Raw genomic sequence first — 72,089 nt, forward strand, 5'->3', positions numbered from 1 at the left:
GCTTGAGAAGGGTTTCATTAGACCTAGTGTTACGCCTTGGGGTACGACGATGTTGTTTGTTAATAAGAAGGATGGGTTAATGAGAATGTGTATCGATTACCGGCAATTGAACAAGGTTACAATCAAGAATAAGTATCTGCTGCCGAGGATTGATGATTTGTTCGATCAGCTTCAGGGTGCCAAGGTATTTTGAAAGATTGACTTGAGATCTAGCTACCATCAGTTGAGGATTAGGGCATCCGATGTCCCTAAGACATCTTTCCGCACTCGGTACGGGCATTATGAGTTCTTAATGATGTCATTCGGGTTGACAAATGCCCCAACAACTTTTATGGATTTGATGAACCGAATGTTCAGGCCTTATTTGGATTCGTTCGTGATAGTCTTCATTGATGATATATTGATATATTCCCGCAGTCAGGAGGAGCACGAGCAGCATCTTAGAGTGATTCTTCAGACCCTGAGGGATAGTCAGTTATATGCTAAATTCTCAGAGTGTGAGTTTTGATTGAGTTCAGTTGCATTTCTAGGTCATATTGTATCAGCAGGGGGGATTCAGTTTGACCCGAAGAAGATTGAGGCAGTCCAGAACTGGACTAGGCCAGCATCAGCTACAGAGATTCGGAGTTTCTTAGGATTGGCAGGCTACTATCGTCGGTTCGTGGAGGGGTTTTCATCTATTGCAGCCCCGATGACCAGGTTGACCCAGAAGGGTGCCCAGTTCAGATGGTCGGATGAGTATGAGGCGAGCTTTCAGAAGCTCAAGACAGCTCTGACTACGGCACCGGTGTTGGTTTTGCCCACATGTTCAGGGCCTTACACAGTATATTGTGATGCATCTCGTATTGGGCTTGGCGCAGTATTGATGCAGGATGGCAAGGTCATTGCCTATGCTTCGCGGCAGTTGAAGATTCATGAGAAGTACTATCCGGTTCATGATTTGGAGTTGGCAGCCATTGTTCATGCAATGAAGATTTGGAGGCATTATCTGTATGGCATGGCATGTGAGGTTTTCACGGATCACAAGAGTCTACAGTATTTTTTCAAGTAAAAGGAGTTGAATTTGAGGCAGAGGAGGTTGTTGGAGTTGTTGAAGGATTATGATATCACTATCTTATATCATCCGAGAGAGGCCAATGTGGTGGCCGATGCTTTGAGTAGGAAGTCAGCCAGTATGGGCAGTCTCGCTTATATTCCGGTCGGTGAGAGACCTCTTGCTTTGGATGTTAAGGCTTTGGCCAATCAGTTCGTGAGGTTGGACGTTTTAGAGCCCAGTCGTGAGCTTGCACGGTCGCTCGTTCTTCTTTATTGGAGCGTCCGTGATCGGCAGTATGATGATCCCCATTTGTGTGTCCTTAGAGACACGGTACAGCACGGAGGTGCCAAGCAGGTTACCTTAGATGATGATGGAGATTTGAGATTGCAGGGTCGAGTTTGTGTGCCTAATGTGGATGGGCTTCGGGAGTTGATTTTAGAGGAGGCCCATAGCTTCCGATACTCTATTCATCCGGGCGCCGCGAAGATGTACCAGGATTTGCAGCAATATTATTGGTGGCGGAGAATGAAGAAGGATATCGTTGCATATGTGGCTCGATGTTTGAATTGTCAGCAGGTTAAGTACGAGCATTAGAGGCCCGGTTGTATATTTCAGAGGATTGAGCTTCCCGAGTGGAAGTGGGAGCGGATCACTATGGATTTCATTGTTGGACTCCTGCAGACTCGGAAGAAGTTCGACGCAATATGGGTCATTGTTGATAGGCTGACCAAGTCAGCGCATTTCATTCCTGTGGCAGTCTCCTATTCTTCTGAGAGGTTAGCTGAGATCTATATCCGGGAGATTGTTCGCCTTTATGGTGTGCCCGTGTCTATCATTTCGGACCGAGGTATGAAGTTTACCTCGCATTTCTGGAGAGCAGTTCAGCGAGAGTTGGGCACACGGGTTGAGTTGAGCACAACATTTCATCCCCAGATGGACGGGCAGTTCGAGCGGACTATTCAGATTTTGGAGGATATGCTCCGAGCTTGTGCCATTGACTTTGGAGGCTCGTGGGATCAGTTTTTGCCTTTAGCGGAGTTTTCCTACAACAACAACTACCAGTCGAGTATCCAGATGGCTCCTTATGAGGCTTTATATGGTAGGCGGTGTCGGTCTCCGGTTGGATGGTTCGAGCCGGGAGAGGCTCGGTTGTTGGGTACGGATCTGGTTCAGGACGCCTTGGACAAGGTCAGGATCATTCAAGATAAGCTTCGTACAGCTCAGTCCAGGCAAAAGATTTATGCCGATCGCAAGGTTCGAGATTTGGCTTTCATGGTCGGTGAGCGGGTATTGCTTCGAGTGTCGCCTATGAAGGGCATGATGAAATTTGGAAGAAGGGAAAGCTTAGACCTAGGTTCATTGGTCCGTTTGAGATTCTTGATCGAGTGGGAGAGGTGGCTTATAGACTTGCATTGCCGTCGAGCTTATCAGTCGTGCATCCAGTGTTTCATGTGTCCATGCTTCGGAAGTATCACGACGATCCATCTCACGTGTTAGATTTCAGCACTGTCCAGTTGGACAAGGACTTGTCTTATGAGGAACAGCCGGTAGCCATTCTAGACCGGCAAGTTCGTTAGTTGAGGTCGAAGAGTTTTCCTTCTGTTCGTGTTTAGTGGAGAGGTCAGCCTCCTGAGGCCTCGACCTGGGAGTCCGAGTCCGATATGTGGAGCCGTTATCCCCATTTTTCCTCCAACTCAGGTACTTCCTTCTTCTATCCGTTTGAGGACGAACGGTTGTTTTAGAGGTGGAGAATGTGATGACCCAAAAGGTCATCACTTGCTTTTAAATTGGATTCTGTGTTCTAAGGCCTTAAAAACCTCTTTTAGCATTGCCTCGATTTGCGTGCGTAGTCCGGGTGTGTAGCCGGAAAGCTTAAATGAGAAAATCTGTGAAAAATGATAAATTTTGACTATAAAATGAATTAATTTGACTTCGGTCAATATTTTGGGAAACAGACCCGGACCTGTGATGTGACGGTCCCGGAGGGTCCGCAAGAAAATATAGGACTTGGGCGTATGCCCAGAATCGAATTCCGAGGTCCCAAGCCCGAGAAATGAATTTTTTAAAGAAAATTATTTTCTGAAATTGTTTAAAGGATTTGGAAATAAATTTTGATCAGAACATGTTGGTATCGGGCCCGTATTTTGGTTCCAGCGCCTGGTACAGGTCTTATATGCGATTTAAGATAATTCTATGAAGTTTGGTAAGAAACGGAATCCGTTTGACGTGATTCGAGCCTTAATTGCAAAATTTGATGTTTTAAGAAGTTTGAAATATTTTATTGATTTTGAGGTTTAATTCGTTGTTAACGATATTAGTTTGGCGATTCGATCGCACGGATAAGTTCATATGATATTTTTGAGTTAGTACGTATGTTTGGTTTGGAGCCCCGAGGGTTCGGGTGAGTTTCTGATGTGTTTCGGAAGGTCTTTTTGGAACTCAAAAGTTGCAGGTTTTTCCAGTTTCTGGTGTGCTGATACTTTCTTCTTCTCGTTCGCGGGAGGACCCTTGCGAACGCGATGTGTTATTTGTGCTGAAGGAAAATTCCTTCTACGCGAACGCGTAACCCAGGTCGCGAACGCGAAGCTTTGGGGGGTCTTCCCTTCACGAACGCGGTCCTGGCAACGCGAACGCGAAGGCTAATTGAGCCTGGACAGGGGAGAGGTATTAAACCTACGCGAACGCGACCACATGGACGCGAACGCGAAGGCTCGAGGGGTCGCTTCTCCGCAAACGCGAGCCGTCTTCCGCGAACGCGAAGGCCTAGAAGGCCTAACCCATCGCGAATGCGATGAACAATTTCACCCAGTTATTTTATGTTTCAAAAACAGAACACATTACGGGATTTTCATTATTTTTCACAAGCTTCATCTTCTCCACACCTCTTGGGCGATTTTCGAAGAACTCCTTCACCATAACCTCTTGGGTAAGTAATCCTTGACTTGTTTTCTTTCATTTTTATCAACACCCACTAGATTTCTAGGCCTAAAACATGAGATTAAGGGTAGAAAATTAGGGATTTGGGTAGAGTTAGGGCTTTTTGATTATTTGAAAATTTGACCTCGTTTTGGGGTTGGGTTTCAAAACAAATTATATATTCGGGCTCGTGGGTGAATGGGTGATCGGGTTTTGGTCCGAACCTCGTGTTTCGACCAAGCGGGCCAGGGGTCAATTTTTGACTTTTTGGGAAGAATGATTAGAAAGATATAATTAAGTATTGGGATTGGATTGTTTAGCATATATTGATGTTGTTAAGTCGATTATGTATAGATACAATTGATTTGGAGCCAAATTCAAAAGGAAATGCGGTGTTTGAGGATTGAGTTGGCCGTGGAAGTTCGAGGTAAGTGTTCGGTCTAACCTTAGCTTGAGGGATTAGGAGTTGAGTCTTATTTGCTATTTGCTTCTTGTTGAGTACGACGTATAGGCATGGTGACGAGTATCTATACGTTGGTGTCGAGCATGACCGTGAGTCTTAAATTGATATTGTTGTGTTCTTCAATGATAATACGGATGCTTTAATTGGCGATTCTCGATATTGAGAAAGGATTTAGTTTATTTTCGTGGAAATTACTTATGATTGAGTATTGGTGTTAACTGATATGAGTAGGAGTCGAGTTAAGATTGGTTATAGCTGATTCTCCATTTCCGGGACGTATTTACTTTTACTGTTGAATCCCTTGCCGGAATAGTGTAGTTTATTGTTGATCCCTTGCCGGGACACTTGGTATGGTTGTTGCTAAAGGGTATATATATATATATATATATATATATATATATATGGATCGGGTTGCAAGCCGCAATAGTATTAAATATGGATCGGGTTGCACGCCGCAACAATATTAAATATGGATCGGGTTGCACGCCGCAACAATATTAAATATGGATCGGGTTGCACGCCGCAACAATACTAAATATGGATCTGGTTGCACGCCGCAACAACGTTATATTGGATCGGTTTGCACGCCGCAATAATATTAAATATGGATCGGGTTGCACGCTGCAACAATACTAAATTTGGATCGGGTTGCACGCCGCAACAACGTTATATTGGATCGGGTTGCACGCCGCAACAATATTATATTGGATCGGGTCGCACGCCGCAACAGTGGTAAATGATAAGGGATCGGGTTGCGCGCCGCAACAGTATTATTATTGTTTGTTGTAGATTCTGAGTTGTTCTCTCATATTTCTCTTAAGTTCCTGCTGGATTTGACATTTTCCCCGTAGCATGTACCCCCCCTCCTATTTAAGTTGTTTATCCTATTATTTTCCGTTGTATATTATATAACTGCACAGGTTTATCTGGAGTCTGGTCCTAGCCTCGTCACTAACTCGCCGGGGTTAGGCCAGACACTTACCAGCACATGGGATCGGTTGTGCTGATGCTACACTCTGCACTATATGCAGATACCGGAGCAGTACTTGGGGAGCCAGCCTTCAGTCCATCCAGAGATCCCGAGGTAGTCCTGCAGGCGTCCGCAGGCCCGGCGATCTCTCCTATCTACTATATGTTCTGTTTTAACTTGTTTCCGAGACAGACTGTGTTCCCTTTTTCAAACACTTGTATGTAGTACTCATAGACAGTTCGTGATATTGTGACACTGGTTTCTGGGTAGAGGCGCATGTTGGCATTCTTGTACTGATTTTGGTATTAAATTAGACTAAGTCTTCCGCTTGATTTCATCTTTTGCTATTATTTAAATGTTGATCACCTGTTAATTCAAGTTGTTAAAAAGGATTGAAATGAAAGAGTTAGAATTTCTATATTTCTTGACTTGCCTAGCTTCTACGAGTAGGCGCCATCACGACCCCCGAGGGTGGAAAATCCGGGTCGTGACAAGTAAGATAGAAAATTATAACTAAGATTGATGAAGAAGTGACTATTGAATCTTCTTAATATATCACATAAATCATAAACATTATAAGAAAATGTTAATCAAGAGGGAAAAAGGCGAATTTTGTAATTTCTTATAAGAACAGTACAAGTAGATAATGGAATTGAGTTAATTATTTTAGGGAAGGATAATAATAGTTTTTAATTTTACAGAGGAATGAAAAACATGAATATGATAGAAAAAGAATAAAAGAATAAAATAATAACTAGAGAAGATAAAGAAAAAAAAAAAGAGGGATAAATAGTACTATCTACTATGAATGAATATGCATAAAAAAGTGATGACATTATATAACAGAATATTATCAAAATGGAAAAGATACTAAAAATTATAAGGAAAGGAAGGGCAGACAAAGAGAAAAAAAATAACAAGGGAACTTTAAAAATATCAAGAAAGTAATAAGAATATGATTAAATGAAAAACTTTTTTATTTGCTTCCTTCTATGAAATATATAAAATTGTGAAAGTAAAAACTTTTAAAAATATTTACTAGAAATCTTAATAACACAATTGAGATGGTGTATTACGTTTAAGTGTCTCTAACTGTGACCAAAGCGAGGTACACAGAAAGATTATGACAACCAAAGTACCTAATCCATATTTCTATCAACAAATTTCATCTAGAAGAAGAGTTGTTGTACTAAACACTTTAGATTTCCATTTGCTCTAAAGTTGCACATGCAGGCAATCTCCCTCGCCAGGCTAGTGTGATCTCTGTTACTCCCTTCAAAGACCCTGTGATTCCTTTCCCTCCACAATACATGCGTATACTCAGCATAGATCATCTTGAGGAGTTTAGCTGGTGGAGTTTTCCCCTTGGAGTATTGACAAACAAACTGGAGGTGTTCATTCCATGTAGTGTACTTTATGTTCTGAAGTTATGCCCACTGAATCAGTCTCCCCCATAGTTTTCTAGCATAATTACAATCAACAAACAGACGGTCTCTTGTCTCAGGATTGAATTGACATAGTACACAAGTATCATTCACATTAAGTCTCCATGTAGGAGACTTGAAATAAAAGCTGAGTTGGAGAATTATATGAAGGGAACAAAAAAAAAAGAGAGAGAAGAGAGATAGTAAAGCTGAGATGGGCAATTAATTAAATGTAGGGGAAAATGAGAGAAGAAAAAAAGTCTTTCTATGAAGCTAAATTTCAAGGATATTTGAATAGGTAATAAAGAGACTTTGCTAATGTACAAATCTCCAAAGCATCTAATACTCTTAAATTGCCAAAATGCATAAAGGGGACAGTTTAACTATTGAATAAAGCAAAAATGGAAGGGGAAAAAAGTCAAATGCATGAACTTTTTTATTGTTATCACACTTCATAAAAATAAATTATGAAATGGTTCATGCATTTGGTTATCGCACTTCCTAAAATAAATTATGAAACGGAACTTTTTGGCCATTGAATTATCCAATTCGGGATAAGGGAAATCTAAATAATTCAACAAATTCCTTAAACAAAAGCGTTTTCCACAACAAAACAAAATAAAGGGAGGGAACTCGCATATCAAGCGTCTAAAGAAAAATATAATAAAGTTGTTTCGCCAATATTTCTTATTTCTTAAACTTGGCGCGACAAAGGAAATAATAGATGTGTATTTTTTGCTAAGTTACAGTTCAAGAAATAAAATAATTAGTTTAAAGAATTCATTTCTCTCGTATTTTAAATGGTATTTCGTTATTGCAAATGGTCTATACCGCAATATACCGTTAAAGTCAGTTTGGTGCAGCATTCTTGAGCGAACAGGCTGAGCCCAATTCTCCTTTAACATTTGGGATCTTTAAACAAATAATCGATCATATTCACTGTTTATTTTTTTCTAGTCATATACATTGATTATACATAATTATATACAACAACAACAACAACAACAACAACAACCCAATGTAATCCCACAAGTGAAGTCTGGAAAGGGTACGCGGCCTTACTCTTACCCTGAGTGGGAGACTGTTTCCGATAGACCTGCGACTAAAGAAGATGGAAGAATCACTGATAGCAACTAATAGCAAGACATTATATTCAGAAAACTAAAACGAAAATAGCAATAGAGAATATGAAAGAAGTACCGATAGCAAGTAATAGAAAGACAATATTTAGAAAACTAATCCAAGATATCAATAGAGAATATGAAAGGAGTACTGATAGCAAACTAAGGAGGTACTGATGGCAAGTAACAACAGAACAAGATATGCGATAATAGCAAACTAAGGATAAAAGGCGTACCATACTAACACTAATACTATTGAACTACTGAAGACAAAGGAAAACGTACGACTACCTACTAACCTTCTACCATCATTCTCAACCTGAACACCCTCATATCCAGGGTCATGTCCTCGATTAGCTCAAGCTGTGTCATGTCCCGCCTGATCACCTTTCTCCAAGACTTCTTTGGCCTACCTCTACCCTTCCTCTTACCCCCTCCCCCCCAGGTCAACCTCTCACACCTCCTGGCTGGGGGCATCTGTCTTCTCCTTCTAACATGCCCGAACCATGTCAGCCTCACCTCTCGCATCTTTTCCTCCACAGGGGTCACTCCCACCTTGTCCCAAATAACTTCATTCCTAATTCTATCTAACCTACTATGCCCATAGAGCCATCTCAACATCCTCATTTAAGCTATTTTCATCTGTTGGACATGGGAGTTCTTGACTGGCAATCACACTATCCCATACAACAGTCGGTCTAACCACTACCTTGTAGAACTTATCCTTACGTCTCAATGGCACATTCTTGTTGCACATGACACCAAAAGCGAGCCTCCACTTAATCCACCCGGCTCCGATACGATGTGTAACATCCTCATCAATCTCCCCATAATTCTGAATTATAGATCCCATATACTTGAAACTCTCTCTCTGGGAATGACTTGCGTATCAAGCCTCACATCCCCGTCCGCTTCCTGGGTAACACCGTTGAACTTGCACTCCAAGTATTCTGTCTTGGTCATGCTCAACTTGAAACTCTTAGACTCAAGGGTATGTCTCCAGACCTCCAGCCTCTCGTTAACACCACCTCGCGTCTCATCAATCAGGACTATGTCATCTGCAAATAACATGCACCAAGGTACCTCCCCTTGAATGTGTCGCATCAATGCACCCAGTACCAAGGAATATAAAAATGGGCTAAGTGATGATCCCTTATCCAACCCCATCTCAACCGAAAAGTATTCAGAGTCTCCTCCTGTTGTCCTAACCCGTGTATTAGCTCCATCATACATGTCCTGGATCACTCTAATATATGCTACAGGCACTCTTTTAGCCCCCAAACATCTTCATAGAACCGCTCTTAGGACTTTTTCATAAGCTTTCTCTAGGTCAATAAACACCATATGCAAGTCCTTCTTCATAGCCCTATACTGCTCCACAAATATCCTCACAATGTGAATGGCTTCAGTAGTTGACCGTCCCGGCATGAAACCAAACTGGTTCTCGGAAATAGACGCACTCCTCCTCACCCCCCCTTATATCACCCTCTCCCAAATTTTCATCGTATGGCTTAACAACTTGATACCCCTATAGTTGTTGTAGTTTTAGATATCCCCAACGGAATCATCCTACTCCGCCTCCACTCTTCAAGCATCTTCATCGTCCTAAAAATGACGTTAAACAACATAGAGATCCATTCCAAGCTTGTCTTACCCACGCTCTTCCAAAATCCCACAGGGATCTCGTCTGGACTGGTCGCTCTACCCCTACTCATCCTACGCATAGCCCCTTCAACCTCCCCTACTCGTATGCGTCTATAGTACCCAAAATCTTGATGTCGCTCTGAGTACTCCAATTCACCCAGCACAATGCTCCTATCTCCCTCTTCATTCAAGAGTTTATGGAAGTATGACTGTCATCTCTGCCTAATATGTGCCCCCTCCAACAAAACTCTACTCTCCTCATATTTTATGTACCTCACTTGGTCCAGATCTCGGGCCTTCCTCTCTCTCACCTTCACCAGCATATACAATTTCTTGTCCCCGCCTCTAACCCCAATTTCTTCATATAAACGACCAAATGTCACGGTCTTAGCCGCAGTAACTGCTAACTTCTCCTCCTTCCTAGCCTTCTTATACCCCTCCATGTTAGCTCTCTTCTGCCCCTCGTCTATGCTCTCTACTAGCTTCAAATATGCCGCTTTCTTTGCTTCCACTTTCCCTTGAACCTCTTCGTTCTACCACCAATCACCTTTGTGGCCACCAGAAAAACCCTTTGAGACCCCTAACACCTCTCTCGCCGCCTCTCTAATACAATTCGATGTTGTAGTCCACATACAACTCGCATCTCCGCTACTCCCCAGGCCCCCATATCCAGCAACTTCTCCCCCAACTCCTAGGCTTTGTCCTTAGTTAATGCACCCCACCTGACCCTAGATAGACCAGACATAACCCTCTTACTCCTCGTCCACCTGAACTCTAAGTCCATTACCAAAAGCATATGCTGGGTCGTAAGATTAAAACTCGGGATGACCTTGAAATTCGTGCATAAACCTCTATCACATTTTCTACGGAGTAGACAATCAATCTGGGTCTTGGCCACCGTCCTCCGGAAGGTTATCAGGTGTTCCGCCTTCTTCGGGAAACACGAGTTAGCAATCACCTAATCAAAAGCTTTAGCGCACTCCGGTAACGAAGTACCTCCTCCGTTTCTATCTCCAAAATGAAAGCCACCATGCACACCATCATACTCCCCCCAGACAACCTCCCAATATGGCCGTTAAAATATCCTCTTATAATAAGCTTCTCGGTGGACGGTATACCATCCAAATCCTCCCAGAAGCGCCTTTTAACCTCCTCGTCCAAACCCACCTGAGGCACGTAACTGCTCATGTCACGACCCAAAATCCACTAAAGGTCGTGATGGCGCCTAACACCGTCATCAGGCAAGCCAACAATGAATGATTAACTTAATTACTCATATTAGTATTTTTAAAATCATAACTTTTTCATCAATTAAATAGTAAGAAATAGAATTTACAGGGTAAATAATAATATTTTCACAATTACAATAATGAACAACCCGCAAGCAGCCCCAAAACCCGGTGTCACAAGTGCATGATCATCAACTAGGATATATGATAAAATACAACATCTGTCTAGAATACAAATTAGACTGGAGAATGTAAATAACTCTGATGGAGACTCCATATGATGCGGACCCGTAACATGGGATATAGCTCACCTAAGTCCCCGCAATAGCCGCGCCTGTGCGCCCACAAGACCATTAGACATATATGTACCTGCACAAAATATGCAGCAAGTGTAGTATGAGTACGTAAATCAACGCGTACCCAGTAAGTATCTAGTCTAACCTCGAAGAAGTAGTGATGAGGGGTCGACTCCGACACTTACTATGGGCTAACAATAAAATACCGATATCATAATTAAGCATGGAATATGTAAAAATAGCTGAAAACCCAATAACAAGAAATAAGTAAACAGTTCTTTCACTGTTAGTATATCCCAAATTAATCCTAATCATTTAAAAAATTTATTTCTCAAGCCAATGAAACAATATCGATTATAATTGGACTCCAAGAATTTTTACGCACGAATTATGCCGAGGTCGTACGGCCCGATCCAACATACAAATATAAAAAATTGTGCACTGCCGAGGGTCGAACGGCACGAACCATAGACGCATCTATCTACTACCGAGACGTTCGGCCCACTCCACGAGAAGAGAAAATACTTTATAAACAGCCGATTCGAGATTTATTAAGAGGCTAATATTCAAAGAAACACCAATTCTCAATAACGGTCAAGTGACCCGTCCAAAATTCAAGTAAATGAAATTTAACCTTTTACAATTCCTTTATCAAGTTCCAATATGATTTAAGCAATTAAATTAACAAGTAGGGTGCAAACATCACAAATATAACATGGTCTGGGTCCTAGAATACCAGGACATAAGCATAACTAGTAGCTACGTACGGACTCTCGTCACCTCGTACGTACGCAGCCCCCACAAATAGAAGCACATATTAATTCAATTCACCTATGGGGTTAATTCCCTCTTACAAGGTTAGAAAAGAGACTTGCCTCGTTCCGAAATTTCATAGCCAGCTCCAGCGCCACTCTAACACCTCAAACCAATGCTTGACGGTCCAAAACTATGCAAACAATGTGCAAGCCAATCAAAATGTGTTCTAATACCCATAATTAATACATTTAAACAATTTCCAACTCCGCTTGAAAAGTCGATAAAATCACCCTCGGGCCCACGTGCCCGGATTCCAAAAAATTTCGAGAATAAACATTATCCATAACATTACGAACTCAAATATGTGATTTTTTTCCCAAGCTCGTATCCCATTTCGTGATCAAAATCTAAAAATACCAATTTCTAGGTTTTTCTTCAAAATCCCAAATTTCTACTAATTTCCATGTTTATATCCATATATAAACCACGTATTTAACTTCTAATAGGTGGGAATCACTTATCTTGCATTAGATGATGAAAATACCCCCTTGAAGAGCTCCAAAAATCGACCAAGTCGTGTGGAAAATGGGTGAAATGAACCCAAACCCCGTTTTAAAACCAGTCTGCCCAGCTACTTCCTTCATCGCATTCCCGTCACCTTGGCCGCATTCGCAAAGCCTTGTGACCACCACCCTTCGCGTTCGCGGTCCACTAGCCGCGTTCGCGAAGGCCAAACTGCTCCAGGACCCGCTCCCTCTTTCTTCTATGCGTTCGCGGCAGCCCTATCGCGTTCGCGTAGGCTGTTCCAGGCCCTCTTCCGTGTTCGCGACCCCTGTGTCGCGTGCACGATGAACAAAAATCAGCAGTCCAAAATCCTTCTTCTCGAACGCGGGAATCCCTTCGCGTTCGCGAAGGACAAAACCAGAACTAGCAACAGTAGCAGCCAAAACAGCCAGAATTGGTCCGAACCCCCCCTCCCGAAACACACCCGAGGCCCTCCGGACCCCGTCCGATCACACCAACTAGTCCCAATACATAACACAAACCTGCTCGAGGCCTCAAATCACACCAAACAACATCAAAACCATGAATCGCACCCCAATTCAAGCTTAATGAACTTTAAAACTTCAAACTTCTACATTCGATGCCGAAACCCATCAAATCACGTCCAATTGACCTCAAATTTTGCGCACAAGTCACATTTGACATTACGGTCCTACTCCAACTTCCGGAATCGGAATCCGACCCCGATATCAAAAAGTCCACTCACGGTTAAACTTCCAAAAACCTCCAACTTCCAACTTTCGCCAAATGACCCCAAAATAACCTACTGACCTCCAAATCTACATCCGCATGCGCTCCTAAGACAAGAATCACCATACGGAGCTATTCTTAGGCTCGGAAATTCCAAACGGACATCGATAGCATTAAAATACACTTCAACCCAAATTTATGAAATCCTTCCAAAATTCCAACTTTCCACAATAGTCGCCGAAACGCTCCCGGGTCATCCAAAACTCGATCCGGACATGCGCCCAAGTCCAAAATCATCATACGAACCTGTTGGAGCCTTCAAATCTCGATACTGAGGTCGTTTACTCAAAAGCCAAACCTTAGTCAATTTTCCAACTTTAACCTTCAGAAATGAGAATTTCCTTCGAAATCAACTCCGAATTTCCAGAAATTCAATTCTGACCACACGTGCAAGTCATAATACCTGAAGTGAAGCTACTCAAGGCCTCAAACCGCCGGACAACGCGCTAGAGATCAAAACGACCGGTCGGGTCGTTACATTCTCTCCTACTTAAACATATGTTCATCCTCGAACGTGCTAAGAACTGCTCCAGAGTTGTCTGAAATCACTGTTTAACCCCTTGAGCAACTACCCGTGCTACCACAACCTAGTTGAGCACATTGGCTCGAGTCAGTCTGAAGATCCTCCTTTTTATTTAGTCAAATAAGCCTTAGAGCCAAATTTCAACATCCGAAATTCTCTACCAGGCCTGTTTCCAACATACGAACACCGTATCAATCACTACACACTGTACCATAACATGATTATACACCTTTACCGAAGTCATACCATGCACCACATAATTCACATGACCATAATAACATCCTCTAACAACAATAGCCGAAATCCCATGAATCCGATGCCTACAACACACCTCATGACGCATGTAAGTCCTGTTCTAACTCTCGCAATACTGCCACGATGGAAGAGATACGTAAAAATTCATAACCACCTGCCGAATCAACAAATCATCGAGTCTCGCCTCCTGACGAGAACCATTTCCTCATTCTGAACTGAATAATGATACTTGCTCTTTAATATGCCCTTCATAACTCCCATCGCGCTGAATCCCAGGTGCAATAACCTCGTCTCACCAAGTACAAGCTGCTCCGGCAATAAGCCATCGCAAACACTATCCAAGATTCCATATGACGCCATCATTGCATCAATAAGCTACAACTTGAATATGACACATAAGGAAGAACGAACTCTGGAAAAGAAATATCCAGCCCGTGTGATGAATAAAACGGCCATCAAATGCTATGAGCCTTTCTCGGAGGCAAGAAACAGGACACCCAAAATAAATATAAGGGACCGTGCTTAATATCTCACTGTTGCGGTGTGCAACCCGAGCCAATGTGACACTATTGCAGTGTGCAACCCGATCCACACAAAATACCTGTGGCGCCGTGCCACCCGGTCCAAACAATATACCCGTTGAGGTGTGCCACCCGATCCGCTCATAACAATCAAAGAAAACACACGCCAAGCCGTAACGCTTATACTCACGAAATGTCCGAATATCAACTACAAGCACGCCAAAAGCATAATACAAATCCTGGGGAGATGGGTAGAACCATACGCTACGAAACTCAAGCACAACTAAGGTGCTGTGTATGATCTGCATCTCGAGAGCCATCCTGCTCACATAACATCACCGCTACGCGAGACCTCAACACACATGTGCGAATAATCAAGCCGTCTCACAACCCACATGGCACAATAGAGTATTACATGAAATAGCTGATGATAAAAACAACATCCAATGCCCGAATACTCCTCCATAAGAAATGCTATGCTGAATGAACACACCCGGCTGGTGTAGAGCACACAACCATATTTAGACCCATCGATGAACCTCAAGTCGATTCTGATCGTACCGTACTGGGCTAATAATCTTTCGAGGATCCACAATAACCCTTTTCTATGACAAATAAGAACAGTCATCAAATCCGGAACAAACTCACACGGTCCACAGCCCCAAAGAGTAGAATGCCTCTCAGGCATAAACTCTCGCATTTGCGATATTACCATAACCTCCACACTCGGTTTCAATCTTCAACAATCAAGTGACTAACATGTCACACTTATAAAAATCTCCCAGTGGGATACGCTCCCACGACCTTCCGCTCAGGTAGCAAAGTCCGCACATCCATACCACAAACCGTTCTAATTCTGTAAAGCAAATCAAAATCCGCAAGTCAATGCACAATGCCTCTTCCACAGAACACCATTCCTAGGTGACATTAAAGAAAATGCCTGCTTACTCTGGACATTTGAATTCACCCCTGCTCACCCGAGTTCGTGACATTCTATCAACACCGAACTGCAACCTTGACCTTCGACTTCCAATCCCCATGCTGCTCACTACACCTATCATGCCGCTATACGATAATATACGCATTCACCGTAACCTTTGAACTACTGGCGGAATAAAACACTTCATTGGCTAGAAACCTTTCACTTACTCATTTCAGAAGAACCATTGCAACACACAACTGAGCTCCCAGCCAAAGAAATACAAGCCTCTAGTCGCGATCTAAGCCGCCATAACTCTTCTGGAATTCATTTACACCCAAGGCCATTAGAATCAAATACCTCCCAAATCAATCAAATTATGGTGGATGTCAAGCCTCGCACGTAACGCCACAAATCATATATATAACTTGACATGCTGAAGGGACTGGTCATTGCCACCACCATGCCGATTCAACCATTGCTAACCAGACCAACTCCTTCTAATTTACTCTGGAATTGCCTTAGAAATAATAATAGCTCCATTCGAAATATAACGAACTCAATCCGCACTCATCTTGAGTGACCCCATTTCACGAGACCACATTATCTCAAAACCCGCGATTATCTCATATCCTTCTTGTGCGCACATTCGCATCTTCAAACGGTACACCCATTCTGATAATTCCTCTACGAATCCGAAGTTATTTCCTCCTATTTCTCCAATGCTGCACCGCAGACCGACAATAACATAGAACACTCCAAGTCCCTTTCATAATCCACTACAAAAGCTCGATACTTAACCACGCAATGGACTCGAAATCCTTAGGCACCGCACTTTAATATTTGAACCCACTAGGACCGTTGTTGAGAGTCACCCACTTTGACTTGTTCCCGAATATAGTCAAACTCCAAGGCCCTTCTAGCACATGAACACCCTTTCGAAGAAGCACCCGGCTGAATTACTTTCCTTTTACCTCACATCTACATGAAGCATAAACTCTGAGTCTTCCCAAAACCTGAACATGAACCGATAAGGCCAAATATAGCACGCATTCATCAAGTCCTTTGCTCGATTTACCATTGATGTTTTCTTTCCTTGGTGGATGACCCACCAATATGCTGATAACCAGAAACCTCACAAGTAGACAATCACGCAATGCAATCGTAGACGGTGGGGCTCTCCCACTTAGCTAGAAGCTACAATTACATAACCCTGGGACCCGCCAAGATTCCTTCTTCCTCATTGACATTATCTCGCACAATCGACCCGCCAAATTTCTCGAAATCTTCTTGTTAAACGTTTTATGAACATTCTGAATCACTAGCCACATTCACGTATTCGACCTCTTACTGGATAGCCAGTAGAATTCTTCGTAGAAGCTTCATAAACATCACGCAACCGCTAACCTGCTCACAGGAGGTAACCCACCTGTGGAAATTCCATGCCGACATCTTCCAGCAACGCTGCACTGGGTACAATTACTACGAAATCAGTAAACCCTCCTGAGCCCGTGCTCATTCACCAGTTGTACAAGTCCGTTCACTCCCCATTGACATCAACTAAAGGTGCGACAATACATTCCAATCCGAAGTCATGTTGCATTCCCCTTCGTATCAAGCAAACTCCTTTCTGTCGTATCTAATCTTCCTCAGTATAGCAGCCAACATTCCAATTAAGTTCGAAGACCTAGTCACTGTCCACCATGAATCCCAAATCACTCTAAACTTTCCTCAAGGCGTGTAGCTATCCTACCACAGAACCCATATGCTACTCTGCCACTCCCCTACTTTGGTCAAATCCTCTCCTTTAAGTAACTACTCGACTTTTTCTTCTCACACTTGGCCTTCTAGAAATTTAACCACCGCAAGACACCTCCAACATGTCCTTCCTCGTCCTTCGCTGCCCAATTGTTACCTCAAATCCGAATCCCTCTCTGTAACACTTGAGCTAATAAATTGCCACCAACTCTAAGCCTCCTAGAAGATCATCCTTCTCGAGCCATCAATATTATAAATACCCATTTGATTCCGAAATCGCTACACTCTGCTATCTCTAACAACCGCTTCCCCGGCACCATTTCACAATACCCTGCCCCGAAGGAAAATTGATGAAGACCATAACACTGGCAAACTTAATTCATTCAAACAATGACAACGACACCACATCACAGATGAAAATTCCACCACGCTCAAAAATACCAAGTCTCGTTACTCCATCAACCCAAACCTAAACATTTATAGTCCGATTGCCTTTCCTCCACCGGAACTAAATGCCGAACCTCTAAGATGTGAACTGAGAAATCCTCCTTTCAAGTCATTCACTGCCTCAAAACATAAACAAATACCCCACCATTACACCAACACTGTGCGATAACAACGTCTGAACATCATAGCCATCTACGCGTAGCCTCGACCCCATCGAAAATACAGCTATAAACTGAAATGACAGAACATCCTTCCGCAAGAAGACGATAATAACTTGCTTGAATGCGAAGGGAGAAACATCCTCAACACCGTACAAGAATGAATAGGAAAGAAATAAAGGCATGATCCTCGAAGGAATCAAATCGCATGATAAGGAATCAAGAAGGGGGGTGCTCCTAACAGCCCTGTAGCCTCTCGAAGATAAGTACAGACGTCTCCGTACCGATCTTCAAGACTCTACTAGACTTGCTCATGACTTGGGAGACCTAAGTGAACCTAATACTCTGATACCAAGCTGTCACGACCCAAAATTCACTAAAGGTCGTGATGGAGCCTAACACCGCCGTCAGGCAAGCCAACAGTGAATGATTAACTTAATTGCTCATTTTAGTATTTTTGAAATCATAACTTTTTCAACAATTAAATAGTAAGAAATAGAATTTACATGGTAAATAATAATATTTTCATAACTACAATAATGAACAACCCAATATGGTAAAATACAACATCTGTCTGGAATACAAATTAGACAGGAGAATGTAAATGACTCTGATGGAGACTCTGTGTGCCGCAGACTCGTAACATTGGATGCAGCTCACCTAAGTCACCGCAATAGCCGCGCCTCTACGCCCACAAGACCACTAGACATATATGTACCTGCACAAAATGTGCAGCAAGTGTAGTAAGAGTACGTAAATCAACACGTACCCAGTAAGTGTCTAGTCTAACCTCGAAGAAGTAGTGACAAGGGGTTGACTCCGACACTTACTATGGGCTAACAATAAAATACCGATATCATAATTAAGCATGGAATATGTAAAAACAGCTGAAAACCCAATAACAAGAAATAAGTAAACAGTTCTTTCACTGTTAGTATATCCCAAATTAATTTCCATCATTTAACAAATTAATTTTTCAAGCCAATGATATAATATCGATTATAATAATGACTCCAAGAATTTTTACGTACGAATTATGTCGAGGTCGTACGGTCGGATCCAACATACAAATATGAAAAGCTGTGCACTGCCGAGGGTCGAACGGCACGAATCATAGATGCATCTCTCTGCTACCAAGGTGTTCGGCCCGCTCCACGAGAAGAGAAAATACTTTATAAACAGCCAATTCAAGATTTATTAAGAGGCTAATATTTAAAGAAACACCAATTCTCAATAACGGTCAAGTGACCCGTCCAAAACTCAAGTAAATGAAATTTAACCTTTCACAATTCCTTTATTAAGTTCCAATATGATTTAAGCAATTAAATTAACAAGTAGGGTGCAAATATCAAAAATATAACATGGTCTGGGTCCTAGACTACCCGGACATAAGTATAATTAGTAGCTACATACGGACTCTCGTTACCTCGTATGTACGCAACCCCCACAAATAAAAGCACATATCTATTCAATTCACCTATGGGGTTAATTCTCTCATACAAGGTTAGAAAAAAGACTTACCTCGCTCCGAAACTCCATAGCCGGCTCCAACGCCACTCTAACACCTCAAACCAATCAAAATGTGTTTTAATACCCATAATTAATTAATTTAAACAATTTCCAATTCCGCTTGAAAAGTAGATAAAATCGCCCTCGGGCCCATGTGCCCGGATTCCGAAAATTTTCGAGGATAAACATTACCCATAACATTACGAACTCAAATATGTGATTTATTTCCAAGATCGTATCTCATTTTGTGATCAAAATCCAAAAATACTAATTTCTAAGTTTTTCTTCAAAATCCCAAATTTCTACTAATTTTCATGTTTAAATCCATATATAAACCATGCATTTAACTTCTAATAGGTGGGAATCACTTACCTTGCATTAGATGATGAAAATACCCCCTTAAAGAGCTCCAAAAATTGCCCAAGCCGTGTGGAAAATGGGTGAAATGAACCCAAACCCCGTTTTAAAACCAGTCTGCCCAGCTACTTCCTTTTTCGCGTTCGCGTCACCTTGGCCGCGTTCGCGAAGCCTTGTAACCACCACCCTTTGCGTTCGCCGTCCACTAGCCGCATTCGTGAAGGCCAAACTACTCCAGGCCCCGCTCCCTCTTTCTTCTACGCGTCGCGGCAGCCCTATCGCGTTCGCGTAGGCTGTTCCAGGCCCTCTTCCGCATTCGCGACCCTATGTCGCGTTCGCGATGAACAAAAATCAGCAGCCCAAAATCCTTCTTCACTAATGCGAGACTCCCTTCGTGTTCACGAAGGACAAAACCAGAACCAGCAACAGCAGCAGCCAAAATAGCCAGAATTGGTCTGAAACCCCCCGAAACACACCCGAGGCCCTCCAGACCCCGTCCGATCACACCAACCAGTCCCAATAGATAACACAAACCTGCTCGAGGCCTCCAATCACACCAAACAGCATCAAAACCATGAATAGCATCCCAATTCAAGCTTAATGAACTTTAGAACTTCAAACTTCTACATTCGATGGTGAAACCTATCAAATCACGTCCGATTGACCTCAAATTTTGCACAGAAGTCACATTTGACATTATGTTCCTACTCCAACTTCCGAATTCCGTATCCGACCCCGATATCAAAAAGTCCACTCCCGGTCAAACTTCCAAAAACCTCCAACTTCCAACTTTCGCCAAATGACCCCAAAATGACCTACGGACCTCTGAAGCCATATCCGGACGCGCTCCTAAGATTAGAATCACCATACAGAGCTATTTCTGGGCTCGGAAATTTCAAACAGACAATGATAGCATTAAAATACACTTCAACCCAAATTTATGAAATCCTTCCAAAATGCCAACTTTCCACAATAGGCCGAAATGCTCCGGGGTCATCCAAAACTCGATCCGGACAAGCGACCAAGTCTTAAATCATCATACGAACCTGTTAGAGCCTTCAAATCTCGATTCCGAGGTCGTTTACTCAAAAGCCAAACCTTAGTCAATTTTCCAACTTTAAGCTTCCGAAATGAGAATTTCCTTCCAAATTAACTTCGAACTTTCCGAAATTCAATTCCGACCACATGTGCAAGTCATAATACCTTGTGAAGCTACTCAAGGCCTCAAACCGCCGAACGACGTGCTAGAGATCAAAACGACCGATCGGTTCGTTACAGCTAACTACGTTCAGAGTATACCCTCCCACGACTATCTTAATGGCCATCAACCCGTCATTCACCCTCTTAACCTCAACCACTAGCTCCCTTAGATCCCTATCAACTAAGATGCCTACCCCGTTCTTCCTTCTCATCCTCCCTGAATACCACAACTTAAACCTATGAGCCTCCCGAGCCATGTTCCCCACCCATCTAGTCTCCTGGACACATGATATGTTAATTCCTCTTATGGAGAATCTTTGCTAACTCTATAGACTTTCCCGTTAAAGTCCCTATGTTCCATGACCCTACTCTCAACCTAGAAGGTCCCTTACCCCCTGCCACCCTTACCCTCTACCCCTGCTCCCCCCGAGGGCATGACCTCACTCTATCATAGTTCGTCGCGGCCACTAGACCAGCAAAAAGCTACAAAAAGAATAGACTAAAAAAGTAACCTCAAGGTACACAAGGTGCTAATAAGGGATACAGCTAAGCAGGCACAAATTATGTATTAGCTATAACACTAAAGTAATTGACAGAGACAAATATAGGCAGGTAATTCTAACTAAATACAATTTAGAACAAGATAATGTAGATGTAAAAGAGATAGGCAAGCAAAATATACGGATACCACAAATACCAAAGACGGAACGAAAGAACCTGGATCGAGTTTTCGTGAAGTACGTCGGATCTGCTCAAGAACATTGACAGTCCTGCTGCTATATGATTATACACATACAATACATAAATTATACATATATTATACCTCCACCAGCTATATTTAATTTAAGTGGTTGAATGAGCGCCTATTTAAGTAATCGTGTTAACCATGAAATCACTTGAGTATAAGGATGTTCAAGGAGTTTGTAACGATTTTGAGCTATTTTACTCAACATACCAAGATTTTGATTGATTTTTTAAATTTATTATCGTATCAGAGTTAAACTTTAGTGCAACTGTTTTTCTAGAATTCTTATCGCTTTGAACTTATCTTTTTCAATTCAAGTCCACCAAGTTGCACTAGCTTTTCTCTCTCTCAATTCAAACAATCAAGCAACTAATAAAAGAAATATTAATCACCGTTTAACCCTATCATATATTAGTACATTCATATCTAGAGAACAAAATAAAAGAAATATACACCATGGTCACATATTAGATCAATTGTATTCTTGTTGGCATAAAAGCAAATTCACTTTTTTTAGGGCAAAAGATAGCGAATAAGTTATTTTCTTCTTTTAGTGACAAGAATTACAACATGACTTTGAGAAAGAAGTGTCTTTTTGACCAACAAAAGAAGTGGTGTAATGGATGTGACTGTTTTTCCCTTAACCAGAGGTTTCGAATTCGAGCCCTGGGTATAAAAAATCCATGGTAGGGAGCGCTTTCCCCGAATGCGGTCCTACGCGGCGCGAATCCGAATATAATCGGACTCCACCCCGAATGTGACCTTTTGTTGTGCGGTTATTATTAAGATGTGAAAAGAGAATGATTATTAGTCGAGAGAAATTCAAGAATGTCAAAAAGACAAAACTATAAAATATCTAGTTTCTTTTTTAAAAAAAAATAGGGGAGAAAGAAAGATGGAAAATGTGGATATTTGGAACTAGTGAAGGAAGTGAGAGCTCACTAAAAAAAGGCGATGGGAAACCAGTGGCTCAGGTCTGACAAGACCTGTATATGCGCGCATCAAATTCCAAATCTTTCTCTTGCATCCACAAAACCTTTTGGCTATGGGTTTTAGGCTGCACCTCAAATGGGGTTTCTCTGTCCAACCTCCTTTCTCCCCCAACTCAGCATCAGCATGGCCTTCTTCACATTCTTGTGAGTAACTCTCAATTACTTGAATCCCCATTTAGCACTCTTTCTTTCTTTTATTTGAATTGCTTGCTTTGAGTACATCAATTTATGTGCTAAAGATTGTAAATAGCCTTTTTTATTAAATCAATTTAGCTTGCTTTGAGGCAAAAGGCCCCTAGGAAGAAGTGGAAATGTGTTGATTGATTAATCCATTACTCACAAGTAGGAGTGGCAAACGGTCGGGTCGGGTCGGGTCGGGTCGGGTCGGCTATGGTTCGGGTCGAAAACGGGTAATGAAAAAGGATAAATTATCCGACCCGACCTATATTTAATACGGATAAAAAACGGGTTAACCGGCAGATAATATGGGTAACCATATTATCCATGACTTCTTGCATATGATCACTTTTGGAAGAATTCTTAGTCTCCCTAACTTGAGGAACCCCAATTTGAGGCTTTACAACCCCAGTTTGAGGCTTTACAAATGTAAAAGTTAGACCTATTGGTTATCCATTTTCTAAATGGATAATATGGTTCTTATCCATATTTGACCCGTTTTTAAAAAGTTCATTATCCAACCCATTTTTTAGTGGATAATATGGGTGGTTAACTGTTTCCTTTGAATCATTTTGCCACCCCTACTCAGAAGTATCTTCATGCCCATGTCTTGTTTCATAATGATCAACAACTGTGTATAATAATACTATGGGATTTAGTATCTTTAGTTCAGTTGATCCAGTACCTCTGTGTTTTGATCACACACATTAGCTTATTAACAAGAATGTCTTACTTGCATATTTATGCCCTTCTAGCAAGTTGGATAAGACTTTAGATTGGAATAGTGGAAGATGTTTCCCCTCTGTACCCTTTTCCTTCCACGATGGAGGCGGATCAAAGATACTTAAATCAGTACTATTATGCCCACTAATCTCTGTGACAATTAATGCGAACATACAACAACCACTAAGCCTGGAAAGGAGGGTTGCGATAGGCTACTAGCCAGTGTAAAACTAGCCAATTTCATGATTAATCCTCACAATTAATGTGAACATAGTGTATGTATATTAGTTGAAATTATTCAACTTTGTATATAGGTCAAGCTGAATGAGAATGATGACTAGTCTAATGGGAATCTCTCTGATGACTAGTCTAATGACAAAATAAAAAAATAAAAAAAAGCTGAATGCAGTAGGTGGCTCGACCCACTGCCCATAAACTACATTTATCTGTGCTCCATCCACTTGATTCCAAAAGGGCGTAAAAAGGTTCTCCTTTTGATCTAATGGAATTTTGAACATGTTATCATTCTAACCGGTAAGAGATGAATTACTTAAAAAGTAATACTCATAAAGGGTATTTTGTCGTATATATGTTCTTATGCAAGTATTGCTAATACACGTATGATATTACTAATAAAAAGAAAAGGAAACCGGACACCAGATTATTAAGAATTTAATGTCACGGATTATTTCGAACAGTTTAGGTTACTGTACAGACCTTAGTTCAGACTGTGTTACCATAATCGAATTATACCCCAATTCTGTTAGCGTGCTGTTGCTTTATGATTCTTATCTGCTGCTTCAACATTATTTTGTGGGCAAGTTTACGTCCAAGGTGCAACCAATAAAAGTTTCTTTCCTCTACTGAAATGTTCAACATGACGTATAATGAAGCTCCACTCTTGTCTCTATTCTTTTCTGATTGAATGATGAATGGTAGTGGATGCTACTGGATCCTTTGTCATTGCAATAGTGTAGTATGTGACAAACAAACCATATTATATAAATGAATCCAATTATATGGGAAACTTGAACGATTTGGAACTGTTCCTACCAGTTCTGATGCATATTTCTTAACTTCGAGAGAGTACAGAAAAATCCTTACTTCACTTGAAATTTATTGAGAAATACTGTAGGTGCATCAGATTACCTTATGTTTTATTGTAATTGGATATAATCGAAAAAATCTTGTCTCTGGCAATATTGATCTGTAGAGATAATCAATTAAACAATTTGATCTTCTCGTCCTTTTAACATCTCATGTTCAGACCAAAAACAGTTGTCCTTGTCAGCGCAAATAACTTATACGTTCCGGGAATCAACTATCCTTTCATCCTGGTTCATCGTTAATTATAAAAGATTTGTCAGATAGTACGATATGAAAACTTGTATTCTTTTACATGCTTAAGTAATTTTGGATTTTGTTTCTGCTTGAAACGAGGAGATGCAGATACAGTCTTGAAGAAATGTAGCAATTCAATGATGTAACTTTATGAGATGTTTCTTCAATCTGGTCTGACATGCCTTTGAACTAAATAGATCTGAACTTGTCATTTAATTATATATACTTTATCTGCATCTTTGGTTGGAAAATCTAATCGCTTGTAATGGATCTAAGCCAAACCATTGGTGTAGTGGCTCCTAATCATAAGCAGAGCTAGTTAGTCAAGTCACTTTTCATTGACGGAAGAACCCACACAGGGACTTTTTATTGATTACAACTCATCTTCATCTACAGTCAAAGGAAAGGAGGCTTTATACGATCCAGCTCGGTCTCTCAAACCTTTTATCAACGGGGACTGTGAACCTTCACATAGTGATCCTTTCAGAGTGCGGACTTGTTTATCTGACCCCCAACTGTGGACTAGTGATATATCAGTTACTACAGAAATAAAGGTTTGTTCTTCCCTTGTTAGAACTAAAGCCTGTCTTAAGGGAGTATCTTTTTTGCCTTTAGTCTGTTTTCTAAATTGCATGTCATTGCTTACTTGTGCTCTCTCTCACCAGACACGAATCGGCAGAGGATCCCCTAGCAATATATATGGAGATATTGGCAGTGATAAGATTGGGATATCACCTGACGGGGAAAAACCATTATATTTAAACACAACCAGAGCCCCTCATTTTAGTTTACTAATGAAAAATATTGATTTGCTGGAAAACATGTTTGCTGATTCAGAGATGTCAAGATTAGAAAACAATATTCTGGTGCAACTAGAAAAGCTTGGAGCTTTAGAATTCTTTCATAGTCGTCTCTCAAGAACACTTCATTCTACTTTTCCTGAAGTGCTTGACGTGCCAAGGGATCTTATTGAAGAAATTGAAAAAGATGACCTTGTTGGAAATGGAATAAATAAGGTAGTCGTACGTTCTAGAAAAAAGCAAGAGCGGAAGTCAAGAAGAAACAGAGCATCCGGAATTGCTAATGACATTATTACAGTGCATCCACATACCAAAAACATCCAGGAGGATATGCAACAGCCAAAGTTTTATTCTGGGAAAAGAACACATGCTTCTAGAAATAAAAGACAGAAGATTGCTAAGAATGAGGCAGAAATGTCAAGAGGTGTTAAGGTTGTCACCAATTTTTATTAAGAGATATTGTATTACAGTTCTTACAGATTCTGAACACATCTTAATTTAATTCTTTGCTATGAAACAGCTGGTGGCAGAACTGGAAAGAATCAGGTCAATCCTTGAAGAAGAAACTGGTCGAGTAGCTAGTTTCAGTAGCTGGGCAGAAGCTGCTGGAGTTGAACAGAAGGAGTTGCAGCACCACTTGCATTTTGGTTGGTATTGCAGGGATGAGCTTCTGAAAAGCACACGGTCCTTAGTCTTGTATTTGGCAAGAAACTACAGGGGGCTTGGAGTGGCATTTGAAGACTTAATTCAGGTTAGTGAACCAAGTCTTAGCGAAATACCTTCATCAACTCTTCATTCCCATTTTAGGCATAGAGGTGGTAGCACGATTGCACCGTACTGCTTGAAATCCCAATTTTCTACCATGTTAGGAAGTAGAACTTTGGAAATTGATATGCAAGCTTACCATCTGAATCGCCTTTAAGAGCTCCACCATATGTTGGAAATCACTTTGCTCTCCTGATGCAACCCTTTTGCATCAAGTTGCTTGCACATAGTAAAGAACAAAAGCAAGATATTCACAATTAAATCAGGATAATAGAAACTCTCTTAGGCACAATCCTTATCATAGCCAGGAAAATAACCACCCCAAAAAGAAACAAAGAAGGGCACTCAAGGGTGTGGCCTAGTGGTTAATGAAGTAGGTTGAGAACCATGAGATCTCAGGTTCAAATTCCAGCGGAGGTAAAACCACTAGAGGATTTCTTCCCATTTGTCCAAGCCTTGGTGGACATAGTTAGGTACTTGTGCTGGTGGAGGTAGCAGGTATCCCGTGGAAATAATCGAGGTGCACGCAAGCTGAACCGGACACCATTTCCACTGTTATAAAAAAAAGAACAAGGATGCTCATACTGTCATCATACCTTTGAATGTGATTCAGCACAGAAAACCAACCCAAATTACTCAATAAGGAAAAAGTGCATCTTTTCAGGGAGATGTCATGCTGATAAAAATATATGCGATCATGTTCAAGGACCCTAACATGACAAAAAAAAAAGAGAGTCAGATGTGAACATTCTCCGTGAATGGCCAGAAACTAGACTATGAAATAATAGTCCGTTTCTCTTTTATCAGATATGAAGGATCTTCATGAATGCTCTAAAACTATGCCATCAGTCTGCTTCTATTTTAACAACTTCCATACAAATGTTGTCCCTTGCTTTACAATTACTAGATTGGTACTAAGACTATTTCCTTACCAAATTGTCTGATGATAGTTCTTCCAAAGTATTTTTCAAGTTTTCCCTTCATGCATATACAAAGATATATTGTTAGCATACACCACTGCAAGTATATGTCAATAGAAGAAAGTACATACCTACCGCTAGCTTAAAGTATATGACTATCTAGTAACTAGCTAGACCCGGTTAAAGAGGAAAACTACTGACTGCTGGATGCTATTTTTCATTTTGGAAAGCATAGTAGCTGAAATATTTACTTTTTTTATCTTTTAATTGTGTTTCTACAGGCTGGGAACATGGGTGTGCTACAAGGTGCTGTAAGATTTGACGACACTAGGGGATACAAATTCTCAACTTACGTTCAGTATTGGATAAGAAAATCTTTGTCAAAATTGGTGGCTCAGCATGCTAGAGGGATCCGAATTCCCGTATGTAATTTCCTTTCTGGGATATTTTACTCATCTTCTTTCAGTTTCATGTAGGCATAACAAAGCTTTATCTCTTTTTCTTTCCAATGGATTCATGCAGTTCACTATATGCAAAGCAATAAATCAAATACATAAAGCTCGAAAAGCTCTCAGTAGGAGCCATGGAAAATTTCCAGGTGATAATGAAATTGCCAAGTACACGGGTCTATCCACGGCTAGGATTGCAATGGCTAGTAAATGTCTGAGAGTTGTGGGTTCAATTGATCAGAAAGTTGGAGACTGCATCAGTGCAAAAGTTTTGGTAAAAATCTGATCCTCCTTTTTTCTTTTCTTCTCCTCTTTTCTTTGTTTTTCCTGTTAAACAGTTGTGTTTATACCCTTTGATTTGGAAACTTTGAAATACCTATATTTGTTTCTCGACTAGTTTTGGGATAGAGGATAGTCGTTTTTTTTTGTTGTAAGTTAAGACGTAATGTCAAACTGTGCCAGTTGGAATTATAATGAAGGAAATGCCTTTCTAGCTTGGTTTATGATCTATTGAGAAATACACTCATATGACGTAGTGAAAAGACAGCTTGCAAAACGCGAATAAACTTATTTCTTCTCGCATCATATCCTTTTTTTATGGTAATTCTTCTTGCATCATGTCTTCGTTTGGAAAAAGTAGAAATGTACCTTAAGTACTCTATGATAAATCATTATCTTTAACAACTAGCCTTTCCCGCTACCATTTTACTTTTTGGACATCACTCTCTTCTAGATAAGTATCTTAATTTCCCTGCTAACCTTTTACCTTTTGGACATTACTATCTTCTGGAAAAGTATCTTAATGCTATTGAATCATTGCTTGGCAGGAACTCACACCAGATAAATCAATTGTAAGCCCAGAGGAATCTGTCATGAGGGAAGACATAATAGACAACATGTATGCTCTTTTAGAAAGCTTGGATCCAAAAGAGCAGCAAGTAATATATTTTAGGTTTGGTCTTGAAAATCATCAGCGCAAATCCCTCGAGGAGATTGGGAGGCTTTATGGAGTAAGTAAAGAGTGGATTAGGAGAATAGAACGAAGAGCTCTCACAAAATTGAGAAGCGCGGATTGTTTTCAAGATTTAACTCATTACTCTGTATAGTTCTAGACATTGCATAGCCATAAGCATTTGTATTTACCAATCTGTAAACTTGATCGATCATCGAGTAAATTTTTCTTGTATACTTCTTATCTATAGAGTAGTCATATACCATAAGAACCTTGTATTGTTTACATCTTGTAAAGTTTAAAGACATGTGATAAATAAATTTACTTCATTGATTGTCAGCATCAGCTATCAGATGACTAATTTCTATCTCTATAGTATGTATTTGTACCATGGCTTTTGTACCATAAATGACAAGCTGGCCAACAACCTGGCTTTTAGATGGTAACTCAGAACTTTGAATCAGAGACATTTATGCATTCAACTCAGTGATGGTTTCTATATTTGAGGTCCCAAATGGTTTTGTACAACTGGACACTCAGCAATTTGTGATATCAGAGTAATGACACTGATTTTGATGTCAAAAGTATATACTCCTAGGATTTTGCCCACGTTGCAACATAACAATGGCTGTATCTATAGAATGTTTCCATATTTCAAGATCTTGTAGTTGGATGATTCACAGTGTGTTGGTTACGGGTTCGACCAAGCTAATAATAATGGTCTTAGCTTTATATTTGTTTTAAGAAATTTATTGAGTATGTACAAATAATGGCTCCGCCTCTAACTTCAAGTTCTAACACTTAAATCCTCTTCAAGTTTCTTAACAATAACATGTTTTTGGCATGCCTCAGACTTAAAATGTATCATTAAAGTGTCTCTTACTAACGGTTTAAATTTTTAAATATACTTACATACATAATCAACATGATATTAGGACAGGCAAAGAATCTATATTCTCACTGTCACCCATTTGCAAAAAGTATATTCACATGCTTAACCCAACAAAAAAAAATTAAAAAAAAAAAAAATTCATACTTATACATGTAATTGCTTGAAGTGAAAGTTTAAAGGGGAGAAATTCAAAAATAGCCAGACTTACAAGTGGTCGTTCAAAAATAGCCCAGTTTCAAAAGTAATCGAAATCTAGCCACTTTTCATGTAAAGATAAATCTGAGCGAAAACACTGTTCAAACCCGAAAAATACGCCAGTATATTATGTTGGAGTTCCAGCATAAGTATACTTGAACTCCAGCATATTATACTGGAGTTCCAGGATAAGTATGTTGGAACTCCAGCATAATATAATGGAGTTCCAGCATAAGTACACTAGAACTCCAGCATAATATACTGGAGTTCCAACAAAGTATAACGGTCCAGTATAATATGCTGGAAGTTCATACACAAGTGCTCGAATCTCCAGTATATTATGCTGGAACTTTCCGTGTGTTGGAGTTCCAGCATAATATGCTGAAAGTTCATACACAGGTGCACCGAACTCCAGTATATTATGCTGGACCGGTCTCTGTTGCAACAAAATAGTAGCTATTTTTCATTGACTTGGTAAACGCTGGCTATTTTTGAATGACCAGTCCGAAAACTGGCTAAACCGTGCTATTTTAACAGTTTAAAGTATCCCTTTAATTGAACATGTGGCATTTATTTAATGGTCCACATAGAGTTTTTCTAACCCAACCCAAAAGATGGGTCGGACCTTTGGGTTGGGTTAGAAAAACTCTATGTGGAGCACTAAATAATTGCCACATGTTCAATTAAAATGCTCATCAATGCCATGTCATTTTTCTGTTAAGAAAAGGGTATTTTAAGCCTAAAAATAACATGAAGGACAAATTTGACCCAATAGATGGAAGGAGGTCATTTTTGAGCCATTTCTAATACGTTAACGACATTTTTGACCCTTTTCCGTCAAAACTATATCCATTTGGTAGAATGATTGCTTCTAGATTTGGTCCAGATGAAATCAAGAAGAAGGAGACAATCTTGGATTATGGCCTATGGGGGAATTGAAACTATTCACGATGTTCCTTTGTCCAAACCATGCCACTAACTTTTATGCTCTTGGGAATTGTTTGTTTCCATGATTTTCTTTTAATTAAAAATAATCATGATTTGACAAGCAACAATATATACTTCTAAAATGACAATTTAATAACTTTAGTTATAAAAATATTTGTCTAAAATAATATTTATCTCTCTTGATTCACTAATTGGAGTGAATTTGAAAAAATAATAATAAATGCACTTATTCTTGTAAAATATCAAATATTTTGAAATAAATTCAATAGCAACTAACATTTGAAGTTAATAATCTCAAAATATAAAACAAAAATCATTTTAAAAAAAAAAGTCATTTTCTTATGTTTTAAGATTTATGAAGACCAAAGAAAAGAAGTATGATTAGAAATATTTTATTTGCGATAACATATGCATTTGATAGTAGGAAAATTCACATTAAGTTTTTTAAAAATTGGAAGTTTGCTCCCCTCTCATTCTCTAAATATGTTTCCTCCTAAGTATTCATTTCTCTTAATCAATTAAAAATATTTCCAGATTACCACTTCTTTCATTTTCTTTCTTTTTTAATTTAAAGATGGATGAGCTATACACAACTTATTTTATATTTTCTTGAGCCATTTCCCTAAATTGAGGTCCCCTACAAATGGAAATTGTTTCTTTTATTTCTCTTTCGAAAGTGCTTTATAAGATAAGGATAATCCCATTATGACAAAAAGAAATTATGAAACTATTAAGGCCCCGTTAGGCCATGAGTTTTCCCAAAATAAATTTGGGATTTATTTTCAAAACTCATGTTTGGACATAAATTTTGCTCATATTTTGGCCAAATCTCAAATCCCAAATTTCAAATCCCAAAATCAGCTATTGAGCTGATTTTGGGACAAAATCCCAAAACTTGGGAATTATATACATGTTTTTCCAAAATAAAGTTGGAAAATATGTTTTGAAAACGTATGTCCAAACACATTTTCATCTTCAAACCAAACTTCACTCAAATCAGATTTTTCAAAATAAATTTGAGATCTATGGCCAAACGCTAGCTAAGTCGTAGTCACAATTAATTTCAATGTACGATTTAGTACTTTGTTTTTTGTAAGGTTGTCAAAAAGGTCCATCTGATTATCACTTTACAGGATATCTTGAAAGGAAAGGCAATGAAGTTGAGGTGTAACTTGTCTTGGCTAAAGTTGATCACTTTCAAAAGGACTGAAAGTTTGATCCACTAAAAATGAGAGGCTCTAAATGAAATTTTTAGAAGATAAGACAATTAAATATGCCAAGTCTTCATCTTTCCAGAGAGACAGATAGGGGTGAAATTGTAAAATTGAGCCTGTCACTATGAATGTGTTTAGTGGACTAGTTAGTATTTGCATTGGAGTTCCGACTAGGGGTATTCATAAAAATCCAAAAAATCGAACCAAACCGAAAACCAAACCAAATCGACCAAAAAAATCGATACTTTTTTGTTTGGTTTGGTTTTGGTTTTGAATTTTAAAAACCGATCAAATTTGGCTTGGTTTTGGTTTTAATAAAAAAATAACCGAAAAAACCGAACCAAACCGACTATAGGAGTAGCTATTTCAAATTTATTATTACACCTATATATATATATTTTTATACAAAGTTTCAACAATTTTATGGTGAATGTTAATCGTTTGCACTTTTAGTACAATTCTTACCTTTATATTTTAGTTTGATTGGCAGTTTTCTTTTGTTAAGTGTAAGAATCCATTTCATGTTAAAAATATATATATATTTAATTGAGTCCTTAAATTATTCATCACTATTTGATTCAATTATCATCAATATATTTTAGTAAATAATAGATTTTTCAAAGGGCAATTGATTTGATAGTGTTACATTGAAAATGTGGTCGCGGGAATATGTGTTTGGTAGTGTATGTCTTATATTTAAGAAAAAACCGACAAATAACCGAAAAAACCGAAAAACCGACAAAACCCGACATAAACCGAATTGAGAAAAAATCGACTTAATTGGATTGGTTTGGTTCTAATATTTGAAAACCGACTTACTTGGTTTGGTTTCTTTTTAGGAAAAAACCAAACCATGAACACCCCTAGTTCCGACTAATCTGATTTTATATCGCATGAGACCAACTAAATAACAAAACGCTTTCTCCAAAAACTTTTCATACCTAAGGTTTGAATTAGCTACCTCTGATTAAGTACGGAGGAAATATCACAATTCTTGGTGCTCCTGTCAGCTGAGGCGAATTTAGGTCGTTTTACGTTGCACTCACTCATAGTCTTTTCACTAAATAAGATATTTTATGTATATATTTTGTAAAATTGATTTAATATTATCTGTTGAATGGTGTATCTGGTTGAATGCTGAATTAATTATCCAAAGGAACATGGATCGCTTCCCACTTAGTCTTTTTTTCCTCATTTTCCAGTGAAGCACTCATATTCTAAAAGTTCTAGATCCGCCGTTACTTTTCAATTCAAATTAACCCAAGACCTAGTTCATCTTGTTGGTTGAAGTATAAACTTCAAAATTCAATAATTTATCAATTCTAACATTACATGAGAATTATTTGTGATTTTGACAACAGAAGCCAAAAATCATCAATCATCGATGTATCAAATTTTAAAATAAGAATCAAGATTAACGTTGCATGACAATGGATATACTTTGAGAGGGGAAAAGAAAGTGAAAGATATTTGGACATATATTTGGTTTCCCATCCGGTGTCCGGTACCCGCATTGGAGCCCGACTATATCAGGATTCGCGCCGCGTAGGGTCCTATTCGGGGGAAGCGCTCCCTACCAAGGATTTTTCCATACCCAGGGCTCGAACTCGAGACCTCTGGTTAAGGGAGGAGTAGTCCCATCCACTGCACCACATACAAAAAAAAAAAAAAAAAAATTAAACGAGTACCTTCCTCAAAAAATAGACTGATAGTTGACGAAAAGTACAATATTCATAATCCAAATTCCCAAATACAACTTAGTGAAGTTTCACATAATTTTTTTCACACTTTCAGCAAACAAAGAATTTCATCTCTTTATAAAATATGATGAATAAAATAGAAATTCATAAAATCTCAAACATTACAACTCTTAAATTACACCTTTTAATAGCGAATTGTTTAAAACCAAATTACGACACCATCTCATATCAAAATAAAAGTAATGCAAAACCTATTGAAGAGATTCATAGCTCAAATTTTCTTGCTTAAGGTGTAACAACTAAAGGCAGCCCGTTGCATAATGTATTTTGCGTTCATGCAAGATTTATGGAAGGATTTCGCCTTAAGGGGGTGTGATGTAGGCAGTCTACCTTATGCAAGTATCAGTAGCTAATTCCACGTCTCGAACTCGTTACCTATAAGCACAGAGAAACAATTTGACCGTTGCTCCAAAGCTTCCTTTTAAGGCATCTCCAACCCTTGCACCATTTTTTTACACCAAAATGGTGCAAAGTAACTCCAACCCATTACATTATTTTTACACCAAAAAAGAATATCCCCTTTATATTCTTCTCTCTTCTATATTATCTTATTTTCTTTATAAAACAAATCCTTTTTTTTTACATATCTATCCCATATAATTCATATTTCTTTCTTATATAACCATTTAATTACAAAATTAAGATATGTTAAATTAAAAGTATTATATGATAAAAGATAATATTAAAATAATGGTGAATATTAATAGTGTTGATGAATAGTGTTACACCAAAATTGGTGTAACACTATTCACACACCAAAATAGTGTAAGCAGTGGTGTTGTGTTGAAGCAAAAAACATCAAATCTTACACTAAAATAGTGTTTGGTGTCAAAATTAGTGTTGCGTTGGAGATGGTCTTAGGGTGTAACAACGTAACAATCGAAATATATAACCATAAGAAAAGACAACTAAAGTAGGTGCACATAGATATATTACGTTTATGCAACATCAATTTTGGATTATTCAGACAAACAATCAATATTTTGTTATTTTGTCATTTTTTATCAATCATGTTATCTTAAATCACTATATATAGCTACTTCTTCCAACTTCATATCAATGCTACATTGTCCTTTTGTTGGAACCATCAAATGACAATTTAGATTTAACATAAAAAAAAAAAAAATTTAGAACAGAAACCTTTTCAATTTCAACACATTCTTTTCGCTGCACAATTATTTAATTGAAAAAGTAATATATGTACATCATAGACGACATATCTTTTGATTAAAAACTTTTGTATTTAAGATATATCATTTTGAAGAATGAGGACATGTGTAAAAGAGAGTCACCATCACAAGTTAACTACACCAACAACTAAACTAAAAATTGAATTATATTTGATTTGATTTTGGTTTTAATAATTAAAAAATTGATTAAATTCATTTGAGTTGAATCGACACAAACCAAACAGTGAACACGTACATATGCATGTACACTGTACAGTCAATGAGAAGAGTTGTTTTCTTAGCTGATTGTTAGAAGGCAACATTCACAATCTAACACTTAACCCACGGTCCAAGCTTAATTATAGGAAGATACCAAATATTGGCCAAAATTTCACGGCATAGCCAGTTTTCGGATTGGTCAATCAAAAATAGTCAGCATTTACCAAGTCAATGAAAAATAGCCACCGTTTTGCTGCAATAGAGACCGGTCCAGCATAATATACTGGAGTTCGGTGCACTTGTGTATGAACTCCAGCATATTATGCTGGACCGGTATACTTTGCTGGCTCCAGTATAATATACTGGAGACTGGAGCACTGGTGCTCCAAACTCCAGTATATTATACTGGACCATTATACTTGCTGGAACTCCAGTATATTATGCTGGAGTTCTAGTGTATTTATGCTGGAACTCCATCATATTATGCTGGAGTTCCAGCATACTATCCTGGAACTCCAGTATAATATGCTGGAGTTCAAGTATACTTATGCTGGAACTCCGGCATAATATACTGGAGTATTTTCCGGGTTTTGAACAGTGTTTTCGCTCAGATTTATCTTTACATAAAAAGTGGCTAAATTTCGATTACTTTTGAAATTGGGCTATTTTTGAACGACCAGTTGTAAATTTGGCTATTTTTAAAAATCACCCCAAATATTGTATAGTAAATACTAGGTGATTTTTTTTTCTTCTACCTAAACCTTGGTGTACAGAATTATTCAATGCTTGTGTTGGTGGAAAGTAACAAATACTCAATGAAATTACGGACAAAATACCTGATCAAAAGAAAATAAATAGTTCATCATAATCACAACTAGAAAAAGAAGAAATATTATTATCTCCAATTAAACACCTAAAGAGTAGATCTGATTGTGTTTTCCTATAAGAGATAATTATCTTAGGTAAGTGTGAGCTTGAGAGAAGGAAAAAAAATATTATTTGATCCTTCAGATAATGCCACAAGTAGGTTTGTTGGCTAAAGAGGATTAAGTTCCAGAGGCTATTTGGGAAGCCATAGGGATGGGGGGAAAATATTTGCAGGAATCACACTGCTTTGCTTACTAAATTAGAGAAGAAAACTGTGATTATAATGGCTCTCTCTTAACAAAGACTATTTGGTATTCACATATATATAGCATTTACATAGAGTATTTGAATTACATAAAATTATATCTAACCAAGGATATCTCCTAAATAACAGCTAACTAATATTCAAAGGATAGTTCAAAGCATATTGAAATAAGATTACGACTTTTTGTCCTTAATAGATTTTAACAATATATAAAGACGGAAAGTAAAAATAACAAAAAATAAATATCATATCAGTATTGTATACTGTCGAAACCGGGTTCGTCCATTGAGTCACCAATCGAGGCTGAAACATGGCAGGTCAAAGCTCGAGATCGGGTTATATCGAACCAAGGCGCAAAATTAGATCGTCGAGCTCGTAACCCAGAGACTGAACAAGATCAAGACCGAACAAGATTGAGGGAAACTTGCCAAGCCAAATAACGAAAAGCCGAAATATCTGCAATCGTTCGATGATCACGGCAGAAATCTCGGTACGTATCAAGAAGAGACCAATTAATTAGCAAATCATGAGATTTTTTACCTTGTATAGAATTGTACCAAGAGTAGAACACCCCTACTATATAAAGGGGGTTCTAATCATTTGTAGGGGACATTGTAACAGGCATAAAGAAAGCAATATATTGATCATTTCTAGTTCTTATCATCTTGTTGTTCAGTTCTAAAATTAGTTGAGACACTTCTTGGCTCGAGGGTGATCAAACTTAGAGGCTAAGGTTGTTCAATTTGTGTGGTTTGTATTTATTTTCTTGTCATTAATTTCAATATGAATCTATCTTCTTGATTTGTATCAAGTTATATCGCGTATCCTTAAAACCGCGTATAAATTCAATTGTTATCCAATTTTAAGCGTAACAGTTTGGCGCCCACAGTGAGGCTAAGCATAATAGTGATTACCTGGTACAAACTTTCATAACACACACTATTTTACACTTGTTCTTTGAAGTATCTTTGATTCCAGGACTAAAATGTTGAACTCTCAGTCGGCACCCATGGCGAGAATAACATAGCACCAGGGAACGATGTACCCCCGGTCGATCTCGATGGAGTTCGGGCTGTAGATCCAATCGATGTCAGCTCACATGTAGCCATCAACGCAAATTTAGTCGTCGATCCCGAGGGCAACGTCTGTAGGGATGCTCGATCAGCCTCTCAAAGCACTCGTGGTGGTGAGGATGGTAGGATCAACCTGGGGGTAATCTTTGAAATATTGCAGGCTCAACAGGCAGCAATAGCCCAGCTCCAAAACCAGAATCACCAACCGAGCAGGATCGAGCCCGAGCCATCACAAGAAGTTGTCCACAGGGTCGAATAGCTTTCAAGGAAATCGAACGAGAAAGAATCGGGGCCTGCAATCATGAAGATGCTCGAAGAACTGACAAAACGAATTGAGTCGGGGGAAAAGAAGATCGAGGCAAACATCAAGAAGGTGGAAACTTACAACTCCAGGGTCGATCAAATCCCCGGGGACCGATATTGAAGGGTCTGGACTCCAAAAAGTTCGTGCAAAAACCTTCCCCCCCCCCCCCGAGCGCATCTCCCAAGCCGACCCCCAAGAAGTTCCGCATGCCCGAGATTCCTAAATACAATGGAATAACCGATCCAAACGAGCATGTCACCTCTTACACGTGTGCTATCAAAGGGAATGATCTAGAGGATGACGAGATCGAATCTCTCTTGCTAAAGAAATTCAGAGAGACCCTGTCAAAGGGGGCTATGATATTATGGTACCATAATTTACCACCTAATTCTATTGACTCATTTGCTATGCATGCAGATTCTTTCATAAAGGCTCACGCCGGGGCCATCAAGGTTGAAACCAGGAAGTCAGAACTTTTCAAGGTAAGGCAGAAGGAAAACAAAATGCTCAGAGAATTCGTGTCTCGATTCCAAATGGAATGGATGGACCTGCCACTGGTCGCTGATGAGTGGGCTATTCAAGCTTTCACCCAAGGACTCAATGTGCGAAACTCGGTGGCTTCGCAGCAGTTGAAGCGGAATTTGATAGAATACCCAGTTGTTACCTGGGCTGATGTGCATAATCGGTATCAATCAAAGATCAGGGTCGAAGATGATCAACTTGGGGCTCCTTTTGGGTCCGTTTATCCTATCAGACCCATCGATAGAATCAAGAGGGATATTGACTGAGAATCGAGGTTGAACAGAGATCGATACCAGCCATATAATGTAGATCGTAGGAGCAGCGGATCTGGGAGAAATTCTGCACGAAATGAAAGGAGGAGTGATCGGGGCTAGAGCTCTCGAGGTCTCATGAGCAAGAACGGCTTCGACAGGCCTATCGGACCTAAAGAAGCACCACGATTATCAGAGTACAACTTTAATGTTATGCAGCTACCATCGTATCCGCTATCGAACGGATCAAAGATACAAAAATGGCCTCGGCCTTTACAAACCGATCTAGCCTGAAGATATCCCAACCAAATATACAAATATCATGGAACTCAAGGCCACAGAACGGAGGATTGTCAACAATTGAGAGAAGAAGTAGCCTAGTTATTCATTAACGGGCACTTTCGGGAATTTCTGAGAGACCGAGCTAAGAATCATTTCAAAAACAGGGATTCCAATAAGCAAAATGAGCAAGACGAACCTCAACACGTCATTCATATGATCATCAGAGGGGTTGATGTTCCTCAAGGTCCGATGTTTAATCGCACCAAAGTATCAATCACAAGGGGAAAACGGACCCAAGATTACATACCAAAAGGAACTTTATCTTTCAATGACAAGGATGCAGAAGGGATCATGCAGCCCCATAATGATGCACTGGTAATATCTGTACTTATGAATAAACTCGAGTTAAATGTGTATTAATTGATCCAGGCAGGTCGGCCAACATCATCCGATCGAGGGTCGTAGAGCAAATCGGCCTACAGGACCAAATCGTGCCTGCGACCCGAGTGCTAAACGAATTCAACATGACTTGCGAAACTACTAAGGGAGAAATAACGTTACCCATAAACATAGCCGGAACCACCCAGGATACCAAGTTTTATGTGATCAAGACATGGGTACAACGCCCTGTTCGGGAGATCGTAGATCCACAACATGAGGATTGTTCCCTCGACCCTTCACCAGGTATTAAAATTTCCAACACCACAAGGGATTAAGACGATTTACGGGGAACAGCCCTCCGCAAAGGAAATGTTTTCCGTCGATGAATTAATTTCGATATCAACACTCTCATCGACAAAGGAGCTAGGTTCGAAAGCAAAATAGGAAGCCAAATAGCAATCACCGATGCCAGCCTCGACCCAACCAGACAAGTAGGGGACTGACGAAGACAATGATTACGGGATTCCTCGATCCTTTATAGTTCCCGATGATTCTAACGCTACCAAATCGACGATCGAAGAGCTGGAGCAGGTCGTATTAATCGAACATCTGCCCAATCGAAAGGTATACCTAGGTAAGGGGTTAACTCCCGAGCTCAAGAAAGCTCTCATTCAATTTCTTATAGCTAACATGGATTGTTTTGCTTGGTCTCATCTCGATATTACAGGGATCCCATCGGAGATTACTACTTACAAGCTGAGCCTGGACCCGAAATTCCATCCGGTGAAGCAGAAAAGGAGACCTCAATCCGAGATCAAGCATGCTTTCATCAAGGACGAGGTAATTAAACTCCTTAAGATAGGGTCCATCTGGGATGTCAAATACCCAGAATGGTTAGCAAACGTAGTAGTAGTCCCAAAGACTCTTTCCCTTTGCCTAACATCATTCACATGATCGATGCCACGGCCGGCCACGAGATCCTCAGTTTTCTCGATGCCTCCTCCGGGTAAAACCAAATACGGATGAACCCGGATGATCAAGAAAAGACCTCCTTCATCACTAAGTATGTCACATAATGCTATAATATATTGCCATTTGGATTAAAAAATGTCAGTGCCACTTAACTCCTAGTAAACCTAATGTTCGAGGAACAAATAGGGAAATCCATGGAAGTTTATATTGACTATATGTGAGTTAATTCCCTGCGAGCAGAGGACCATTTAAAGCATTTGCAGGAAACCTTCAATATATTGAAGAAGTACAACATGAAGCTGAATCCAAAAAAGTGCGCGTTCGGAGTCGGATCAGGTAAATTTCTCGGGTACATGGTGTCCAACCGAGGAATCGAGATCAACCTCGAAAAGATCAACACTATCGAGGATATCACGGTAGTGGATAATGTGAAGGATGTACAAAGGCTAACCGCGTGCATCGCCGCCCTGGGGTGATTCATCTCGAGGTCCTCCGATAAGAGCCATCGATTTTTCTCGTTACTGATGAAGAAAAACAACTTCACATGGACCCGGAATGCCAACGGGCCTTAAAAGAACTTAAGCGATATTTATCGAGTCCGCAACTGCTTCACACACCGAGGGCAGATGAACGACTATACTTGTATTTGGCAGTATCAGAATTAGCAGTAAGTGGAGTCCTAGTTCGGGAAGAACAAGGTACACAATTTCCAATTTATTATGTTAGCAGGACCTTAGGTGAGGCCAAAACTAGATATCCTCACCTAGAAAAATTGGTGCTCGCTTTGCTAAGTGCCTCTAGGAAACTGAAACCATATTTTCAATGCCATCTTATATATGTTGTGACAACCTACCCATTACAAAATATAATGCATAAACACGAACTCTTGGACGATAGGCTAAATGGGCCGTAGAAATCAGCGGGTACGATATCGAATATCAACCCCGGACAGCCATTAAATCTCAAATTTATGTAGATTTCGTGGCCGACTTTACGTCGGCCCTAATACCCGAAGTCGAAAGAGAGTTGTTGGCAAACTCGAGGATGTCTTTAGGAATATGGACCCTCCTTATGGACAGTGTCTCAGATGCAAAGGGGTCCGGACTTGGCAGCATACTGAATCCACCCACATCCAATATAGTTAGACAATCCATTAGAACTATGAAATCGACTAACAATGAGGCCAAATATGAGGCCATGTTTGTAGGTCTCGAACTGGCCAAAAGCTTGGGGGCGGAGGTGATCGAAGCTAAGTGTGACTCCCTCCTTGTGGTGAACCAAGTTAATGGAATGTTCGAAGTCAGAGAAGAACGAATGCAAAGGTACCTAGATAAGTTACAGGTAACATTACATCGGTTCAAAGAGTGGACTTTGCAACACGTGCCTCGAGATCAAAATAGTGAGGCGATGCCTTTACAAACCTAGGGTCGTCGTTCGAAGACGACGAGCCCAACTCGGGGGCAGTCGTACAACTCATGAGGTCAGTAGTAGAAAAAGGTCACACCGAAATAAACTCCACAAGCTTAACCTGGGATTGGAGAAATAAATACGTAGAGTATTTGAAGACAGGGAAACTTCCCTCAGATCCAAAAGAATCGAGGGCCCTGCCCACAATGGCAGCCCGATTCAGCTTGTCCGAGGATGGAACCTTGTTTAGAAGAATGCTCGATGGCCCGCTAGCAATATGATTGGGACCGGGAGATACCGAGTATGTTCTGAGGGAAGTTCACGATGGCACCTGCGAAAATCATTCAGGCGCCGAATCATTGGTTCAAAAGGTGATCAGGGTCGGCTATTATTGGATCGACATGGAAAAAGATGCGAAAGAGTTCGTACGAAAATGTGACAAGTGCGAAAGATATTCTCCGATGATTCATCAACCCGGGGAACTGCTGCATTCGGTCTTGTCGCCATGGCCATTCATGAAGTGGGGAATGGACATCGTCGGCCCTCTTCCCTGGGCACCGGGTAAGGGTCAATTTATCTTATTTATGACTGAGTATTTTTCTAAGTGGGTTGAAGCACATGAATACGAGAAGGTCAGAGAGAAGGAAGTCATCGACTTCATTTGGAACCACATCATATGTCGGTTCGGGATGCCATCCGAAATTGTATGTGACAACGGGAAATAATTTATCGGCAGCAAATTGACCAAGTTTCTAGAAGATCAAAAGAACCTTATCGACACCTTATCACCCTAGTAGGAATGGACAAGCTGAATCGACTAACAAAACCATAATCCAAAACCTTAAGAAAAGGTTGACCGACGCTAAGGGAAAATGGAAGGAGATCCTGCCCGAAGTTCTTTAGGCATATCGCACAACCTCGAAGTCCAGTACCGGAATACCCCATTCTCATTGGTTTATGGCGCCGAAGCTCTAATACCGATCGAAGTCGAAGAGCCAAGTATCATATTCCGATATGCAACAAAGGAATCAAATGACGAGGCTATAAATACGAGCCTAGAGCTATTGGACGAAAGGCGTGAAGCTACCCTTGTTCGATTGGCCGCCCAAAAGCAACGGATCGAGAGGTAACTATAATCGAAAGTCAACCTTCGATACTTCAATGTCGGGGACTTAGTACTAAGGAAGGTCACATTAAACACCCAGAATCTGAACGAAGGGAAGTTGGGTTTGAATTGGGAAGGACCGCACCAGATTCTCGAAGTCGCCGGGAAAGGATCCTATAAGCTCGGAATGATGAACAGAGAACAACTACCAAGTAATTGGAATATAACTCACCTAAAACGATATTACTGCTAAGTACGACCCAATTCATTTTTGTTTATTTCGGACTAACATTTGCAGGTAATCGACAAGAAGCAGCACGAAGTTTTAGGTCAGAAAGCATGCGTTGCACTCTTTTTTCCTTAGACCGAATTTTTGTCCAATATGGGTTTTTTGGCAAGGTTTTTAACGAGGAAACAGTGGATCCTGATAACTTAGAATAAAAGGCCGATCACCAATTGGTGTCAAAGATCGCATTAACAGTATCCGAAGTTCCTCTACAATCAACCTCGAATACTGGGGGGGCATTACCCTCGGATATTGACTTTAGTAAGGAAATTACTTCGTAATAGAAGGGTATCGATAGGTAGGATTTATTGTAAGGTCCAAACAGTCAAACGAACCGTGCGCACATAGACTGATCGAGCCCTAGCATAAAACATGTACGCCTGTATAACTGTTTTGCACAAGAATAAAGAGAAGTACTTTCCTTGCAATTGTCTTATGTTTTAAAAATTTCCTCTTTACATCCATTAAAGAATCTCGTACTTCCGATCTCCTAAAGATAACGAGCTCAAGGGCTGCTTATAACCGAAGTTCGGATGATCACCCCCTCACTCGGGGACTACCGTTCGAACAACAAACTCAAAGAGATCGAGCTATTAAACATCGTGGGCATAAGACCTATTAGGCAACCCCCGAATTTTAGAGGCCATGGCCATACCCGCTCGGGGACTATTATCTTGGGCAAGCCCGAATAGCTCGGGGAAGCAAGTCCAATGGGTAGCTCCCGAACTAAAGGCTACGGCCATATTAACACGGATCGGAGGCGTCCGAAACCTGTAACAAAAACTAGGCCTCCAAAAAAGAATTTTTTATATAACCAGTTCTAAAGGCTACCCTCGGCGAACTATAATATCGACTACCTACTTTGGGAAAAAGTTTCCGGTAACACCGAATCCCCAAGACGCCTTAAAACGGAGTAATGTAAAGGCTAAGGTTTGTTTGAACTTTTGAACATAACCTAAGTTATTTTATGCTAAGGCATTCCGGCCTTCGTGAATACAAGTAATAAGGCAAGAGGAAAATTTGAAAGCTGAAAGGGAAAGAAAGCCTCATATATATATTTATCAAATAATCTTTTTACAAAGGCCAGAATGGCCCGACATGGAAATCTACAATGGCCAAAATGGCCTCAAAAAGATGCAAAAAACAAACAGATAAAAACATCTAAAGGCCTAAGTGGCCTGGTCCTCATTGGAGGCAGCATCTTCATCCCCAGGATCTTCCCCGCCTTCAGACTCGCTTAAGCTCTCGGAATCTTCCTCGGGAAAAGCCATTTTCTGGGCCCTTGCTTCTTCTACTATGGCATTCTCGATTTCAGTCAGTGCGTCGAAGTTCTGAGCATGAACTCCCTCGAGGGCTTCCCTTCGAGCTTGCCACCTTGCATGCTCCACCATACTTTTAGCCTCCGTCTGAATCGCCTCGATATCAACCTTGAATTGGGCCACTTTAGCATCAACCTCGGTCTTGGCCACAACCACATCCGATTTGGCCACCTCGAGTTCCTTGGACAGATTCTCTTGACCAGAAATAGCCGAGTTTAGTTGAGATTGAAGCTATTAGATCTTCTTGGCTTGTACCAAGGTTTTCTCTTTTGTAGCCCGGAGCTGGGCCTCGACCAACTCTATTTGTGCTTGGATAACTTCTTTTTTCGAGGCTAAGATATCCATCTTGTATCGTGTTTACTTACGCTTGGAGCTGCCCCATTTGTTCAAGCCTTTGTCGGACCAGTAGAATCGGATCGTTAGCCACTATGTCCAATTCTTCATCAATATCTTAAAGTACTCGATTTACCTGCTCGGCCATCTCGGCATACTCCCTCCAAGCCACTTCTAACTCGGGCTGAATCTTCTCACTGAGAAGCTTGTAGGTGTCCCTCTTCTCAGTAAGCTCCCAAACCTCCAAGATTGGATCGTTAGCCATTGTGTCCAATTCATCATCATTATCCTGAAGTACTCAATTTACCTGCTCGGCCATCTCGGCGTGCTCCCTCCAAGCCACTCCTAACTCGGCCTGAAGCTTCGCACTGAGAAGCTTGTAGGTGTCCCTCTTCTCAGTAAGCTCCCGAACCTCGGCCTCGTGTTGGGTGAACTCCTCCCGATATTAGAGGAAAGCCTCATGGTGCAGTACCGAGGCCTGCAAGCATAAAGAAAGGTGTTAATGATTATTTACAACTTTAAGTCTAAAAATATTGAATTAAAAAGACATTCTAAGTTACCTGATGCCTATTGGGCTTCATTGAATAGGCAGAGCATTTCCACCTTGTCCTCTTCGGTCACCAAACAACGAAGATAGCTAGCAACCACCACGGGGGCAAAGGAAACCCGGGCATCCTCCAATAGAGAAAACTATTGACCGCTTTCGGTTAGGGTCAACACTCGAGGCTGGGAACCAGTCCACTAACTTTGGGCTCGAGGAAGACCCACTGGCTCCCAGCGATGGTACCTTATTTGGCACCGGCAAGTCTCCGAACCCAATAACGTCCTCTGAGGTAGAAGACATTAACCCATCTAAGAAGCTGTGGATATCTATAGCCCCCTGAGGCCCCTCGTAAGAACGACCTTCTAGCATACCAGCCTCATGGATCATGGCATCTGAGAACTGAGGAGACCCCCGGTAAGGTCGATCGCCCCAAGCGCATCTTTCGGGGCACTTTCCTCTGCTCAAGGAGTATCATCCCCGGTCTCCCTCTTGACCTCCCTAGCTTGGGGTGGAGTAGCCTCACCCCCTTCTAGTTTGGGAGCTTCGGCTAAAGTTCTCCTATCGACCTCCTCAAGTCGAGGCGGTTCAATTTCAACACCTGTTGGTTCGGAGGCCTCTCGTATCAAGACAAATGCCCGCATGCGGGCCACCAGCTTGGATTTATCTTCTTTTTCTTCTTCTTCTTCGGACTCATCCCTTAGCCGGTAGACTAAGTCTGAGGATAGAGCGTCGGTGCTTCCCTTGGGTTTACGCGCAGGCCTCCTCTTTGGTTTTTTCTTTTCCGAGTTCGGAGAACACGGTGCCCTTTTTCTTTTCTTCTCTTCACTCTGCCTCGGAGCAGTGGACTCAAGAGGCACATTCTCATCAAAAGATGGAGGCCTCATAGCAACATCTTTGGGGAGACCTACAAAAGAAAACAGAACTGATGAGAATTCAACAGCGCAAGGAGAAATCAAACATTATAAAATCATAAAAGAAAACTTACCATAATTATGGGCCTCCCACCGACCCTTCGACAGTTCGCGCCATGCGCGCTCGGAATATGGTCTTTGTGACACAAGATCCTTGACCAAATCCTTGAGTCGAGGAACTGCATCCGGCATACAAGCCACAACTGCACCACAAAAACGCCAATAAAAAGGGACAGAAGGGGAGATATGATTAATAAATTCTTTAAGGCGAAGTTATACTTATGCTTCATGTTCCATTTCTCGGGAAATGACATATCCTCGGCAGAGATCAAGTACAAGGTCTTCACTCGAACAAATCGGCCCATCCATCCTCGGTCCCGATCCTCATTTATACTCGAGAATGGGGTCCTATTGGCCTGGAGTGTAAGTTTTATTAACCCCCCTCGATAGAGTCGGGGATTGTACATACGGATGAGATGATCGAGGGTGAAGGGTCACCCCTCGATTTTGCTTACAAAAAAGTAGAGAAGAATCACTATCCTCCAAAACGAGGGGTGAATTTGGCCGAGGGTCACTTCGTACCATTTGCAGAAGGCAATGATGATCGGATCTAAAGGACCCAACGTGAAGGGATAAGTGTAAATACTTAAAAAAAAACCACGTGGGTAGTAATTGATTCCTCATGCGAGGGCACCACCATGTGTTTATCGGCCCAGTTACAATCCTCGTTGACCTTGGAGATGAGATCATCGATGATCGATCATATATATCTCGAGACCGGCTCGCATCGACCTGGTACCGAGGAAGTTTTTTCGATCTTGAAGTGAGCAGCGATTGGGCACCCTCTTGGAATGAAATCTTCAGGGTGTGGCTCTGCTGCAGTCCCATCGCCGACAGGCCGTGATGAAGATCTTGTTTCTTTCTATGGAACAGTCTTAGAAGTTTTCGCCATTTTAAAATAGAGATGAACAAAAGGAAATTAAGAAGGTATGCTTAGTGGTCGCAAAAGGTTCAAGAAATCTAGGTGCAAAAGTTGGAGAGTGAAGAGATTCTTAAAGAACAAGAGTAGAAGAAGCTTTTGAACATAAAGTTTGAATGAATGAAAGTTGGGATATTTATAATTTGCTAATGACGGTTCAAAACCAGTAGTGGCCGACCAACACTGACATACATTTAATGCCTTGGAGTCTGGACCGACGAGACATTTCATTTACCTTTTGTTGCTTACGTCATGATCTATCGAGGCAAGGTTCGGAAGTTCATAACGGTTCTCGTCATCTTCTCTCAAAAAAATGAGGGGACTATCTGTATACGGTCGAAACTGGGTTCATCAATTGAGTGACCAATCGAGGCTAAAACATGGCAGGTCAAAGATCAAGCTCGGGTTATATCAAACCAAGACACAAAATTAGGTCGTCGAGCTTGTAACCCAGAGACCAAACAAGATCGAGGGAAACTTGCCGAGCCAAATAACGGAAAGCCGAAATATCTGCAATCGGTCGAAGATCACGGCGGAAATCTTTGCACGTATCAAGAAGAGGCCGATTGATTAGCAAATCATGAGATATTTTACCTTGTATAGAATTGTACCAAGAGTAGAACATCCCTGCTATATAAAGGGGGGTTTTGATCATTTGTAGGGGACATTGTAACAAGCACAAAGAAAGCAATATACTGATCATTTCTAGTTCTTATCATCTTGTTCTTCAGTTCTAACATTATTTGAGACGCTTCTCGGCTCGAGGGTGATCAAACTCAAAGGCTAAGGCTGTTCAATTTGCGTGGTTTGCATTTATTTTCTTATCATTAATTTCAATATTAATATGTCTTCTTGATTTGTATCAAATTATATCACGTATCCTTAAAACAACATATAAATTCAATTGTTATCCAATTTTTAGGGTAAACAGATGACCCTTTATGCAAAGTAAAATTATAATATGTTTCATAAGGTAATTATTTTAGAGAATGTCCCTCAGAGGTTATTTTGTTAGCAAACGACTATAACTAGAATTGTAATTTATAGACTTACTATCAATTTTTCTATTCATGGTTTACTATGCGAAAATAATCTTTTATCCTTTAAATGTTAGATGATCAGAAAATATAATAAATCGCAACAAGTTATCTGACATAACTATTTTACATTAGATAGTCCTTCCATCTCAAATTATTTATCGTGATTTCTAAAAATAGTTTTCTCAAATTACGTATCATTTTAAAAGTTCAAAATAAAAATTACTTTTATTTTTTCTATTTTACCCTTAATAGTAATTGTCCTTGGAGATGGAGATAACACATAAATAGAGTAAATATTCAATGAACATAAATTATATCTTAAGATACAAATAAGGGTAAAATAGTCCAAAACTCCTCCTAATTAATATTTTCTTAAGGGGCGTGTAAAGAAAAAGCACGATAAATAATCTGAGATGGAGGGAGTGCTATTTATGAAATCTAACTAAAGCATGAGTGTAAAATCAGGGCTTGAAAAAATATTAGTTAAGCAACGCCCTTGTAGGACTATCTTTGGAAATTGGATCGTTATGAAATTGTGCTCGATTGTCAATGACACTTCACCTCTCCCATATGTTTAGTATGATATTTGCAGTGTTATGTCATAACGGCATTGATTGTGTTTCATGTCTTTAAAAACTGAATTCATAACTTTTCTGTCACATTCTAAATAGATGGAGCGTTAGGTTGAGCTCAGGATAGACCCGAAACACCAACAAAATGATTTTAAATTATTTGAAGCACCATTGGTTTGAATATATCTTGATATTATTTTGTCTAGCTTGGTAATTGATGTCACATTTTCGAATACACTAAAGTATACTTTTAGATTCAAGCTCGTAATCAGTGGCGGACCCAAGATTTTTATCAAGTGGGTTCAAAATGCGAAGAAGAAAATATACAAAGAGTTCAACCAGAAAATATATTAATAAAATATATTATTACAACTTTCCTCTACGAGCTTCCATTTCCTGAAACGTATTCATAATAGTCTCATCAGAAATGATGTTAAATATTTTTCTTTCTACATAAGGTACGAAACAACCGCTCATGAATTCGTCATTCATTCGGTTTCGCAATTCACTCTAGATCAACTTCATCGCCGAAAAAGTTCTTTCAACTGTAGCAGTAGCAACAAGTAGAAGCAAAGCAAATTTCACAAGGCAAAACACAAATAGATAATTCAAATGCTTCTTTGTCTTAACTAGTGGTTCACAAAGATCAACAAGTCCTTGTAGATTTGAGAACCTTTCATCAACATCAATATTAAGTTTCAAGCTGATTCTTGAGTGTAAACGTTATATTCTCATCAAAATCATTAGGATACAATTAGCTATCCTCAAAATCTTGTTTATGTCAAAACTAAAAAAAAGTCAACTGGATTTAAGCAAGCTACTCCAACAAGCAAGTTCGTCGTCACCTCATTAAAACGAGCATTGCGTTATTGAACTTGCCAATCAATAATCTTAAAAAATACATCAACACGATAGTGATGTAAAATAGTATAATCAGAAACTTTACGTCGATATCTTCTAGAGTTAACATAGAGGTCATCAAAGTTTGGTATCAGAATATTATACTTGACACTAAATGCAGATACCTTATCAATAAGTGAATCCCATTCTTCTTCTCTTAGCTTTTGCAACCGTCTCTTTGTCACTTCAACAAGTAGAATAGCATTTGCAATATCTTGCTCCTTTTTTTGTAAGGATGTATTAAGCTCATTTGTGATCCCCAAAAACATCTCTTATTAGGTGCAACATGAAAGCAACCTCAAATGTTTGACAAGTGCTAAGATATCCCTTTGCCTTAGCTCTTTCTTCTAAAGTCCGGGCATCAACAACGATAGTATCAAGAACATCAATAACTGAGTCAAACATAGAAATAAAGTTCTTAAAAGATTTGCAGTACGAACCCCGACGAGTATCGGCTGCTCTAGCAAGACCAAATTCTTGATTCAAATCCCTACCAGTTTCAAGTTCACCCATGTCTAATGCCTCTTGAACTTTTTCTGCTTGAGATTCTCGAATATCATCCATACGTTTAAAAGAGCCTCCCACTATATTCAAAACATTTGATACCAACAATACAAGTTCTCCCACTTCAAGACACTTTTTGGATACCGCAACAAGAGTCAATTGAAGTTAGTGTGCAAAAAAATGAATGGTATAAGCAGATTTACTTTCTTGTTGAATCAAAGTTTTGAGGATACCTAAATCCCCTTGCATGTTGCTTGCTCCATCATAGCACTGTCCACGTACATAAGATAAACCCAAAGAGTGTTGAGCAAGGTAATCAACAATTGCTTCCTTTAAACACAAAGTACTAGAATTACGAACATGAACGATCCCAATAAAATGCTCCACCACCGATCCACATCTATTAACATATCGCAAGACAATAGCTAATTGCTCTTTGTGTGATACATCACATGATTCATCAACTATCAATGCAAAAAATTCTCTATTTAGATCGTCCACAATTGCTTTAACTGTTTCAATTTTACATGCAATGATAATGTCTTTTTGAATTTTATGAGAAGTCAATTGATCATTCTTTGGAGCCTTTTTCAGCACAAGATCACGGTTTTTATCGCACCTCTCTGCATACCATGAAAGAATCTCAAGAAAGTTACCCTTGTTTAATGATGATTCATCCTCACGATGTCCACGGAATGCCAATCCTTGATTCAATAGGAGTCTCACCACCTCAATTGAAGCCTTCAAGCAATTTTTGTATTCAAGCTTAGTTTGACTGGATTGCCTATCAAATGAAGTTTGAATTGACTGTTTTTGTTTTAATAGATCTTCACATTTCCTTTTTGCCTGATTATGAATACTGCTCGACCCACCAACACGCATATCTAATATGTTCTTTTTGTGCTAACTCTTAAATCCTAAACTTGAAAATACATCACCTCCACCTTGATGAATGTCTTCATCTTGAAATAAGTAACAACACAAACAATAAGTTGTGTCTTCTATCACACCATACTCCAACCAATTATGTTATTCTTTAAACTATTTAGGATTGAAACGGCGCTTTAAGCCCAAAAAATCTCTTTGAGAAAACTTATGATATCGAGATTGGCAAGGACCTCTTCGGAGGTATTTTCTTCTGATCTCATCACGCTCATTTGGATGAAAGTCTAATAGGTATTCTCTCCTTTGGAACAGTCTTATAAGAATCGAGATATATTCCTTGTCTTTATTTTTTAGAGGATTTAGGTTGTTCTACTAATTGATTCAAATTTTCTTCCATGGGAGTAGCAATTAGAGAGGATGAACTCGATTGTGGCAACTTGGAAGATACCGAAGGGTAAAATCTCTTCATTGTAACATAAACTGGTTACCAAATTAGAATTCGAATTAGAAGAATAATGTAATCAAACTTAAATTTAAACTAGCATTTATTCATTCTTCACCAATAATTTAATTTTCTTTTATTTTACATATAATTATATTATAAAACAGTTAGATGAGATTTTCATCATCATTAAAGAGCTTTGGACCACAACTTTGGAAGTTCAAAATGTCTTTACAGGAGTTATTGTTTTCATCATAACTTTTCTTGAAGCAACAGAAAGAACAAATAAAAAATCAGCAATGTATTTTCTAGTGATGGGCAAGTATTTTAAAGCTGTTATAAATATAATTTTATTTATGGTGAATGTCTATATTTAGAGAGATTCTAGGGTTCATTGCTTGGTGGCTAAGTCACCCTCTCCTTATAAATAGAGGCTTCTATTCCCATTGTAATTCATCGCAAAATCAATAAGAATTCCCTCTCCCTACTTTTCTTTTTGCAATACTATTCTTCTTCTCTTATTATTTTATAACACGTTATCAGCACGAGACTCTAACCACTTGAGTAAAAGCTTTGGGATTGAGCATAATGATTGTCAATTGTTCCATGAACTTCCTTCATGATTAAATTTTGAATTTAAGGTAAGTATTTTACCGTATTTTTCTCTTTTATTCTATAATTTGATTTTAAATATAAGGAAATACAATAAATTTTGATTATAACTCCAATGGAGTTAGTAAGAAATTATAACTACTCGAATTGGTAAAGTTTCTATGTCTTGCCATGATCAAATTTATGTATGATTGTGAGCACAAGAAGTGGAAGCCCGTCCCATTGAATTTGCTTTATTCTCATTCCCTTAAGAGAATGTGATAGCAGTATATGATAAAGTCTGAAAGAAGATAAAATTATTACCGTGAAGGTGTCAATGGATGTGGACGCTGCAATAGACGAAATTATAATCGTCATTATTGTGATAATGAGAATAATAAGGAAATAATGTCATTATTATGGCATGAATGGTCATTGGTCACGTACCTATTGTACGCCAAAATACTTTGGCAATGTGATTATTAAAGGACAACAATAATGCAAGAAACATATCTTGCATATAATTTTGACCATGACCATAATGGTATAACTTTCTCCGTAAAAGAGATATTCATCACATGGATGTTGATGAATCTGTGGTAGTATAAATTAATTGAGAGCTCTGGAAGAGCCAATTATTACTATTTTTGGAGGAATATGATTGATTATCATGTCAATTTATTGTGTTGTAGTAAGTCTCAAAGAAACTTATTCAGTTTCCAAAGTACATGCGAAAGCAGTAGATTATATTGAGACTATAAATAAAGGAAAGATTTAATATCTTCTATTACTATAACTTGTAGCGGGATAATATATATGTGAAAAGCTACCCGCTTTATTCTCCAGTTTGTACTACACAAACAAAAGAATGCCACAATAAAGAGAAGTTTATTGATATAAAAACTCATATCATAATAAACTTGGAGTTTATTGATAATTGCACACGTCATGGTGTCAATCTGAAGTTTATCAATATTGATAATTTATTCAGTTGGCATAATTGGTTTACCCATATCAATTTAAGTATGATGTGCAAAAATAAAAGAGAATTCACATGGGTAAATATTAAAGAACTAGAAAGTTCTTTACTAATTCTCTTATGTTGGTTGTTCTCATTAATCAATATACCAACTAAAATTGGGATTGAATCCCATGAATGCTGGAAATATCAAAGGTGAATATGGACCCATTCACCCGCCATGTATACCACATAAGATGCATCTATGAGAGGGTTACATGTGCGATTATTATTAACCCGCAACATGGTGTTTGCGAGGTAACTTGCTCAATAATTTAATTTCGAGCATAATTTCCAGATTTTCTATTCAAGATAGTTCATCTTGATAAGTTGGTTTACATCACAGTTGGTTTAGCAAAATAATTTATTGAGTGCCTCCACTTAATAGCTAAACTATTATTTATGAGAACAAAGTTATATATATCAATTTGATATATGTTATAGACGAAAGTACATTGCATTCTCCCCTCACAAGTAGTTCAGGGTCAGGAACCAAATAATTTCATCTTATCATTATTGATGTGCGGTGTATATTTTGATTTACACCATAACGCACAAAGATGGGTTCTCAAAGTTGAGGAAACAAGTTAGTTTTTCTAACATGAGGGGGAGATAAGATACAACAGTTGAGAAAAAGTTATATGAAATGAATTATCATTTATACATCTAGATCCCCGAATAAAATAATATGAACTTGAAGTTCATAAAAAGATAATTCATTTGCAATATATTGCAAAGCATGCCAGACGCATTTGCTGACCCAAAGAAAGTAACTATATTCTCATTGCAAATGCTCATATTAAGTCCTATAAGGACAAAGTCTATGGTACGCTTAAAGCGTATAGACAGATCGGTTTCAAATAAACTTCTTAATAAAGAAGATGAGCAAATGATCATAATAAAGGAGGCAAGTGATCTAGAAGATCACATGACATAACACTTCATAAAATCTCAAGAGAGATTAGGTACCTGAATATATGAATGAAGAGATCTCTATGTTATGTCTTTATGAAAAAATATTGGAACCGATATAAAATGTTTGTCGACGACATCTATCATAGCGCTAAGTATAGATGAGGATCTTAAGTCTATCGAATATAGACACAAAAATATTGGCCAAATGGAAGAGACACAATTCGAATAGAATTGGTTTCATATAAAAGACATATAATTTTGTCTATGTTGTTCAAATACTTGAAAGTATAAGTCAATGGTATGTGCAATCAATTTTCGATATCTTATATGTCTAGCATGACATGAAAACTTGATATGCATCTAAAGTCTATTATATGGCTTATATGACTTAAAAATCCTTGAAGGATTTAAATTGCTTAAAGCATATAGAATTCATGGTCATGAAGTACTACATCCTCAGTGCAATTTGTGTATCTTGCTATAACTATATACATGATAATATGATAGCAAGAGTTTTCACCTCTATGTGAAGATATTGAACTGACGATTCCAACAAGATTATATGAAGACAATTCATCTCTATCAAGAATGATGATTTCAAGGTGCAATATATTCATTCAAGTTAATATGGCTGATTTGTTCATCAAATCTCTACCAAAGATCTTTTGAAGATGGTGCACAAGATTGGAATGCAAATGCTTGAGGATGTGAAGTGATGCTCTCATCAGGGGGAGTTAATACGCGTTGTACTCTTTTTCCCTTACAAGGTTTTGCCCCACTGGGTTTTCCTTGCAAGGTTTTTAACGAGACAACCAAAAGGCGTATTGTAGATATGTGTACTCTTTTTCTTTCTCTAGAATTTTTTTCCCACTGGGTTTTATTATAGTTAAGGTTTTAACGAGGCACATTATCTGTTGAATAGACATTCAAGGGGGAGTGTTAAATAGAATTTTATTTATGGTGAATGTCTATATTTAGAGAGATTCTAGGATTCATTGCTTGGTGGCTAAGTCACCCTCTCCTTATAAATAGAGGCTTCTATTCCCATTATAATTCATCCCAAAATCAATAAGAATTCTCTCTCCATACTTTTCTTTGCAATACTATTCTTCTTCTCTTATTATTTTATAACAAAAGCAGATTAGTTATATCATGGAATAATTGAGTTAATTGAAAGAAACACCTATATAATGCAGTCAGCCAAACACAGATACACTCATACAAAATATTAAAAACCAATTGAAACCTCATCTACTTTCTCAATGTAACATCTCTTATTTTCATCAAATACCAAACTAGAATTAGAAAACAAGATTAATCTGAATCCAATGTGTTATAGACATATTCATGCCTAAATCACTTAATGATAAGATAGACCTAATTTATATGTACAAGAAAAAGATTAGAAATCAGAGAGAAACCGATGGTGATAGTTGACAGTGAGAGAGGCGACAACCAACACGAAACGATATTGGCTAATGGCAGGAGACGGCTATGGTATAGAAACCAATCAGAACTCTCTTTTTTTGTATACAGTGTTCCTATTTAAATACGACGTCGTTTTAGTTATTAAATCTAAAATACAACGACCTCAATTCCCAAACTAATAGTCCTCGAAACTTGATTTATTTTTAGCTTTTGGTATGATTTTGTTAATATAAGAGGGTTGTGGAATCGTGTTTAATTTAAGACGCTTGGGTTTCCTTTATTTGACGACTTATTTTTTATGTTCTTTATCCCACTCGAGGCAAGTTTCATACAAATAAAAGTCTACTAGCGTATTGCACTTAATTTTAAAATTTCAATTTCATCAAAATTAACAAAAAATGATAATTTACCTCAAATGGTTGCTAAAAAGTAAAGAAAAAAGTTATGCCTCAAGTTTTTTATTTCCTCATCGTAACTATACCATCGACCTCTATATTGGCGTAACCAAATTTTGCTCAATAGACATAAAGTAAGAGAAAACAAAAGTACACAGTGTTAGGATCGAAATAATCAGGTGTTATGCGGAATCTAGTAAAACAAACCTTGAACAACGATAAATCACACAATAGAAAATATATATAAGAAAAGAGACACAAACATTTAACATGGTTCGGTCAGTTTGACCTACATCCATGAGGGAGATGAGCAATCCACTATATAAAAGAGAGTATAAAATATCGAGAGAACAACCTCATGAAGAGACAAACACAAGTGGCACACTAAAACTTGTCACGAAAAATTTCCCCTAAATAAGACTCTCAAACCCCTTATGGCCACATTGTGGTGCTACTGAATGAGAAAGAAGTATTCTCAATTTATAGAAGTCCAAACCTCTTCCTCCAAGAAAAGGGACAAACCAATTATGGAAGATTATAATTTTCTTCTAAAAAAGGAAAATCCAATTATGGTAAATGTATTGCCCTTTCCTCATGAGATAGGAAAATCAAATATGATAAGAAAATAAGGACAACACCTAACATTTCTCCCCTTGGCTGGAACTTTCTGACAAAATAAACTTGATCCACCTTCTTCACATAACCTTCAACAAATCACATCTCCAAATCTCCACTGTAAAGTTTGTCTCAACGTGAGTCACTCCGATCAAATTTCTCAGACAAATATCATGATTATCATCAAGTAGGTTGCGACTAGAACTAAATCCGCCAAGATGAACCTGTATTAAACCTCCTCTAATACCAATTGTTAGGAACGAAATAATCAAGTGTCATGCAGAAGCTAGTAAAAAAAACCTTGAACGACGATAAATTGGACAACATAAGAGAAATATACCAAAAAAGACACAAATATTTAACGTGGTTCAGTCAATTTGACCTACATACAGGGGCGGAGAAGAGCAATTCACTATATAAAAGAGAGTACAAAATATCAAGAGAACAACCTCACGAAGAGGCAAACATAAATGGAACACTAACACTTGTCCCGAAAAGTTCTTCCCTTAAACAAGACTCTCAACCCCTCATGGCTACATTATGGATGTTGTTGAATCAAAAGGAAGGATTCTCAATTTATAGAAGTCCAAATATTTTTTCTCCAAGAAAATGGGACTAGCCAAATATGGAAGAATTATAATTTTCTTCTAAAAAAAGGAAAATCCAATTATGAAAATTTCCTTCGTGAGATAGAAAAACCAAATATGGTAAGAAAATCAAGAGAAATACCTAACACATAGTAATATATACAGATTTTAGGAGAGCGAATACAAAAGATTAAAAGTTCCACCATATTGTAATGATCCTTTTAATCTTTTTTTTTTTTTTGATTGCTTAGGTTAGCTATTCGAGTATTACGAAAGTGAGATTGTGATAAGTTTTATCACTATTGAAATAAACTATGACAATATAAGAACAATAACGGATATCATTAGAAATGCGAAAACCCATGTTCGTAGTGCAAAAACATAAACATGCTCAAAGCACAATTTTATTAGTAACATATCGAGAAGTCTATGTAAAAATTTGGCTAGTTTTGGGAACTTTGTGCTCTACGTGGCTGTGATAACCCGATAGGTCATCTAGAGTTTCAAACCTTAATTTTGTGTTCCCAAGCCTCCAATAGCTTCTTTAATCCTTCCTCGATTTGCGTGTGTAGTCCGGGTATTTTTTTGGAAGGCTTTAATGTTAAAAATTGATAAAATATAAAATTTAGCCTTAAAAATCCATTTGAGTTGACTTCAGTCAATGTTTTGAGCAAATGGATCTGGATCCATATTTTAACAGTCCCAATGGATCCGTATCGTGATTTGGGACCTGAGCATATGCCAAGAACCGAATTCGGAGGTCCCTAGCTCGAGTTATCGCTTTTTTGTCGAAAATTGAAAGTTTAAAGGTTTAATGACTTTAAAGAATTGAAGAATGCTTAACTTTGTTGATACTGGGTCTGTATTCTGGTTTCAAAACCCAGTATAGGTTTATTTCTATATTTATGACTTGTCTGTCAAATTTGGTAAGAAACGGAGTTGGTTTGACGTGATTCGGACGTCCGGTTGTTAAAATAGATATTCTCAAGTTTTCTCAAAAATTTCATTTGGTTTAAAGTCCGAGTCGTAATTCTAGGCATTATTTTGGCGTTTTGATCACGCGAGCAAGTTCTTATGATATTTTTGGACTAGTGTGCATGTTTGGTTTTGAGCCCCGAGGGCTCGGGTGAATTTCGGATAGGCTACGGGTGGTTTGGAACTTAGAAAAATCTGGGTTTTCTTTAGCTTCAGCTGTCATCTGGTTTCCTTCTTCGCAATCGCGGAGGTATTCATGCGATCACGAAGAGTGAGCTGGGCTGGGTGGGACTTTCTTCATCGCGAACGCAATTGTTAGGTCACGAACGCGGAGTGTTGGGGGTTTTACCCTCCGCGAACGTGACCAGCTTCACGCGAACACGTAGCTTTAGGGACCTGGGGGAGGGGACAATCGTTTCTTCTATGAGAACGCGAGCACTGGCTCGCGAATGCGAAGGCCGGGGGGAACATCCTTCGCGAATGCGTGGGAGAACTCCCGAATGCTAAGGCCACTTAGACTGCTGCACATCGCGAACGCGGCAGGTCCTTCGCACACGCGAAGAAGGCCTGACGCCTAGTGATTAAAAACAAACCAAAAACGGGATTATTCCATTTTTCATAAACTCTCCATTAGAGCTCGGCCTAGAGGCGATTTTGAAAGGAAAACTCAACATCAATTCATAGGTTTGTACACTTTAACTCATTTTCATCCATTTTTAACATCACCCATTAATTTCTAGCCCTAATCTTTGTTCTTCCACGGTAGAAACTAGGGATTTAGGAAAAATTAGGGTCTAAACCTCAATTTGAGGTCGGATTCCGAAACTAATTACATAATCGGGCACGGGGTTCGATGGGTGAGTGGATTTTGGTCCGAACCTCGGGTTTTGACCAAGTGGGTCCGGGGTCGATTTTTGACTTTTTGGGGGGAAGGTGTGGGATTCAAATTTTATGCATTTTAATTGACCCCTTTAGCAATATTTGATATTATTGAGTCAATTGTGGTTAGATAAGAGTGGTTTGGAGGCGGATTCTCGGGGAAAGGCTCGGTAGAGCTCTGAGTTGACTGCGGAGTGAGGTAAGTATTGAGTTTAACCTTGATTTAAGGGAATTAGGAACCCTCAGACTATGTGCTATGTGAATTTCATGTGTTGCGGCATATATGCGAGGTGACGAGTGCTTATATGCCGCCGAATCATTTGTTTCCCTGATTTTTTGCTTTTCCTTAATTATTTCCTTCCTTGCCTTAACTGTTATGTGCCCTAAATGCCTTTCATGCTTTAATTGCTACTTGTTAGTCATTGTTCCTCATGTTAAAGATGTTAGACCTTTTCATGCTTTCATGACTTGTTGTTATTTGCCTTAATTGACGTACTTGCGCCTTCTAATTGTCATTTACTGGTCTTGTTTTGCCGTGTAGTCTTTCATATGTGAATTTCCAAGTCGTACAAGGTTTCCTTTCTGTTTCGGATTTATATTCATTAGTTTAGGAGGTTCTTGTGATTTGAAATATGGATTTAATTGTACTTAATGAATAATTGTACCGATATGGTGGGATCGGGTTGCACGCCGCAACAGGTGAAATGATGGGTGATTGACACAGAATAATAAGGGTGAATTTGCACTGATATGATGGGATTGGGTTGCACACCATGACAGGTGAAATAAGGTGAATTGATACGGTGAAATAAAGGTGAATTATGATACATATTTTGTTATATGGTGGGATCGGGTTGCATGCTGCAACATATATTTATTATGATTGTTGATATTGTTACAATGGAATAAGGGAGGATTGTGTTGTATGGTGAGATTGGGTTGCACGATTCAACAACCAATGTGTTCCTATTTCCATGAGATGTGTTGGTTTTCGGTATTTTCATTTGAAACTCTAAGGATTGGTAATTCTGATCGTTACTTGTTTATTTCTTGAGGCTGTAGCTATTATCTTCAGATAACTGTCTTATTTTGTTATGCATTTCCTTCTTCTATCTTTATTATATATTGCGTAAAGGTTGTAGTGTCAGTGACCTGCCTTAGCCTCGTCACTACCTCGTCGAGGTTAGGCTCGACACTTATAGAGTACATGGGGTTGGTTGCACTCATACTACATTCTACACTTCTTGTGGAGATTTTGGAGTCGGTTCCAATGGCATTTATTAGCGTGCTCGGATTAGACAGCTTTGTGGAGACTTGAGGTACAGATGTTCAACGTCTGTAGCTCCTAGAGTCCCCTATCCTTTTATTTAGTTGTTTACTTTCCTTCAGACGGCTTTATGTTTTGTTTAGGACCTTGTTTGTATTATTCCAGTAGCTCGTGCACTTGTGAAATCGGGTCCAGGGTTGTATCAGATATCTTAGTTGTTATAGTTTCCGCACTTTACTTTGGATTATTAAAGTTGTTTCAGTTCTTTCTCACTGTTTAATTTAAATTGTTAAAAATAGATAAATTGTTCTAACATTGACTTGCCTAGCAAGTGAAATGTTAGGCGCCATTACAGTCCGGAAGGTGGTAATTCCAGGCCGTGATAAATTGGTGTTAGAGCACTAGGTTACATAGGTTTCACGAGTCACAAGCAAGCTTAGTAGAGCCTAGAGGATCGGTACGGAGACGTATGTACTTATCTTGCAAAGGCTATGGAGTTGGGAATAATTTTAATTCTATTCTTCTCTGTCGTGCGATTTATTTTACCATTGATGATTGAACTCTTCTATTCCTCATCTCTGGCAGATGGCGAGAACGCGCACCGCATCATCAGTTGGACAGCAGCCAGAGCCCCCAGCAGCATCTCCTACGAGGGGCAGAGGTCGAGGCCGAGGTCGCGCTAGAGGTCGAGGCAGAGGCAGAGCTCACCTAGAGCTCGAGTAGCAGTACCAGTAGTGGAGCCTCAAGTAGATTTTAATGAGGAGGTTCCAGCTGAGACTGCACATGTTGGACCAACTGAGGTCCCGGAGGGATCCATCGCCACCGCAGTGCTTCAAGACGCTCTAGTCCGTTTGGTGGGCCTTATGGAAAGTGTGGCCCAGGCCGATACATTTCCTATGGCACCAGCCATCTCGCAGGCTGGGGGAGGAGCACAGACTCCCGCTACTCACACTCCGGAGCAGATGGCTCTCCAGTATCAGACTCCAGCAGCCCCGCCAGTTGGGGTAGTTCAGCCGGTTATTGCGGCACAAGTCGGTGATAGGCCCGCCATAGGGCTTGTTGAGATTGGAAAAATTTACCATGCTCTTACAAGTTCACATCAGTGGTGCACCTTATGAGGACCCACAGGGTTATCTTGACCGTTGCCATGAGGTGTTGTAGAACATAGGGATAGTTGAGACCAATGGAGTCAATTTTGCTGTGTTTCAGATGACGGGTTTCGCCAAGAGATAGTGGAAGGATTATGTATCGACCAGATCAACTGGGTCACCTGCTCTTACTTGGGACCAGTTCTATCAGCTATTTCTAGAGAAGTTCCTTCCTATTACATTGAGGGAGGACTACCGCAGGCAGTTCGAGCGTCTTCAGTAAGGCAGTATGTCAGTCACTCAGTATGAGACCCGCTTTGTGGATCTAGCTCGTCATGCTCTTCTTCTTCTTCCTGCTGAGAGAGAGTGAGAGTGGGCGAGGAGGTTTATTGACGGACTCACTCACCCTATCAAGCTACAGATGGCAAGAAGATCGGGGGTGAATTCTTTTTAGACGACTGCTAATGTTGCTAGGCGGATCAAGGTGGTTCTTGCACAGGAGAGAGGGCAAGGGTCTGATAAGAGGCCTCGTCATTCCGGTGGTTTTAGTGGTGCCTCATCTGGAGGCAGGGGTACTTTCGGTAGGGGTCATCCTTCAAGGTCATTTCAGTCGGCGCTTCAGACATCCCATAGTGCTTCCGGGGGTCGTGGTCCTTATGTGCCTTATTCTGGGCAACCAGCCTACAGCGCACCATCAGCTCCTATCATTGCACCTCCAATTCAGAGTTATCACCGTGGTTATCCAGCCCGTTCAGGTCAGTCTCAGTTTCAGTAGCCACAGCACCAGGATGAATGTTTTGAGCGTGGTGATTTTGGGCATATTAGGAGGACCCGTCCAAGATTATTGGGTGGCACGCCACAGCAGAGTTCCCATGCCATGGTTCTGGCACCGATTGCACCATCACACGTTCAGGTAGCTAGAGGCAGGGTTCAGGTAGCTAGAGGTGGAGGCCAGGCTGCTAGAGGTGGAGGTCAGGCTGCTAGAGGCGGAGGTCAGGCCGCTAGAGGTGGAGGCCAGCTAGCTAGAGGTTGTCCTAGAGATGTAGTTCAGAGTGGTGGGACCCAGCCCCGATGTTATGCTTTTCCCGCCAAGCCTGAGACTAAGTCATCTAATATTGTTATCATAGGTATTGTTTCAGTTTGACATACGGCTGCTTTAGTTCTAATTGATTCGGGCTCTATTTATTCCTGTGTGTCATCCTACTTTGCTTCATATCTGGTCATGCCTCGTGATTCTTTGAGTGGTCCTGTGTATATGTCCACACCTGTGGGATATTCTATTGTTGTGGATCGTGTCTATCGTTCGTGTGTGGTTACTATTGGGAGTCTCAAAACTAGCATAGATATCCTACTCCTCGATATGGTAGATTTTGATGTCATCTAGGGTATGGATTGGTTGTCACCTTATTATGCTATATTGGAATGTCACGCCAAGACGGTGACCTTAGCCTTGCCGGGGTTGCCTCGATTAGAGTGGGGGAGGGGACTCCTGGCCATTCTACCAACATGGTTATCTCTTATGTGAAGGCTCGGTATATGGTCGAGAAAAGGCGTCTAGCTTATTTGGCTTATGTCCATTATTCTAGTGCGGAGGTTCCTTCCATGGATTTAGTACCAGTTGTTCGTGAGTTTCCAGAGGTATTTCCTGCTGATCTGCCGAGGATGCCACTCGATAGAGATATTAACTTCTTTACTGATTTGGCTCCGAGCACTTAGCCCATTTCTATTCCGCCGTACCATATGGCCCTGCCATAGTTGAAAGAATCAAAGGAATTTGCTTGATAAGGGCTTCATTATACCTAGTGTCTCGCCCCGGGGTGCGCCTGTGTTGTTCGTAAAGAAGAAGGATGGGTCAATAAGGATGTGCATAAATTATCGGCAGTTGAACAAAGTCACCATCAAGAACAAGTATCAATTTCAAAGAATTGATGACTTATTTGATCAGCTTCAGAGTGCCAAAGTTTTTTTGAAGATTGATTTGAGGTCTAGCTACCATCAACTGAATATCAGGGCATCTGATGTCCCTAAGACAACTTTTCGAACTTGATATGGGTATTATGAGTTTCTAGTGATGTCATTTAGGGTAATGAATGCCCCCATCGACATTTATGGATTTGATAAACAGGGTGTTCAAGCACTATTTGGATTCCTTTATGATTGTTTTTATTGATGATATCTTGATCTATTCCCGCAGTCGAGAGGAGCACGAGCAGCATTTTCGGATTGTACTTCAGCCTTTGAGAGACAACCGATTATATGCCAAGTTTTCAAAGTGCGAGTTTTGGTTGGACTTGGTCGCTTTCTTAGGGCACGTTGTATTGGCAGAGGGCATTCAGGTGGATCCTAAGAAGATTGAGGTAGTTCAGAATCGTCCTAGACTCACTTCAACCACGGAGATCCGGAGTTTCTTGGGTTTGGCAGGTTATTACCGTCAGTTTGTAGAGGGGTTCTCATCTTTAGCATCCCCATTGACCAGGTTGACCCAGAAGGGTGCCCCGTTCAGATGGTCAGACGAGTATGAGGTGAGCTTTCAAAAGCTCAAGACTACTTTGACTACGGCACCAATGTTAGTATTGCCCACAGGTTCAGGATCTTATACGGTGTATTGTGATGCATCTCGTGTGGGGCTCGATGCAATATTGATGTAGGATGGCAGGGTAATTGCATATGTGTCGGCAGTTGAAGATTCACGAGAAGAATTATCATATTCATGACCTAGAGTTGGCAGCCATTATTCATGCGCTGAAGATCTGGAGGAATTATCTTTACGGCATGTTGTGCGAAGTTTTCACGTATAATCAGAGTCTATAGTACTTGTTCAAACAAAATGATCTTAATTTGAGGTAGAGGGGGTGGTTGGAGCTATTGAAAGACTATGATATCACCATCTTGTATCATCTCGGGAAGGCCAATATGGTGGCCGATGCCTTGAGTAGAAAGGCAGTGAGTATGGGCAGTCTTGCGTACATTCTAGTTGGTAAGAGACCGCTTACATCAAATGTTCAGGCTTTGGCCAATCAGTTCGTGAGGTTGGATGTTTCAGAGCCCAGTCGTGTTTTAGCTTGTAACGGCCGCTCGGTCTTCCTTGTTTGAGCGTATTAGGGAGCGGCAGTATGATGACTCTCATTTGCTTGTCCTTAGGGACACAGTGCGACACGGTGGTGCCAAGTAGGTTACTGTTGGAGATAATGGAGTTTTGAGGATGCAGGGTCATATTTGTGTGCCCAATGTAGATGGACTTCATGATTTGATTCTTGAGGAGGCTCACAGTTCTCGATATTCTATTCATCCAGGTGCCTCCAAGATGTATCGGGACTTGCGGTAGCATTATTGGTGGAAAAGGATGAAGAAGGATATAGTTGCATATGTAGCTCGGTGTCTAAATTGTCAGCAAGTAAAGTGTGAGCATCAGAGACTTGGTGGTTTGCTTCATAAGTTAGAGATTCCTAAGTGGAAGCGGGAGCGTATCATTATGGATTTTGTTGTTGGACTCCCACAGACTCAGAAGAAGTTCAATGCAGTATGGGTTATTATGGACAGACTGACCAAGTTAGCGCATTTCATTCCTGTGGCAGTTACCTATTCTTCAGAGCGGTTGGCTGAGATTTATATCCGCAAGATTGTCCGTCTTCACGGTGTGCCCGTGTCTATCATTTATGATCGAGGTACGATGTTCACCTTGCACTTCAGGAAGGCAGCACAACGTGAGTTGGGCACGTAGGTTGAGTTGAGCATAGCATTTCACCCTCAGGCGGACGGACCGTCCGAGCGCATATTCAGATATTAGAGGATATGTGTCGTGCTTATGTTACAATTTTTGGGGGTTCTTGGGATCAGTTCTTGCCACTTGTGGAGTTTGCCTACAACAACAACTACTGGTCGAGCATTCAGATGGCTCCCTATGAGGCATTATACGGGAGGCAGTGCCGACCGCCAGTTGGATGGTTCAAGCAGGGAGAGGCTCAATTGTTGGGTACAGATTTAGTACAGGATGCCCTGGATAAGGTCAAGATTATTCAAGATCGACTTTGAATAGCTCAGTCTAGGCAAAAGAGTTATGCTGACCGTAGAGTTCGTGATGTTGCATTCATGGTCGGAGAGAGGGTGTTGCTCCGGGTTTCGCCCATGAAGGGTGTGATGAGGTTTGGGAAGAAGGGCAAGTTGAGCCCTAAGTATATTGGACCTTTTGAGATTCTTCAGAGAGTGGGTGAGGTGGCTTACAAGCTCATATTGCCACCTAGTTTATCAGCAGTCTGTCCGGTGTTCCATGTGTCCATGCTCCGGAAGTATCACGGTGATCCGTCCCATGTGTTAGGTTTCAGCTCAGTCTAGTTGGACAAGGATTTGACTTATGAGGAGGAGGAGTCGGTGGCTATTCTAGCACCGCAGGTTCGATAGTTGAGGTCAAAGAGTTATACTGTAGTTCGAGTGCAGCGGAGAGGTCAGCTAGTCAAGGCAGCTACTTGGGAGTCCGAGGCGGACATGCGGAGTATATATCCACACCTTTTCACCAGCCCAGGTACTTTTCTATATCCGTTCGAGGACGAATGGTTGTTTTAGAGGTGGAGAATGTGATGACCCGATAGGTCATCTAGAGTTTCAAACCTTAATTCTGTGTTCCGAAGCCTCCAATAGCTTCTTTAAGCTTTCCTCGATTTGCATGCACAGTCCGAGTATTTTTTCCAAAAGGCTTTTATGTTAAAAATTGATAAAATATAAAATTTAGCCTTAAAGTTCCATTTGAGTTCACTACGGTCAATGTTTTGAACAAATGGACCCGGGCTCATATTTTGACGGGCCCGGTGGGTCCGTATCGTGATTTGGGACCTAGGCATATGCTCGGAACCGAATTCAGAGGTCCCTAGTTCGAGTTATTGCTTTTTGTCGAAAATTGAAAGTTTAAAAGTTTAATGACTTCAAAGAATTGGCCAATGCTTGACTTTGTTGATACCAAGTCCGTATTCTGGTTTCGGAATCCGGTATAGGTCCATTACTATATTTATGACTTGTATGTCAAATTTGGTGAGAAACAGAGTTGGTTTGATGTGATTCGAACGTCCGGTTGTTAAAATAGAAATTTTAAAGTTTTCTCGAAAATTTCATTTGGTTTGGTGTCCGATTCGTAGTTCTAGGCATTATTTTGATGTTTTGATCGCACAAGCAAGTCCGTATAATATTTTTAGACTCATGTGCATGTTTGGAATGGAGCCCCGAGGGCTCGGGTGAATTTCGGATAGGCTACGGGTGGTTTGGAATTTAGAAAAATCTGGGTTTTCCTTAGCTTCAGTTGTTGTCTGGTTTCCTTCATCGAGATCGCGAAAGTACTCACGCGATCGTGAAGAGTGAGCTGGGTTGGGTAGGACTTTCTTAATTGCGAACGCGATTGTTAGATCGCAAACGCGGAGTGTTGGGGGTTTTACCCTCCGCGAACGTTACCAGCTTCACGTGAACGCGTAGCTTTAGGGACCCGGGGAATGGGACAATCGTTTCTTCTACATGAACGCGAGCACTGGCTCGCGAACGCGGATGTTAGGAGGGAACATCCTTCACGAATGCGTGGGAGAACTCGCGAACGCGAAGGCCACTTGGGTTGCTGCACATCGCGAACGCGAAGAAGGCCCGACGCCCAGTGATTAAAAACAGACCAAAAACGAGATTCTTCCATTTTTTCATAAACTCTCCGTTAGAGCTCGGCCTAGAGGCGATTTTGAAGGGAAAACTCAACATCAATTCATAGGTTTGTACACTTTAACTCATTTTCTTCAATTTCTAATATCACCCATTAATTTCAAGCCCTAATCTTTATTCTTCCATGGTAAAAACTAGGGATTTAGGAAGAATTGTTTTTTTTTTTTTTTTGCAAACTAGGGATTTAGACCTTCATTTGAGGTCGGATTCCGAAACTAATTATATATCGGGCTCGGGGGTGAATTGGTGAATGGATTTTTGTCTGAATCTCGGGTTTTGACCAAGCGGGTCCGGGGTCAATTTTTGACTTTTTTGAAAAAAAAGTGTGGGAATTCTAAATTTCTGCATTGTAATTGATTCATTTGGCGATATTTGATATTATTGAGTCAATTGTGGTTAGATGCGAGTGGTTTGGAGGCGGATTCTAGGGCAAAGGCCCGGTAGAGCTCTGAGTTGACTGCGGAGTGAGGTAAGTGTTGAGTTTGACCTTGATTTGAGGGAATTAGAAGCTCTCGGACTATGTGTTATGTGAATTTCACGTGTTGCGATATATATGCGAGGTGACGAGTACTTATACACCGCTGAATTACTTGTTTCCCTGATTTTTCGCTTTTCCTTAATTATCTCCTTCCTTGCCTTAATTGTTATGTGCTCTAAATGCCTTCCATGCTTTAATTGTTACTTGTTAATCTTTGTTTCTCCCGTTAAAAATGTTAGACCTCTTCATGCTTTCATGACTTGTTGTTATTTACCTTAATTGACGTACTTGTACCTTCTAATTGTCATTTATTGGACTTATTTTGCCGTGTAGAATTTCATATCTGAATTTCCAAGTGGTACAAGGTTTTCTTTCTGTTTCAACTTTATATTCATCAGTTTTGGATGTTCTTGTGATTTGAAATATGGATTTAATTGTACTCAGTGAATAATTGTACTGATATGGTGGGATCGAGTTGCACGCGGCAACAGGTGAAATAATGGTTGATTGACACGGAGGAATACGAGTGAATTTGTACTGATATGGTAGGATCGGGTTGCACGCTGCGACATGCGAAATTAGGGTGAATTGATACGGTGAAATAAGGATGAATTTTGATACTGATTTTGTTATATGGTGGGATTCAGTTGCGCGCCGCAACATATATTTATTATAATAGTTGATATTGTTACGATGGAATAAGGAAGGATTGTGTTATATAGTCGGATCGGGTTGCACGCCGCAACAACCTATGTGTTTCTATTTTCGTGAGCTGTGTTGGTTTTTGGTATTTTCATTTGAAACTCTGCCGATTGGTAATTCTGACCATCACTGGTTTATTTCTTGAGGCTATAGCTATTATCTTCAGTTAAATGTCTTATTTTGTTTTGCATTTCCTTCTTCTGTCTTTATTATCTACTGCGTGAAGGTTGTAGTGTGAATGACCTACCTTAGCCTCGTCGAGGTTAAGCTCGGCACTTACAGAGTACATGGGGGTCGGTAGTACTCATACTACACTATGCACTTCTTGTGTAGATTTTGGAGTCGGTCCCAGCGCGGTTATTTGCATGCTCGAATTGGACAGCTTTGTTGAGACTTGAGGTACAACTGCTCAACGTCCGCAGCTCCTAGAGTCCCCTCTCCTTTTATTTAGCTGTGTACTTTCCTTCAGAGTTGTATCACATATTTTAGTTGTTATACTTCCCGCACTTTACTTTGGATTATTACAATTATTTTAGTTCTTTCTCACTGTTTAATTTAAACTGTTGAAAAATGGATAAATTGTTCTAACGTTGGCTTGCCTAGCAAGTGAAATGTTAGGTGCCATCATGGTCCAGAAGGTGAGAATTTCGGGTCGTGACAATAACACTATTATGTTTTGTAATATTTTTACTTTTTTACAAGCCATGGTTTTGATCCCTGTGGGCAGTGGCGGCTCAACCCTAAAGCCACTAAAGCAATGGCTTTAGGCCCCAAAAAATTAAGGCCCCATATTTACTCAAATTATATATGGTATAAATAATTATGTATTTATTATTAGTGATAGATAAATTAGTTTTAATCATTTATTGTCAATTTTTAAAGTTTATACTAAAAATTGTAGATTATTAAATTTTCCGTTACTTCCTATTTTTATTATTCTTTTTTGTTACCTCACGCATGGTGGATGGGCTCAGGTTCTTAATTTGTCTAACTCACTTCAACTTGAATCAATTCTGTTTATAACTATGATTTTGTAGAATTCTTCTATTCTTTAAGTGTTTTTTAGACAATTTTTCAATCTTAAGCTAATGAAATTATCAAAAGATTAGATATGAAAAAGCATTTCTTAATTTTGAATGTCTTTTGAGGTCTCTTTTTAAATTTTTGCTTTAAGTCACATGTAGTGTTGAGCCGCCTCTGCCCGTGGGACATCCCTGACCAAATCTTGTAATGTTAAATAGTTATTGATCAATATCTTATTTAACGAAAAAAGAAATAAGAATTAAGAATACACTCATATGTGCTAACAACTTCATTCTTTTGAGATGCTGATCGCTTTTCTCTTATTGCTGTTATCGGTTGGGGAAGAAAGGAAAGCATGGCTTCTTTCCGGGATCGAAGAAGATCAAATTTTAAGCGGACGGACAAAGATCTTCTCTTTAAATAATGTATGAATTTTTTTATTTTCGTTGGTTTAAATGCATTCGTTTTGTCACAATATAAACATATTTTTTCCCTCTCAATTTTAAAAAAAGTATTATATCTAAGAGGTTGTAATTGGAACCACATTATATGAATTGAAATTTAGTTGGTTCATTCCTACAAGTACATATTAATTATCTGAAAAAAATTGGCTACAAAACAAATCATAAATAATTTATGCAATAATCTTTTCTTATTCTTTTTTTTTTTCCCTCTTGGAGTTTTTTCTTGATATATCTTTCATAAGAATACTTTCCTTTTACAATCTTAGGAACCCCACGTTTAGTATACTTTCCCAAAATATTTTAACGAAAAGTTTTACTAAAATCCAATATAATTAGGAAAGTAGAAATTAGAATGTAAGAATTTAGAAAAAAACTTGTCATTCCTTACCTAATCACAAACCTTTTTAGCTATCCCACATTAAACAAACAAAACAAAACCCCTCACTCCCATCATCTCGCCACGCTCTCTCATCTCCTCTTTCCTTTTTCCTTTTTCCCCATTTCCTCACCTCATTTCCCACTTTCTTCTTCTCTCTCTCTCTAAACCCTTTTCTCCCAAACCTCTCTGTCCCCTTTACCACGAGATTCTCTTCTCCTTCACAAAAAAGAAATTTTTTCTAGGGTTTCTCTTCTCCAAAGAATTCTAAGTTTCCTATATTCATAAACCGCCAAATATAAATACTTATTACAGCTGTCTTTCTACAAAAACCCAACTGGGTTTTGTTCAGTATAAGCTTAATCTTTATACGGTTTGATTTTGGGTGGAGTTTTTGAGGTGGGATTTTTTTTTTCTCCCTATTTGCGATGCAAAAATCCGATCTTTATCACTGTCCGATGTGATGACTATTTTCATCAGTCAATGGCTTTGACTCTCCTACTTCTCTTGGTATTTTTCGTAAACCCTCTATCGATTTCGGGTTATTCAGACGATGATTCCGAGTTAATTCTATTCCATCAAGACTATTCCCCGCCGGCGCCGCCACCTCCGCCGCCGCACCCGCCGTCGGTATCATGCGAAGACGATCTCGGCGGCGTTGGGTCGTTGGATACAACTTGCAAGATTGTGTCCAATGTGAATATCACTAAGAGTGTGTATATAGAAGGGAAGGGAAATTTTTATGTCCTTCCAAACGTGACCTTAAATTGTACTTTTATCGGTTGTGAAATTGGGATTAATGTGACTGGGAACTTCACTTTGGGTGAGAATTCCGTGATACTAGTCGGAACATTCCAGCTGGTGGCGGATAACGCTACATTTAGTAATAGTTCAGCTGTGAATACCACTGGTTTGGCTGGTTCACCGCCAGCTCAGACGAGTGGGACTCCACAGGGAGTGGAGGGAGCGGGTGGAGGGTACGGGGGACGAGGGGCGTGTTGTTTGACGGATGAAAAAAAGATTCAGGAGGATGTTTGGGGCGGGGATGCTTATGGATGGTCCACATTGCAAATGCCATGGAGTTATGGGAGTAAAGGCGGGACCACAAATAAGGTTGTGGACTATGGTGGGGGTGGAGGTGGAAAGATAATGCTGTTGGTGGACAAGTTTCTTGAAGTGAATGGCAGTGTGTTGGCTGATGGAGGTGATGGAGGCGTCAAAGGCGGCGGCGGCTCTGGCGGTAGCATCTACATCAAAGCCTATAAGATGTAATATTTCTTTTGCTTTATTTCCATATTCATATTATAAGCAGTATTAGTATCTTTCTGTGCCCTTGAATTCTCCATATTATTAGTTTGTACTGGCGTACTGCCATTATTCTTTATGTGACTAGAAATGTGGATTTTCTTTTCTTATACTGCCATTATTCTTATGTTACCAGAAATGTTCAGTAGGTTCATGTGTTGTGCTAGAAATTTTTTTCTTCTGGGGATGATGAAGTGTTAGACTATGAGTTGGTAGGAGAAAGTAGGGTTGTTTTTTGAGGGAATACATGGAACTCTGCACCATTGGGACAAACGAAAGGAGCTTATCACTTGTAAAGGTGCTACAACATGTAGTTTGCATGACTTGCAATCAACCTTTGGTTTGCACTGGATATTTTGTGAATGATTATATCATGTTTCAACGAAAATTTTCAGTGAATGCATGGTATCATATCACTGTGAGATGTGCTTATACTGAATTTATCATGCTTTATAAGAGACTGTCCTTGGTCGCATGGTTGTTTCTACAGAATGAAATATGTTAGGTAGATACATGTAATTAGGCTTGACGAACCATGCTTGAATGGATCAAAATAATAGCTTGTTTGGCCAATCTTCTAAAATCATCAAAAAGCGCTTTTCTAAAAAGTACTTTTGGTGAGAAGCAATTTGTGTTTGGCTAATTGATTTAAAAAGCACTTCTGAGCAGCAATTAGTGTTTGGCCAAGCTGTATAAAAGTGCTTCTAAGTGTATTTTTCTCAAAGGCACTTTTCAAAAAAGTGCTTCGGGGGAGAAGCTACTTTTTTCTGCTTCTCCAAAACTGCTTCTGCTTTTATTCAAAAACACTTTTTTTCTTCCAAAAGCTTGGCCAAACAATTCAACTTTGTAAAAAAGCATTTTTTTTAAAAAAAAAAAAGTGCTTTTGGCCTTGGAGAAGCTTGACCAAACAGGCTATAAGTTGATTTATCATGAGGAATAATCCCAGTAAGTAGAAGAAGAAAGAATACATGAGCTGAAGAATTTCTTGCTATTGGCTCAAGTGAAACAGGAGTAGATCATCCTACATTATTGCACTAGGGTTGGAGGCGTGCTTCTTGGGGCCCTTCGTGGTAG

The 72,089-nt window shown here is 39.7% G+C and overlaps 3 protein-coding genes across 3 annotated transcripts in view; 2 read left to right on the top strand and 1 right to left on the bottom strand.

The window, feature by feature from the left end:
* Window positions 1-7,658: 7,658 nt before the first annotated feature.
* Window positions 7,659-8,458, bottom strand: LOC109241471. The gene is made up of 3 exons (XM_019408211.1): window positions 8,230-8,458; window positions 7,878-7,942; window positions 7,659-7,721 (listed from the first exon to the last, which is right to left on the bottom strand). The coding sequence occupies exons 1-3, from the start codon at window positions 8,456-8,458 to the stop codon at window positions 7,659-7,661; spliced, it is 357 nt and encodes a 118-aa protein (XP_019263756.1).
* Window positions 8,459-22,430: 13,972 nt separating this feature from the next.
* LOC109241479 (RNA polymerase sigma factor sigC) lies at window positions 22,431-29,019 on the top strand. Its single transcript, XM_019408217.1, has 7 exons — window positions 22,431-22,697; window positions 25,191-25,348; window positions 25,460-26,026; window positions 26,115-26,345; window positions 27,561-27,701; window positions 27,802-28,002; window positions 28,556-29,019. Exons 1-7 carry the CDS (start codon window positions 22,607-22,609, stop codon window positions 28,832-28,834), a joined length of 1,668 nt encoding a protein of 555 aa, XP_019263762.1. The 5' UTR covers window positions 22,431-22,606; the 3' UTR covers window positions 28,835-29,019.
* Window positions 29,020-69,752: 40,733 nt separating this feature from the next.
* Window positions 69,753-72,089, top strand: part of LOC109241480 — a 22,102-nt gene continuing 19,765 nt past the window's right edge. The window contains exon 1 of the mRNA XM_019408218.1: window positions 69,753-70,978. Within this exon, the coding sequence (XP_019263763.1) occupies window positions 70,194-70,978 (785 nt within the window). The 5' untranslated portion in view covers window positions 69,753-70,193. The remainder of the gene's footprint in view (window positions 70,979-72,089) is intronic.

The sequence above is a fragment of the Nicotiana attenuata genome, unplaced genomic scaffold (genome assembly GCF_001879085.1).
Source record: "Nicotiana attenuata strain UT unplaced genomic scaffold, NIATTr2, whole genome shotgun sequence".
Taxonomy (NCBI): domain Eukaryota; kingdom Viridiplantae; phylum Streptophyta; class Magnoliopsida; order Solanales; family Solanaceae; genus Nicotiana; species Nicotiana attenuata.

Coding starts and splice junctions, on each gene's coding strand:
- LOC109241471 (XM_019408211.1), bottom strand. CDS start 8,458: ATGCGAGAGGTGAGGCTGACATGGTTCGGGCATGTTAGAAGGAGAAGA. Junction 7,943..8,229: donor GTTGAGAATGATGGTAGAAG/GTTAGTAGGTAG, acceptor TCTTGCTATTAG/TTGCTATCAGTGATTCTTCC. Junction 7,722..7,877: donor GAAACAGTCTCCCACTCAGG/GTAAGAGTAAGG, acceptor ATTTGTTTAAAG/ATCCCAAATGTTAAAGGAGA.
- LOC109241479 (XM_019408217.1), top strand. CDS start 22,607: ATGGGTTTTAGGCTGCACCTCAAATGGGGTTTCTCTGTCCAACCTCCT. Junction 26,027..26,114: donor AAATGTCAAGAGGTGTTAAG/GTTGTCACCAAT, acceptor GCTATGAAACAG/CTGGTGGCAGAACTGGAAAG. Junction 26,346..27,560: donor CATTTGAAGACTTAATTCAG/GTTAGTGAACCA, acceptor GTGTTTCTACAG/GCTGGGAACATGGGTGTGCT.